The sequence below is a fragment of the Scomber japonicus genome, chromosome 22, assembly GCF_027409825.1.
Source record: "Scomber japonicus isolate fScoJap1 chromosome 22, fScoJap1.pri, whole genome shotgun sequence".
NCBI classification, from domain to species: Eukaryota; Metazoa; Chordata; class Actinopteri; order Scombriformes; family Scombridae; genus Scomber; species Scomber japonicus.
Genome location: NC_070599.1, coordinates 24,551,828 through 24,623,916, shown reverse-complemented (window position 1 = coordinate 24,623,916; position 72,089 = coordinate 24,551,828). Strand labels below are relative to the sequence as shown.

At 37.0% G+C, this 72,089-nt stretch overlaps 4 protein-coding genes across 5 annotated transcripts; 2 read left to right on the top strand and 2 right to left on the bottom strand.

The window, feature by feature from the left end:
- Positions 1–28,281: 28,281 nt before the first annotated feature.
- LOC128384140 (myelin-oligodendrocyte glycoprotein-like) lies at positions 28,282–31,478 on the bottom strand. 2 transcript variants are annotated; one of them, XM_053343730.1, is made up of 6 exons: positions 31,397–31,478; positions 29,900–30,277; positions 29,652–29,744; positions 29,444–29,553; positions 29,118–29,338; positions 28,282–28,816 (listed from the first exon to the last, which is right to left on the bottom strand). In XM_053343730.1, exons 1-5 carry the CDS (start codon positions 31,473–31,475, stop codon positions 29,288–29,290), a joined length of 711 nt encoding a protein of 236 aa, XP_053199705.1. In that variant the 5' UTR covers positions 31,476–31,478; the 3' UTR covers positions 28,282–28,816; positions 29,118–29,287. The 2 variants fall into 2 exon arrangements, with proteins under 2 accessions (XP_053199705.1, XP_053199704.1); XM_053343729.1 differs by lacking the exon at positions 31,397–31,478 and having other exon boundaries at positions 29,900–30,474.
- A 3,470-nt stretch (positions 31,479–34,948) lies between these two features.
- Positions 34,949–42,434, top strand: LOC128384122 (low affinity immunoglobulin gamma Fc region receptor II-like). Its single transcript, XM_053343702.1, has 6 exons — positions 34,949–34,985; positions 36,001–36,264; positions 37,576–37,821; positions 38,516–38,629; positions 40,310–40,372; positions 42,261–42,434. The coding sequence occupies exons 1-6, from the start codon at positions 34,955–34,957 to the stop codon at positions 42,314–42,316; spliced, it is 774 nt and encodes a 257-aa protein (XP_053199677.1). The 5' UTR covers positions 34,949–34,954; the 3' UTR covers positions 42,317–42,434.
- Positions 42,435–53,510: 11,076 nt separating this feature from the next.
- LOC128383594 (low affinity immunoglobulin gamma Fc region receptor II-b-like) lies at positions 53,511–55,227 on the top strand. The gene is made up of 3 exons (XM_053343192.1): positions 53,511–53,568; positions 54,128–54,391; positions 54,923–55,227. The coding sequence occupies exons 1-3, from the start codon at positions 53,538–53,540 to the stop codon at positions 55,225–55,227; spliced, it is 600 nt and encodes a 199-aa protein (XP_053199167.1). The 5' UTR covers positions 53,511–53,537.
- Positions 55,228–67,007: 11,780 nt separating this feature from the next.
- On the bottom strand, positions 67,008–70,943 carry LOC128384144 (Fc receptor-like protein 5). The gene is made up of 5 exons (XM_053343733.1): positions 70,913–70,943; positions 69,563–69,829; positions 68,493–68,753; positions 67,802–67,927; positions 67,008–67,174 (listed from the first exon to the last, which is right to left on the bottom strand). The coding sequence occupies exons 1-5, from the start codon at positions 70,941–70,943 to the stop codon at positions 67,128–67,130; spliced, it is 732 nt and encodes a 243-aa protein (XP_053199708.1). The 3' UTR covers positions 67,008–67,127.
- Positions 70,944–72,089: the final 1,146 nt, after the last annotated feature.

The window sequence follows — 72,089 nt, the reverse complement described above, 5'->3', positions numbered from 1 at the left end:
GAGAAGAGTGTCAGGGTAAGTCTTTGATTTTTCAATTCATGTTGTTGAATTTTCTTTTCCTTGGTTAATTTCTTTTTCATTCATTCAGCTCTGTAACTTTACATGCAAAATATTTTTTAACTGAAACAGTTGTTTTATTTTATCATTTTGTTATAATCTGTGAACTTTGGATTTTACAGATATGGGTCCCAGGTTGGGATCTCCATTTGCCCCCCTATAACCTGACATGGAAGGACTTGAAGCGTTGGGTCAAAGGAGACAAACTCCTCATTGAGCTCATCAACTGTCATGAAGAGATCGTGAAAACCACAGAAGTATAATAATCAGCCCAGCTGCCACACAGTGTTTTAGTTTATCTTACAGTCACTTTTTTGCTCCCTACTTCCCAACTTTTATCATCAAGTGTGAGATGACTGTGAGGAATTTATAACGCTGAAAGACTTGAATCTTCTGGCAGAAACACATTTTGGTGACCAGTGAACAAGATCACACTTTTCTGATCTGGAATGAGAACTATTTAATATAAATCCAAGTTTGTTTGTTTTTTCATGTGGTAACAATTCAAAATACATTTTGTTCAAAATATGTTCAATTGTGCAGTGTGATATTCTGGTTTGCATTTTTTTGAATTAAGTTTCATTTTAACTAATTTACTGTATGTAGATATCTTACTTACCAATGACTCTTCATTGAAGGGTGAATGATAAAATGAAATGAAAATATATTTTAGATGCTGATGTCAGTGTTTTAAAACCTTTGTTGTAACTACATGACAAAAAGTTCAATCACATCTTTCCATCATCTTGGAAAGTTGATGGAATGATGCAAAGAAGCAAACGTGCCACATGGAAAGAAGCAAATGTGCCACATCTAAGTTAACACACCTTAAGAGGAACACGTGTAAACAGTCTCTCTAGTTGACACTCTGTTGTTTGGTTACTGAACATTTATGATGTCAAAACCAAATAAATCACATTTATTCCCCATGCTGTCATTAAAAACAGCGACAGACAGGTCAAAGAGTACACAATGCTAGTGCAAAGTTATTTATTCCTGAATGTGTGTGTGTGTGTGTGTGTGTGTGTGTGTGTGTGTGTGTGTGTGTGATCCTGATCTTTTCCAATAGGTCTGAGGTGCTACCATGAATCTGAGAACAGGTCAGGATTTTAAGGGACAGTCCATCATAATCCATAAGATTTTAGGATAGAACAGTGTTTTGCACATTGTATCGGTAACAGTGAAGATCAACTGTGACCTTCATCAGTCACACTGGAGAGGTCCAACATGAACTCACATCACACACTGTGACAAAGACAGCTTTTGGTAAATAACCTTGTTGAAACAGCTTTTATCGAAATATGACAGAAAACAAGACGACAGCAGTGAGTTTAAATATATTTTGCCTGTTTCATTATGTCTTTCCCTGAATCATTGCATGTAAGAGCAATGCCAAAGTTCCCCAGCAGGTGTCGACATTGACCCTATCAAATACAAGTGGACCATTTTCAACAGCTGCTTCATATGATTCATTACTTCAGAAAGCTTCTTTATCCCATCATTAACACACTGTATTGGAGTATAGTTCTGCCTCCCCATATAAACGGCAGAAGATATTTGGGCACTGGAAACCTGTAAAGGGATGCTGGAGAAAAAAACAGGTCTCAGACTGGAGAAAACATAAGATTTAATAACAAAAATATCAATATCAAGGCAAAAATGAACAGCAAGAAATTAAACAAAAATAACATAAATCACTACTAACAAACAAATAAAATTACTAAGGTAAGTAAATTAGACTTTCAGTACACGAAGAGCACCACACAATTATAAACACTGAATCAATCAATATATTTTTTAACCTCATTTTTTACCCTGGATATATATCTATATTCTCTGTTACATTACTATATTATGTTGCTATAAACATACAATTTAAAACATGACACCTTTGCATTGTACATTATTGTTTTTGCACATGCTGTATTAACCTGTACAGTCAGTATACACCTTTCTTATTATATTTTCATTTTATTGTTGTGTTTAACCGTTATTAAACTCCTTAACCTGTGCTGTTTCAGATACTGTTATTTTAGTTCTCCTTTTTAATATAAACTAAGCATTACAGGCAGACTGCCAAGTAAGAATTTGATTTCATAAACTAATCTGCTACTCTGTGTCAATCTAGTGTGAATTTTGTATATTTAATAATAATAATAATAATAATAATAATAATAATAATAATAATAATAATTAACGATTTATAGAACACCTTACATACAAGGCATGTAGCTTGTGCTTTAAAGAAAAAATACAATATAATGACAGCAAATAAAACAGAATAAAAAATAGAGACAATTTTAATAACATTCAGTAAAAATACATTAAAATGACATTAATTAAAATCCAGATTAAATAAGTGGGTATATGTTTTCAGAGCTCACATCTCTTACAGCTTTTTCTAGACTATTCCATAATTTTGGAGCATAATTAAAGAATGATGTGCTTCCTATTTTCTTTTGGGGGAAGTTTTGTATATTAAAAAACCCAACTGTGGATGATCTAAGATCACGTAAATGATTATCGAACGACAGAGTGTCTGAGATGTAGGCCGGTCCCAAACCATTCAGAGCTTTAAAAAACTGTAAAAGATTGTTAAAATGTTTATTTTCTCCTTGTCTTTGTCAAACAGCACACTAATTAATTTATTATTATTAATTTATGCCCAGTTTATCATCTCACTGTCTTTTACTTTTTACTGTTTTTTATTTGTCTTAGAAACTAAAATTATCACCTGCTTATGCCTCATCAAAAATAAAACGCTCTAGACTGAAGACGCATTTTGAAAAGATGATACGTCTACCTCTGTGGTTTTCAACTTTTGACTTAAACCTCAACAGCCAACATACAAATATACATGCATGAGAAGAAGCACTAACAGCTCATGTTTCGATGTTGCCTGATGAAAGCCACAGTGTTTTTACAGTTCTAAAATAACATGACCATACATGCTTCTAAACTTTCTGGTACTCAAGTTGCCATAATGCAACTGCCTCATCAAAATAGTCAATACCACCAACCGATAAACATAATGAGGAGTATACAAATAAGAAATGTATTTAAAGGGTTAGGGTTTGATGATGGTGGTTCACCAAGAACAGAAGAAACAATGCATGCTAACAGCATTCACGTTAACTCTGGTGGATTAACGTCAAACCCAAATCACTATATCATGTTTTAAATGATAGTGGGTATCTGTTATTTCTATGCAACTTTGAGTTTCCCACAGTGAAGTAGTCCAACAACCAGCAGCAGCAGAGCCATCAGCACAATGGTGAACACAGTCCTTAAGATGAGGTAAATATGACAGGAGTGATGTGAGGTGTCGTCTGAAGAAGAGCTCTGAGTTTCTTTGTAATGTGCTGCAAAAAATATTAGAAAGAAAAGACGAGACGTTATTGATCCCAGTTGTGCTTTTTGTCAAATCTATCATTCCAAATTTTGGTGACTTTGTTAATTAATTTGCTCCTAATGAATTTCCTCATGTGCTGCGTCAATGGTCCAAAGTTATTGTTTTACATAATATAAAAATGTAACTTTTTCAGATGACATTAATGACATGAATAAAATTTTGGGAGGAAAAGAGATCTTTGTTGGTTGTTTCCTACAATAATTTATTCCTGGGATCACCAGAGACCCCAGTTGGTAGTCCTTGAGGGTTGAAAAATTTAACAGGTTTAAACATATCAACAACTGGAAATATGAAGAATTTGCATCAGGAAAGTGGCACCAAAATACCACTTTTATTTACCTATGGCATTTAAGCAAGATGGCTGTTAAACAATTAGAAATAATTTAACCAGCTAATGGGTATCATTTTTACAACATTGATAGAGAGGATCCTTGTCCAAACAAACTTTTTATACAAACAAGCAGACCTCTTATAAACATAATTACCATCAAAAATATCCATATGAATTCTGGTCATATAACCAGCAAAATATGATCTTAATTTTGTCTCACCTCTGACAGCCAACCAGTTCTCTGGTGATGTACCGCCACCAGAGATGCTGCACCTGTAGAGTCCTTCATCAGACTTGGAAACATTGTTAATGGTCATCTCTGCTACAGGACTGCTCTGCATGAAGACTCCATCTTTGTAGAAATCAGCTCGGAGGTTGTTGGGGTTTTCCTTATCTCTGCAGCGTAGAGTCACATCGTCTCCCTCCAGCACAGGATGAACAGGACTCTCCAGGATCACAGAACCAACTGATACAACATATTAAGAAAATGTTACAAATATGTTATATATTCAATGTTGCAGTAACACAGTTCACAATTGGAGAAAAGGGAAATAAATCACAAAAACTAAACTACTTTTTCAAGTAAACTTTGATTCAAGTTTCTACTGAATGTCAAACAACTGCATTTCTCATAAGTAGGGTTACCATCATCATGTATAATATGCATGAATTAGGGCTATACAAGTAGTAAAATATCATCTTTATTATGTTCTGTAACACTCTTATGTCTCACCTCTAACAGCCAACCAGCTCTCCGGTGATGTACCGTGACCAGAGACGCTGCACCTGTAGAGTCCTTCATCAGACATGTTAACACCGTTAATGGTCATCTCTGCTACAGTACTGTTCCGCATGAGGACTCCATCTTTGTAGAAATCAGCTCGGAGGTTGGTGGAGTTTTCTTTGTTTCTGCAGCGTAGAGTCACATTATCTCCCTCCTTCACAGGACGAACAGGACTCTCCAGGATCACAGAACCAGCTGATACAACATATTGAAAAGTTATAAACATGTCACACGTACACTGATGTAATAACACAATAGAAAACAGGGAAAAAATCAGACAAAAGTGGGAGAGAAAAATAATCATTCATATGGCTAAATCCTTTGCTGACTGCAAACTAAAGCTGTTCATTGAATGCAATACATTTCAGATTTAGACAGAACTCAATGTAAATACTGGATAATATTTACACTAAACCTGATCTTTAACATGTTGATCTGAAAACAAACGATTTTATACATTATAGAACGTATTATAGTGTCATGCTGGACATACTGGGTGAGAAACAGTTAATTACAAGTTCAAAATGAATATATAGTGATGATGAACATACTGTACCAGTGACAGTGATGTTGACACTGTTGCTTCTCTCTCCTCCATCAGTCTCACACCAGTATTCTCCATTGTCTTCAGGATAGATACTATCGAGGCTGCAGAAGGACCCTGTTGGCGTCTTCTTAATACCACATTCCAGTTTAAATTCCCCAGTATTCCTGATTGCTCTCAACTGAGTCAAGTGAACAAACCCATCACAGTAAAAAGAAACTGAGTCACGTTCAAAGTGCTGCAGTCTGTTTGGAGTGATACGGAGAAAAACTGCATCTGAAAATGAGAGGTAAATGAAACATCCAGAACTCGATCAAAACAAATGATTGTAGGTGTGTCCACCTTGTGACAGAATCAGTTTAAACTGTGTCTCTTTGCAAGATGCATTCAGATATTCACAACAAAACATTAAAGAGATTTTGTATTTGTTACTTACCACTTTTCTGACTTTGTGTCCCCAGCTGAATTATTTGAAGAATCACTGAATAAACAAAGGAACAGAGTTGTATATCAGACAGAGATACTTTAATGTAGATGATGAAGAGAAGAAACCATAACAAGTGAGTACTCACACAGTCTGAAGCAGAGAGCTGTGACCTCCATGATGTCTTGCTGCGGACTGTCTGAACGTCAGACTGAATGCAGCTTAAATATAAAGTAGTTCAGAACTTCCTCTTCCTGTGGTTTAACAGTCAGTAAGAGTTAAGGACTCTCAGTCAAGAGGCATCAACCATTTCTGACTTTCGGATTGGTTCAAGAATCCCTAAAGTTAGCATAACTTTTACCCTGCGGACAGTAAAGGTGGGTTTTTATTTGCCCTCCTGCCTGAAGAGTCGCTGCACATCATTGCTGAAACAAACCTAAAAAGCAATCTACTCTGTATTCTCCACTATTAAATGATGTGCCTTTGTCTTAGAAACTCAAATGATCACCTGTATCTGCAGCATCTAAAATAACAACACAGATGAAGATTGAAGACGCATTTTGAAAAGATCACACGTCTGTCGCTGTGGTTTTCAACTTTTGACTTTAACCTCAACAGCCAACATATACATATACAAGCATGAGAAACAGCTCTAAGAGCTCATGTTGCTATTTTGTCTGATGGAAGCTGCTACAATGTTTGCAGTTCTAAAAAAATCTTTATCATACGTGCTTGTAAAACTTTCTGGTGCAGAAGCTGCTATATTGCGATGGCCTGATCGAAAATCATTTAATACTACCAACTGATAAACATGACGAAAAGTATACTTATGAGAAATAAAACAAAAAAATACACAAGAGACTTTCATGCTAACAACTTTCTTGTTAACTGCTGGAGGGACGTCAAACTCAAATCACTATATATGTCATTCTTCAACTATGGTCAAATTTGGTCTCGAAAATTTTAGAAAATCAAACACATATTTTGGGTAATTCATACATATAAAACAATGGTATATGTAGTAGAAATAACATTTAATCTCTAAATTAATGTTTGTATGTTCCTCTTGGTGTCAAGTATGTGTGCCAAAACAAAAAAGTTACAAATGCTACCATAGTTGAAGAATGACCCATATCATGTTATCTGCTTCATTATCTTTGTGACCAAACTATCATACAAGGTGAAAATCAATACAGAGTTACCTTTACATATGAGTGGGTATCACTTATTTCTAGGCAACTTTGAGTTTCCCACAGTGAAGTAGTCCCACCAACAGCAGCAGCAGAGCAATCAGCACAATGGTCAACACAGTCCTTAAGACGAGGTAAATATGGCAGGAGTGATGACAATGACGTGCTGAAAGGAATAATAAGAAAAAAGACATTATTGATCCCAAGAGAGGAAATTCACATGTACTCTGACACACAGATCACAGTGGTTTACTTTTTTGTTATATCTCACATAAGCTTTATTCTATCAGTCCAAATTTTATCACTTTGTCAACCAGTTTGTTCCTCATGAATTTTCTCATGTGTCCCATCAATGGGCCAAAGTTTTTGTTTTACACAATGTACAAATGTAATTGCAGCTTTCCTAAAATAATAGTTGTGTTTTTTTCTGATGACATTAATGACATGAATAATATTTTGTGTAGAAATATATAGTTCTTTGTTGGTTGTTTCCTACAGTAGTTTATTCCTGGGACCACCAGAGACCCCAGTTGGTATTTAAACATATAAACAAACTGGAAATATGAAGAACACACAGCAGGAAAGTGGCATTAAAATATCACTTGTATTTACTGATGAGGTCATAATTTAAGCAAGATGGCTGTTAAAAAATTAGAAATAATTTAACCAGCTAATAGTTATACTTTTTACAACATTGATAGGCAGGCTCCTTTTTTCAAATAAACTTTTTATACAAACTTTCTACCAAGTGGCAAACAAGTAGACTTCTCATAAACATAATTACCATCAAAATTATTCATATGAATTCTGGCCATACAAACAGCAAAAAGTTATCTTTATTTTGTTGTATAACACTCTTATGTCTCACCTCCGACAGCCAACCAGCCCTCTGGTGATTTTCCACCACCAGAGATGCTGCACCTGTAGAGTCCTTCATCACACCTGGAAACATTGTTAATGGTCATCTCTGCTACAGGACTGCTCTGCATGAAGACTCCATCTTTGTAGAAATCAGCTTGGAGGTTGTTGGGGTTTTCCGTATCTCTGCAGCGCAATGTCACATTGTTTCCCTCCATCACAGGATGAACAGGACTCTCCAGGACCACAGAACCAGCTGAACAACATATTAAACAAATGTTAGACCTATGTTATATGTACAATGTTGCAGTGACACAATAGAAAATTGGGGCAAATGGTAAAAGTAACAAAAACTAAAATACTTTTTCAAGCAAACTTTTATTCAGGTTTCTACTGAATGTCAAACATCTGCATTTCGCATAAGAAGGTTTACCATCATCATGTATAATCTGCATGTACTCTGGCCACACAAATAGCAAAATGTCATCTTCGTTTTGTCATATATAACACTCTTATGTCTCACCTCTGACAGCCAACCAGCTCTCTGGTGAGGTTCCCACATTAGAGATGCTGCACCTGTAGAGTCCTTCATCAGACATGGAAACACTGTTAATGGTCATCTCTGCTACAGGACTGCTCTGTATGAAGACGCCATCTTTGTAGAAATCAGCTCGTAGGTTGGTGGAATTTTTCTTGTTTTTGCAGCGCAGAGTCAGATTATCTCCCTCTATCACAGGACAAACAGGACTCTCCAGGATCACAGAACCAGCTGATACAACATATAGAGAAAATGTTACAAATATCTTATATGTACAATGTTGCAGTAACACAGTACGAAATTGGGGAAATATCACAAAAATTAAACTACTTTTTCAAGCAAACTTTTTTTGAAGGTTCTACTGTATGTCAAACAACTGCATTTCTCATAAGGAGGTTTACCAACATCATGTATAATCTCCACGAATTCTGGCCACACAACCAGGAAAATGTTATCTTCATTTTGTTTTGTAACACTCTTATGTCTCACCTCTGACAGCCAACCAGCTCTCTGGTGATGTTCCAACATCAGAGATGTTGCACCTGTAGAGTCCTTCATCAGACTTGGAAACACTGTTAATGGTCATCTCTGCTACAGGACTGCTCTGCATGAAGACTCCATCTTTGTAGAAATCAGCTTGGAGGTTGGTGGAGTTTTCCTTGTTCCTGCAGTGCAGAGTCACATCGTCTCCCTCCATCACAGGACGAACAGGGCTCTCCAGGATCACAGAACCAGCTGATACAACATATTGAACAAATGTTAGACCTATGTTATGTGTACAATGTTGCATTGACACAATAGAAAACAAAAATTTAGACGAGTGGAAAAAAATAAAATCCCAAATTGTATTTATATGGCTAAATCCTACTAAAGGACTTCAGTGAATGCAATACATTTCAGATTTAGACAGAACACAATGAATATATGATGCTAAAAATACAATAAATTAGTAAAGTGTATCAGTAGGAAGGATTAGGGTATGCTACATATATGTACCATAGTGCATTTGTGATTTTGTCTTATAATTTAATTAATTATAATATTATAATTATAATAATAAAGTGATTTTAGATTTCACCACAGACTCAGACTTTTAAATTTAGAAAGGTCCAGTTTGACCCTGACCTACTCCCTTAGTAAGAAACATTGGGCACTGGCAGTGGCTCATTGTTCAATGTTTTAATCTTCCCTTAAACATTTTCCACAATTCTGTAAAAGTATACATTTGATAGAATTTACCAAATTTACACTAAACTTGAGACCTCAGACATACTGGGTGAGAAACAGATAATTAGTTCAAAAATGGATATATAGTGGTTTCAGAAACACAATAAGCATACTGTACCAGTGACAGTGATGTTAACACTGTTGCTTCTCTCTCCTCCATCATTCTCACACCAGTATTCTCCACTGTCTTCAGGATAGGCTGGTGCAATGGTGCAGGGAGATCCTCTCAGTGTCTTCTTAATATCACATGATGGTGTTAATTCCTCCGTATTCCTGATCGCTCTCAACTGAGTCGAATCAACAAAGCCAACACATTCAAGAGAAACTGACTTGTATTTAAAGTGTTGCAGTCTGTTTGGAGTGATACGAAGAAAAGCTGCATCTGAAACTGAGAGGATTTTTTTTAAGTGTCCCAAATGAAACATCCAGAACTGCATCTAAACAAATGACTGTAGACGTGTCCACCTTGTGACAGAATCAGTTTAAATTGCGTCTCTTTGCAAGACGCATTCAGATATTCACCAGAAACATGAAGATGTATTAATTAATGATTGAAAATACAAAATTAAACAAAATTGCAGGAACTTAAATTACATCATAGATTCAAAAGGTTCATATCAACCTACTAATTTAGTCTTTATATACAAATAAACAAACAAAACAAAAAAGTATCTCTGGGATTTTGTATTTGTTACTTACCACTTTTCTGAGTTTGTGTCCCCAGCTGAATGATTTGAAGCATCACTGAATAAACAAAGGAACAGAGTTGTACATCAGACAGAGATACTTTGATGTAGATGATTATCTAAAATGTATGAAAAAGAAACCATAACAAGCGAGTACTCACACAGTCTGAAGCAGAGAGCTGTGACCTCCATGATGTCTTGCTGCGGACTGTCTGAACATCAGACTGAATGCAGCTTAAATATAAAGTAGTTCAGAACTTCCTCTTCCTGTGGTTTAACAGTCAGTCACAGTTAAAGACTCTCAGTCAAGAGGCATCGACCATCTTTGACTTTCAGATTGGTTCAAAAATCCCTAAAGTTAGCATAACTTTTACCCTGCGGACAGTAAAGGTGGGGTTTTATTTGCCCTGCTGCCTGAAGAGTCGTTGCACATCATTGCTGAAACAAACCTAAAAAGCAATCTACTCTGTATTCTCCACTGTTCAATTTAAAAACGTAAAAAGTAACAATACCTTGCTGTGAAACTCTGTCACTGTCACTTAAACACTGAGAAGACAGTTCAGGGTCTCTCACTGTTTGTCATGTAATAATGATCTCTCATGTATTACTTTTTCTAAATGTTTAAACACTAACGCAAAGAAGATGAGATTTAGCCTAATTTTTAACTGTTCTTTTTTTCTAATACAAATGTTTTTGTTTTCTTCTACTGCACTTTTGTTGTTTAAAGAGAATATACATCCATACTTATCACGTCAGAATACCTGTGTGTGTGTTTACTACATGTCTGACAAACTGCTGCCCTGCACACAGAAAGGTGTTCTTCATTTATACTGCCAGTGTGTAGTTGGTACTTTGTGTTCTTATTTAAATGATGGTTTATGTAAACTGTATTGTTCATTTTTAAAAGAATTTGAAGAGTTTTGCAAGAGATATAATGTTTTGCTGGTTTGGTGTAAGATTTGGTGGTTAGTGTGTAGAATTTTTAATATTTTTGATTGCTATGTGTCGCCGAGTGGCGTGATTACATAAGCCGGATAAGTGGATTGCTTTGTCCAGGCATCAGGCAAGTCATTCTTGCTGCTATATTGTTGCTGGTGAAGTTGGGTGTTAGTAAGGCCAGAACAACCATCAGGAGCCCTGGGAATTGTCCCGGTGCTCCTGATGTGCAGTCCGCCTGTGGATGTTTCTATGATGAAAAAGCAGAAGTGATGTTTTTGGTGGCCTGTGGTGAGTACCAGCAGATTTTTGTATCTCTGTTGCCCCCAAGTGGCCAACTGAAGGTATAACAGGAAAACATTGAAGTAGAACAATAATACTGTGAATGAATTAAAGGTGCAATAAATGATATTCAGTCTCACTGGATGTCAGTGAACAAATACTTACGACGCAAGGATATAATGGACTAATGGTGACCTGAGCAGTGGATGAAGTCACACTCTATGTGTGTTCTGGACTGAGCTGCTCTGCTCTTAGTTTTGGTTGCTGGTCCAGATACATATTGTAACAGTCAGAGTCTAGTTGTGCTATTACTGCAATACTGAATAGCGCCACAAGGTGGTGGTACCTTCTTTTTGTTTTAGTGTGTATACACAGCAGCCTTGTTGTTCGCCATGTTTTATGCTCTCCGGACATCCCCAAGGGGGGACTCTCACTAAGACTCTCAGTGACAAGTTGGTGGTGGTTGAGCTGTCTACATCTTACTGCTCATGTATGATTAGTGAATGTACCGCCGTGGAGACTTGATGTTGAATAGCCTACTGTAGAATAAATCTACCGTGTGGAAATCCCCACTTCTCTGTCTGTCGACTCTCTGAGCTAACTGCTAACCCTGCTAGTCTCTCCGCCTGCATCATCTCACATTACAATATGTTGCATCTGAGTCCGTTTCTATCCTCCCTTTCTGTTTCCACATTTTAGACAAAAAATAGGCAATGCAGTGAGAGAATCTTGATCCATATTTGATCAGCACTGCCTAGTTTGAAACTTTAATCTGAGTTTTGTGTGCTATTTGCTTTCTTTTTTCCCTGAATTTTATTGAAGAAATTGGAGGCCATTTCTGAAGAGAAATGTATCTGGGTTTCCTTCATTCCTTATAATCAGCGGAAGATGAATGAATGGTTTAATTTCCCTATGGTGCTGCTGTACATTGCTAAAAAGAGGGGGAAAAAAACTTCCACAATCATAATCTATAAATATAATTCATATAGGTATTTAACAGTACATTTTTAGTACATTTGACAGGGACAGTGGTTTAAGAACTGTTCATTTTCTCATCAACGGGAAAGGTGTCCATCATAGAATTGTTAAGGAACTTAATATGCTAATATTAATGTTAAAACTACACAAATTTTGTATGAGATGAAAAAGTTATATGTATAAAACCGTCATATTATTTCATATCTGTGAACAGTCTATTCAACCTCCATGAAAACATCATGGCTTCCATGCTGAAACATGAAGAGAGAAGAGAAGAAGAAAGAGGGATGAACACAGCAGAAGGAAACAGCACATACAAAAATATGAAACAGGGTATTAGACCAGAACAGCCACAAATACTGATTTGGGTCAGTAGTGTTAGTTTTAACCTCTTCTTTCATCTCTGTATATGAGTATGATGGTGGACAGCAGATAAGGAGTCCCAACGACTATAAGGCTTATCAATCTGCAGACAGACATCAGGGGAGAAAATGCTGCGTCTGAAACTGGACAGATATTTTTTAGTTTTATTTTCATTGCATAAGTTTAAATCTATCAAATTACACAGATGCATATATATATGTTTAATGACAATAAAGTATGATCTATTCTATTATATTCTATTCTAACTCATAGAGCCCCAACAACAGCATAAACAGTCCAAATTTAACACGCAATAGAAAGTAGAAATTAAGCTTAAATATATAGATTGCTGTTAACAATACATACATTCCTGCATGATTACTACTACTAACTACGTGGTATTAAAGAAGTTTAGCTGAATATCAACAATCACATGGAAAAATCTTAGCAGCATAGACTATACACCAGATGGTCGTTTGTGGGAATGTGCGAACAGTCTGTTGTTATCATGAGGAGGAAGTAGAGGTAGAAGTAGTAGAAGGTAACTTTACAAACTCAGGCTGCAGTCAAAACTCCACACTAACATGCTATTTAATATGCTAAAATAGTATGCAAGATTTTTTTGTATGTCCGAAACTGTAGTATGAAACCAATAGTACATGAAGTGTGCAATGAAGTATGTTGAACAATAGTATGCTTTTTCAGATGCAGCATAAGCGCCTTCATAACAATATATATTAAACAGAAAATCACAAAAAGTGTAATATGTCCCCTTTAAGTTTTATAGTGCCTGTATTCACCCCCTTGGATGTCTTCCCCTTTATGAATGTGAACTTTGACAAGAATTTACAACAAAACTTTAACATCACAGTGAAAATAGATTTCTATTAAGTAATGTCAATTAATTAAATATTCACCCCCTTTAAAGTGACAGATTCAACAGAGGTCCAGACAATTGGTGCTAGCAGACTCACAATTAATAAAATAGAGATCACCTGAGTGCAGTGAATGTGTCTCAAGCGATTGTAGTATAAAGACACCTGCGTCTGGTTAATCAGTGTTCCTGGCTAAAATTACACTGTGAAGACAAAGGATAACTTCAAGCAACTCTGAGAAAAGGTTATTGAAAAGTATAAATGAGGGGATGGATACAAAAAAAATTCTAAGTCACTGACCATCCCCTGGAGTTCAGTTAAATCATTAAGAAATGAAAGGAATATGGCGCATGTATAAATCTGCCTAGAGCAGGCCGTCCTCACAAATATTGTGTCAACAGCAATGTATGTATGAGTTCTTTAAGATTGGAAATGTTCAGGTGTGTTGACTGTTTCTGCTCAGTCTGACTTGTATATTTAAGTTATATTCACGTGTATGCTGTTTTTTTCCCCCTGCCCTCCGTTTTTCTCCTGTGTTGCCAGCCAGCTCTTCCCTCCACACCTGCCCTGCATCAGCCTCGTTAGACCTGCCCTACTTCCTATGTCTCCCCCCGTTAGTCATCTTCTTTCTTGTTCTCCTATTCAACCTGCTACTTGTCCCTTTGTCAGTTTATCTTAACAGGCAGCAAAACACACTGATAATTTTGCTGTACACTACCTGCCAGCACCAGGTAGTTTTTATTAGAAACAACTTATGAACACAATTCTGACACATCATTAGTTTTTAACTTATTTATTTCCACATCCAGCAGTTATTGATCAACATTATCATTCATTTGGAGTCGTGTTTCTGTCTACCTGCTAAATGTAAGTCCAATATTCACTCAAATATAGATAGTATAATACTACAATACTAGTCTCTAGAGAAGCTGAGAGGAGCTGCTGAGTCACTAATAATTATGAAAAAACACTAAACCACAAAATTTAAGGAACATAATTCTGAGTGAGCTGCAGGATGTTAGGTTTGTTAGAAAACATTTTCTAATTTAATTGGTTTTTCTTCCTTTTCATTTTTAATCTTGGTTGTTGGATGTCACATACTTTAACTAGTTAGTTCCCAGTATGACGGTCGGAAATTCTAATAATAAGAAATAAAAAATCCCCTCTATGGATAAATATAAAAACACACATGCAAACATACTCTGTATCCACTTATGGACAAGAAGCTCAACTAAAGAGGTATGACTCAGTCCAGGAATTACCTATCTGTATCTTTCCTGATCAGAGAGATTCACTTTGGACTATTTCAATGAAACGTCTCTGTGCTTCAGATTGTTGTTGAACACTGAAGTTCTTCATGTGTACAATGGATGATTTTTACTCTCCAGTTCCACTCCACCATGCCTCACATGAACAAATCTGGGGTTCAGGTCAGGTCTCACCCGCTCTACAGTCGAGTCCAAAGCATCCACGGCTGGTTTAAGATGGCATGGTAAAACAATGTCAGTACCAGATTAACACATTACAAGGAGGAAGCATGTTCACTGCTCTTCAATCAGCAAGTCAAGAAACCTGCAAGAGAGCTGCAGTGTGGCCTAAGACCTATTTTAGTTGCTGCTTGATGATGTGAACTCATCATGCTGTTAGTAGACCACAGTGAGTGTATTTAAAAGTTGCGGCAGCAGCTTTGTTCCTGTGAACGTGTTATCAGACGTGGGAACAGACATAACAAGTATACAGTAGTTTAACGGTTCAGCTATAATAAAAATAAACACTGTTGCTGGGATGTAATTTAATCTATAACTGGCTGAACAAATTATCTAACTGAACTTTCAGTATTTGTAAATATTATGCAAAAAAGAGGCAACAAGAATGAATTTACATTAACTTAGCAGTATTTATTTCCTATCTAATATACAGAATGTAAAATTATTTGTTTGTTTTGAACTCAGTTAATTCCTCTTTAGAGTGAATGTGTCTGAGGTCATTTCATTCAGTTTAAGTGCAAATTCATTATTTTGTTACAGAGAAAATACAAAATTCAAATTGTTTGATTATATTGGAGTACATGTTTGTTGTTTTTCATTAGAATTTAACATAAAGTACTAAAGATGAAAATGACTTAAACACTGAACAAATACAAGTTCAACACACTTCCAACAGTCATTATAAACGGTTATTTCTTCTGTTTGAACAGCACGACTTCAGGCGTCTCTGCACTTTATGATCTGTAAGACAAAAAATACAATACCTGTTGTAAAATACTCTAAACTCAAAGTTCACTCGGCTCTTCCCTGAGCTCATGGCCATATGCCAGAGCCTCTTGAGTGAATGGAACATGTTCAGGTTTCATCATGTGACCTTAGTACATAATTTAAGCCGCGTTATGACACCTGAACAAGTCTCATTCGCTAGAGAAGAACATGAAATATACTTTAAAATCTAAGTAAGTCAACCTTGAGTCTTGAATATTTTATGACAGCTTGTGTTTCAGTGGTTAAAAATAAGTCTTCAAGAGATTATGAATATATACAAGTTGCATGTAATTAGTTATTTACTTATTTTATCAAAAATAAATCAAAATTATGAGAAACATTTACAGACACAGCAAAAATTGCTTTGGTAACAAGTGGAATTTGTGTTTCATTCAGATTTGGAAAACAACATTTTGAGACACAATCCAATAGACAAATTGAAATAAACATATTTGTTTTTCTATTTCTTTGTACTCTCCAGCACTTTCATGATATTAGATGTATTTAAACTTTGAAGCCTCTTGGGGATTTGTCATCTCTTCTGTCAATCTTTTCTAAGTTCGATGAAGAGCAAATGTCATGTCAGCATCTGTTCCATTGTACCAAATAGTATTTTGGATTTTGTCATGGTACAATTTGTTTTTCTCTTTTATCTTGGTTTCACTATATAAATTTACAACATGCAATCTGAGATAATTTATTCTCTTAACATGTCAAATGTCATATGAAGCTTCACACTTGTGATCATGTGCATGTGAGAAGAACACCGATCCCCAGTCAGCATCATGTCACTCATCCAGATTAACGTATTGTTAAGTGTGATTTGTTTTGTGCTGTGAAACAGTGAAACTACAGTTGCTTAGACCCCATGAAGACTGATGTAACATGACAAAAACCTGTTATTATGGAAATATGGAATATAGCTGTATGTTGCAAATCAGCACTTCACTTTGTTGGGGTCTAATAAACCTACAACCTTTTAGTGTCTGCAGGTTTCTTCTGCGGTTTGTGTCTAGGCTCAAATTCTCAGCAGCAGCGTCTGCAGTGTCTAAAATTAAAAACTAATACGTGACACACTGAGGTGTTGCAAAACTAATTTGATGCAGCACGTCTCAGTCTTTACTGGTAACATCACCTCAACTGCCACTTTCAACATGAAGAAAAGTGAAACCATAAACCTTCTCACATTATTTGAATTCTCTTGTTTTACTCTTTTTAAGATGCTAAAAGTAAAACTTGTCTCTGAAAATGAAATATGTGTATTTAAAATTATCCAATATAAAGACACATTAATTTAAAGTAAGATATAAATAAATATATATATTATTCACCTGGTCTCTTTTTTGTGTCCACGACTGTATACCATACAGTGCTTGTATAATCTGCAGTGTCATCTCCACAGACTGAAACATAAAAGAAAAAGTTTGTGAAAGAAAAGACAAGAACAATGTAAACTAAATTTAAATTATTATACACTGGAGTATACTGTTTACTTTAAAACATGAATACACCAAAATGGCATTGTATTCATATAAATGCAGAATCTGGAGTATAGTAATAGTAATAATTACCATCTTCACCTGTATGATTGTCCTCATCAGAGCCTGCTGATGTATTTGAGGAAGAGCAAAGCACTGATGGAGGACAGAAAAAGAACAAAAATTAGGGGGAAAAAAAATCTGAAAATTGACGTTTGTTATTTCCACAAACCCAAAGAATTCTGTGTAGCCTAATACAACTGTATTACCTGTAGAAATTTTACTATAATAGATATTTGAATTTCCCAAAACACAGTAAAATAGTAAAAAAGAAGAAGAAGGAAATATTAGGTGTTTTTTTTCTTTTTCTTTTATTTAACAATCAGATGGCTTTTGGCTCTTCAGAGGAAAATTTCTTTGGTACCCAAAATTAAGCCTTTTACACTTTTTTTAGCCACCATGACGGATCAGACATTACAACACAATGTTAAAAAATAGAGAGGACGAAGGATTAATGTGAGAGGCCAAAAATAAAAGAAACACCAATGCAAAAAACTTTGATGCTCCTTGATATTAAATTACTGAATAAAAATGAAAAGTAAAGTTTGTTGGGACGCTTCTCATCAAGTGTTTCCTTTACTTTGGTAGTTAATGACACACAGTATATTTTGTAAAGTACTTAACTGTACCTCTGTGTCTCCAGATACTAAGGAATCCCACCACCAGCAGCACAAGGGACACAGTTAAGATAACCGCAATCCACAGAAGATCAGGATGGTTCCCTTCATGAGGTGGCAGAAACATTGTTTGCTGTAATACATATATGATATAATAATACATATAACACTGTAACACTCTACATGAATTCTAACAGTCTTATGTCTCACCTCTGACACCCAACCAGCTCTCTGGCGATGTTCCACCACCAGAGATGTTGCACCTGTAGAGTCCTTCATCAGACTTGGAAACACTGTTAATGGTCATCTCTGCTACAGGACTGCTCTGCATGAGGACTCCATCTTTGTAGAAATCAGCTCGGAGGTTGGTGGAGTTTTCCTTATTTCTGCAGCGTAGAGTCACATTGTCTCCCTCCATCACAGGATGAACAGGACTCTCCAGGATCACAGAACCAGCTGATACAACATATTAAATAAATGTCAGAAAGTGGCAGAGTTGCAATGAAACAATAAAAACAAACCACAAAAAACTCTGTATACATCTACAATTAACAATATTTACCTAATTTACAGTAAACCTGATATGTTGATCTAAGAACAAACTATTTTACACATTATAGAGTGTATTATAGTGTCATGCTGGACATAGTGAAGAAACAGATGATTAGTTCAAAATGGATTTATAGTGGTTTTAGAAACACAATAAACATACTGTACCAGTCACAGTGATGCTGACACTGTTGCTTCTCTCTCCTCCATCAGTCTCACACCAGTATTCTCCACTGTCTCCAGTGTAGGCTGGTGCAATGGTGCAGAGGGACCCTGTTGGTGTCCTCTTAATACCACATGCTGGTGTAGATTCCTCCATATTTTTGATCACTCTAAACTTACTTGAGTTATTAAAGTCATCACATTCAAGAGAAACTGAGTCGTATTGAAAGTGCTGCAGTTTGTTTGGAGCGATACGAAGAAAAGCTGCATCTGAAAGAGAAAATTATTTTTCAAAGAGTACCAAATGAAAAATCCAGAACTGCGACCACCTTGTGACAGCAACAGTTTAAAATGTGTGTCTTTGTAAGATGAAGAAGATGTAAGATCAGGTATTCATCAGCAATATTATGTAATTAATTAATGATTAAACCCTTCACAAAATTAAAAATGAAACAAATGAAACCTAGATTACATCATATATTCAAAAGGTCAACCTTGAGTCTTTAGATGAATGAATGATGCAAATAAAATTATACCTCGGATTTTGTATTTGTTACTTACCACTTTTCTGGCTTTGTGTCCCCAGCCGAATGATTTCAAAAATCACTGGATAAATAAAGGAGCAGAGTGATACATCAGACAGAGATGCTTTGATGTACAGGACTATGCAAAATGTACAAAGAGAAAAGAAACCATAACAAGCGAGTACTCACACAGTCTGAAGCAGAGAGCTGTGACCTCCATGCTGTCTTGCTGCTGACTGAACATCAGACTGACTGCAGCTTAAATATGATGTAGTTCAGAACTTCCTCTTCCTGTGGTTTGACAGTCTGTGAGTTATAGACTCTCAGCCAAGAGGGGTCGACCATCCCTGACTTTCTGATGGGTTCAAGAATCCCCAAAGTTAGCGTAACTTTTTTATCAAGTAGATATCTTTCAATTTTACAGTCTTTTTTAGTGCCAAAGTCCCTGCTAGACTGTAAATGTGTCAGATATCCACTTGATATGACTAACTTAGATTGCTGAAGCCTCATATAAGCTTCACATCTACTTTTAAATGACTGTGTTGACACACACTGTGTATTTTGCCCTCCGTCACTTTACACAAACACATTTGAAGGTTTTAATAGTCAGTGTGAACAGAATGAATGATTACAGCGAGAAAAACCTCCTTCATTGTTCATATGGACACCTGACCAGTGGCACTGTCAGATTTTGGGCCCCTATGAAAAGATATCACATTGGGCGCCACCACCACACATGCTGTAACCACACTTCTACCTGCGAAGATTTGCAACTCTCTTATAGTCCAATACTAACAACTGCAATATTTACTGACATAAAGCTGTGAAAATAAGAGATAGGACTCAACCATTTTATGTAAATGACGAGTAATCACGAATTACATTAAATATTTATTTAAACAATATTTACATATGTAACCAAGTTGGAAATATGAAGCAGCAAAGTGGCACTAAAATCTAAATTTGTAATTCAAATAAGATGGACCAGAAAAATCATTTATTTTGTTTTGTAACACTCCAACCAGCTCTCTGGTGATGTTCCCACATCAGAGATGTTGCACTTGTAGAGTCCTTCATCAGACCTGGAAACACTGTTAATGGTCATCTCTGCTACAGAACTGCTCTGCATGAAGACTCCATCTTTGTAGAAATCAGCTCGGAGGTTGGTGGAGTTTCCCTTATTTCTGCAGCGTAGAGTCACATCGTCTCCCTCCATCACAGGATGAACAGGACTCTCCAGGATCACAGAACCAGCTGATACAACATATAGAGAAAATGTTACAAATATGTTATATGTACAATGTTGCAGTGACACAATAGAAAACTAAAATTTAGACAGGAGTGGAAAAAAATAAAATCCCAAATTGTATTCATATGGCTAAATCCTTTGCTGACTGCAAACTAAAGCACTTCAGTGAATGCAATACATTTCAGATTTAGACAGAACACAATGAAAATAAAAAACAGACATTAAACATAGAAAGGTTCCAGTTAACCCTGACCTTATCAAATCGCTTTAAAATGCTAACTGATTAAGTTGAGTGGTATAGTCATTTAATAAGACGTATATTGACAACATCAGGCACTGACAATGGCTCATTGTTCAATGTTTCAATCTTCCTTTAAATATTTTCCACTATTCTGTAAAAATATACATTTAATAGAATCTACCAAATTTACAGTTAACCTGATCATCTTTAACAAGGTGATCTGAGAACAAGCAATATTATACATTATATAATTAATTACAGTGTCATGTCAGACATACTGGGTGAGAAACAGATAATTAGTTCAAAATGGATATATAGTGGTTTTAGAAACACAATAAACATACTGTACCAGTGACAGTGATGCTAACACTGTTGCTTCTCTCTCCTCCATCATTCTCACACCAGTATTCTCCACTGTCTTCAGGATAGGCTGGTGCAATGGTGCAGGGAGACCCTGTTGGCGTCTTCTTAATATCACATGATGGTGTTAATTCCTCCGTATTCCTGATCGCTCTCAACTGAGTTGAATCAACAAAGCCAACACATTCAAGAGAAACTGAGTTGAATTTAAAGTGCTGCAGTCTGTTTGGAGTGATACGAAGAAAAGCTGTGTCTGAAACTGAGAGGATTTTTTTTAAGTGTCCCAAATGAAACATCCAGAACTGCATCTAAACAAATGACTGACCTTGTGACAGAATCAGTTTAAATTGTGTTTCTTTGCAAGACGCATTCAGATATTCACCAGAAACATGAAGATGTATTAATTAATGATTGAAAATACAAAATTAAACAAAATTGCAGGAACTTAATTTGCATCATAGATTCAAAATGTTCATGTCAACCTACTAGTTTAGTCTTCAGATGAAAGATTGATACAAAAATAAACGAGTATCTCTGGGATACTGTATTTGTTACTTACGACTTTTCTGACTTTGTGTCCCCAGCTGAATGATTTGAAGCATCACTGAATAAACAAAGGAACAGAGTTGTACATCAGACAGAGATACTTTGATGTCGATGATGAAGAGAAGAAACCATAACAAGCTAGTACTCACACAGTCTGAAGCAGAGAGCTGTGACCTCCATGCTTATGGAGTTTATTCCCTATCTTAATTCAAGAGCATATTAAATAGATTTGAGAGCAGTATTTATTGATTTCATGTTCAGATTTTGTGATATTTTCTCTCAAAACTCTGCTCTCGCACTCAAATTTGCTCTGCGCATGCTCACAGTGTATCCTCGCACTCAGTTACAACGCTGCTCGCACAGATTTCCTGCGCTCGCACTCGAGTTCTTCCTCTCGCGCTCAAGTAGCTTGTGCTCACGGATCTCTGCTCTGCTCTCGGATTTTTTGTGGATCAAAGCTGTCAACCAATAGAAGGCCGGCTAGTATTGACCAATCAGACTGTCCCTGTTTGTTTACAGGTGCATTCGCTGCTCTTGGACCCTTCTAACCCCGCTCAAACCATAGACTGTATATAAGTTCAAACACAAAACAATCATCTGTGTCATATAAAACACTTGTTTATTTTCACATCAGCAGTAAATGATCAACATTATCATTCATTTGGAGTCATGACACCGGTGACTGTACAATATTCACTATATATATTATACTATACTATACTATAATATTCACTCTTTTCTCTTTGTTTTTGCTCTCTAACAACTCCTGAGGGAAATATTCAGCTCTTTAGCTGCTAAACATCACAGCTCAATATTTGGGGGTTTTGTAGAGTGGATTTTTAGAGCTTTCTCTCTTAAAACAGCTGAGCACTGACAGTGAACCAAAACCATAAACCAAAACACTGACCAATTTATTACAGCACCGGAGGTCAGGAGTGGATAAACCCGGTTGAAAGAGTGCCCGCCCGTATGCAACGCATACATGCTGTCTTGCTGTGGACTGTCTGAACATCAGACTGAATGCAGCTTAAATATAAAGTAGTTCAGAACTTCCTCTTCCTGTGGTTTAACAGTCAGTCAGAGTTAAAGGGTCTCAGTCAAGAGGCAACGACCATCTCTGACTTTCGGATTGGTTCAAGAATTCAAGAACTTTTACCCTGCAGACAGTAAAGGTGCTCTTTTTAACTTGAAAGTCTCTGTACATCACTGCTGAAAGAAACCGAGAAAGCAATCTACTCAGTATCTCCACTGTTAAATGTAAAAACGTAAAAATACCTTACTATTTTTTGATTGTGAGAGGTACGCTTGGTTTGGCTGAATTCTTCCTGTTCGCAGGTTTGCTGTCTGCTGTCAAAGATACAGTGATTGCATTTTAATCCCTTCAATAGTTTTTTATTCCCCTTTTCATTGCAATTGTAGATATTAAAACTACTGTATTTTGCATTCTGTAAATGTTTGCTGTAGTTGATTACTTTTCTATCGTGTTAGAAGGATGTCTGGTCAACTCAAGAGAGAATATTTAGGGGAGTTTTCAGTTTAGATTATTTAAAAAAAGTTTACCCACATACATTATGAGGGTTATTTTACCTTACTGTATATGCTGTTCATTTTCTTATAGTATCATCTCATAATTAGCCTCTATAACAAACTTTTAAAGCACAAATCTATTTTGCATTCATTAATACTCCATCAGGAATCAAAAAGGGTGAAACAGAGTTCTTTTTTAGGTTTAACATTTGTTTATGAAGACAAACATCTCAATACTCAAACATAGAACATAAGAGCCATTGTGAACATTTTTGAATGGTGATTTTGACTTCAACTGATCAAATTTAAGGTTGAATGTTTACTGCTTTCAGATGTACAAATGGGTGAAATTTGATGTTAAAGAATGTTTTTCTTAATTTGGCAAAAGCACAAGAAATCTTTGATATAATTGTGTTGTGATTGTTTAAACTCTGCAACTGCCTTACCTGCAATTAAAACAACTACTTTAGCATGTAGCTTGATGTTAAATGCCTACTTGGTCATATGCTGTTTCCAGGTGTGACTGGCTTACTTAGCTCATTGGAACCAGTAGTGGGATCGGTTGATGATATCCTGCCCTGTAGCATGCAACCTGCAGAGTGTGTTGCAGAGAAGACAGTGGACAAGATCTGACCTTGATCTCAGATTTATTCATACTTTCTGTGATGGGAGTTGTATGACCAACAAAACCCAAACTTCCAACAAAGGACAACTCGGTTTCTGAATGAATTGAAGAATTGCAACATGTCATTGAAACTGAGCCACCTAAAACTTTCTGACAAAGGGAACTACAAAGTCGTAGGTGAAATATCCACTGCATACTCTGGAGGCACTACAATAAAGCTTAAGTGTGAAGCTAAGAAATGGTATCCAAAGCCTGAGATAGAGTGGAGGTTCGGGGCCAAACATGTCCCCTCTGATAACTCTTATAGTACAGAGCATGATGGTTACTACTTTCCTCAGCAGAATCACAGTGGAGATGATGGTTAATAGTATCTACACCTGTACAGTTTGATAGAACATCCACCAATCCAGGGATACAAATTATACTGTTATCAGCAAGTCTTCACCTAGCTTAACACTAAATTCCTTCAGTTTATGCTAATGACCAATGCTAACAGCTCCCTAATTTGCAACAGTATCATCAGTGTAGAAATAAATGTTATAATGTGAAACATGAAAATCACATCATAACATTAAACGTTTCCCTTTATAACATGATACTGATTCTTTTTTATTGTTCAGGTGTGGTAGCAAGATGCACCTGCAGACATGCGATTAAAATTGCTCTAAACATTTATTTATTTTCCTGGCATTGTAATGGAGACCAGGGGTTCCATTACTTAAATGATTGATTGAATGGTGCATTTGTGTTGATGCAAACAGTTCATTGGAATAAGAGACACACACATGTTAGTGATAAGGTTTATTTAAGTAACAAACACTTGAATCTTTTGTCCTTGCCATGTGGAGTGCCAGAGGGGAGGGCCTGGGAAACACAGGAGGACTGGCCATCCTGCCTGTGTGGAAATGAAAACCCTGGTGGCACTCCAGTGGTAGTCACTGTGCAAGACAGGATAGTTTGTTTAAAATATTGAGTTGTTCATCTGTGTGTATCAATTGCAGAAATAATGTTGTACTCACCTCTCTCTTGGTTGTCTCTGCAGCAGGCAAAAGGGTGAATTGGTTCAAGGAGGCTCCTTAAAAGCTCTAGGAGCAAACCATTGCTCCTAGATTGGGGAGGGGGGGCAATGTTCATGTAGATGGTTATGCATGTGGATGTGATTGAGTCAGGATAGGAGTTTGTATATATGTAAATATGTATTCTATTATGCTATTGAGGATGGTGTTGGTTTTATGTAAATATTTAGTAGATGATATAATTGTGGTCTCACCTACTGTACACTCGGTGGGGGGGCGGGGGGGGTTAATGTAAGTTCAGATCTCAGAACAATGGTACAGGAACACGCTGGGAGTAGGTGTTGGAAATTGATGTTAGTTTATTAGAGTGAGTGGTTTGTTTTTTTTGTTGTTGTTTTTGTTTGTTAAATGTATTATTTATTTTTTATTTTTCTTGTAGTATTTATTTAGTTATTTTGTGAGGGTGTTATGGCCATTTTGATCCACACTCCATACCAGTAGGTGGCGGTAATGCACCAATTTGTTGTTTGCCAACTGCCATTAAACAACAGAAGAAGAATGTAAGTTCAGTTCAGTTAAGGGTTGGTGTCATGTAGCATGTTGGGTGAACAATTAATACCACCTTGGTGGCAATTTTACTTCCATCTCATGCCTCCTTCTTAAAAACTTAAAATCACCGCCGGTCAACATTACAGGCATCTACGAGGAAAGAGAAAAATTGAAAAGTCTTTACTCACAGGACTTTGTTGTATTTGGAATGATTATTGTTGCACTGGTTCTTTGGATTTTCATGTACACATGTGGTAAGTGATTTAGTTCCTCTATATGACAAATATTATAACATATACAATATTTTAAGCAATGTGGTTTATGCATAGATTCATACTACAATTTACGGTTGAAACTGTACATCTTTTTCCCTCCCTCTAAAACACAAGAACAGAGATTCCAGTGTGTGACTTTCTGAAAGGGTAATGCAGTTTCACAACATGGATGTTTTCTCCACTAGAGGGAGCAACACACCAAGATTTAATGTGTGCCAGTGAACATTTTAAAGTGAGAAGCTGAAAAACTTGATGACTTAAACTGAACCAGCATCTAATCTTTCAAGTCATGCTGGTTTAAGGGTGACAGAGTAATTCAAGAATCCTTGCTGCTGCAGCTCGTTTAGTGAATCCCAGATTTTATATCCAAATCCTGTGATTCTCTGAATGTCTTGATTTTGTATGATTTTTTTTTTTTTATGAAAATGTGTTATTTTATTTATATGGTTGCAGGATTATGACAGAAAACTGTATTCTGTATCTAGTTTGAGGAAAACTTGACTGTTGTCCTTCCTTTCCTTCCTCCCTTCCTTCTTTCCTTTCCTTCCTTCTTCCTCCCTTCCTTTTCTTCCTCTCTCCCTCCCTCCCTTCCTTCCTTCCTTCCGTCCTTCCTTCCTTTTCTTCCGTCCTTCCTCCCTTCCTTTTCTTCCTCTCTCCCTCCCTCCCTCCCTTCCTTCCTTCCTTCCTTCCGTCCTTCCTTCTTTTCTTCCTTCCTTCCCTCCTTGACTCGAGGACAACAGGAGTACGAGCTTAATCTCTGTTTAGGTAAAGGAAGTGACCCCTCACTTTTTAGTCTGGTCAAAGACAGGAAGTGCTGGTCAGAAATCCCTCAGGTGGTGCAGCTGCAGCGTAGAGTATCACAACCCCTCACACCGTCATTACAGATTCAGGTTAACCCTCCTGTTGTCCTCAGGTCAAGGAAGAACTTAAGGAGGAAAAGAGGAAGGAAGTAAGGAGAGAAGGAAGGGAGGGAGGGAGGGAGGGAGGAAGGAAGGAAAGGAGTAAGGATGAAAAGAGGAAGGAAGGAAGGAAAGGAGTAAGGATGAAAAGAGGAAGGAATTTAGGAGAGAAGGAAGGGAGGAAGTAAAGGAGGATGGAAGGCAGGAAAGGAGTAAGGAGGGAAGGAAGAAAGATGGAAGGAGGAGGGAGCAAAGAAAGAGGGTAGGAGGGGAAGAAAGAAGGAAGGAAAGGAGTAAGGATGAAAAGAGGAAGGAAGGAAGGAAGGAAAGGAGTAAGGAGGGAAGGAAGAAGGATGGAAGGAGGAGGGAGCAAAGAAAGAGGGGAGGAGGGGAAGAAGGAAGAAAAGGAGGGAGGAAGGAAGGAAAGGAGAAAGGATGAAAAGAGGAAGGAAGTAAGGAGAGAAGGAAGGAAGGAAGGAAGGAAGGAAACGAGTAAGGATGAAAAGAGGAAGGAATTTAGGAGAGGAGGGAGGAAGTAAAGGAGGATGGAAGGAAGGAAGGAAAGGAGTAAGGAGGGAGGGAAGGAAGAAGGATGGAAGGAGGAGGGAGCAAAGAAAGAGGGGAGGAGGGGAAGAAGGAAGGAAAGAAGGAACAATCAAAAGAGAGATGGGGTCAATTTGACCCGGTAGGACGACAGGAGGGTTAAATTAACATGTCTGTCTTTATTTTTCATCCTTTTAGGAACATTTTAGAGCTGTAATCACAATACCGCCATACCGTGAAACCGTGATATTTCTTCTTATGGTTATCATACCGCTAGAATCTCATACCGGCCCATGCCTAGCCACAACAATCTATTTAACCTACCGCAGAGTTTAACTGCAGCAGCAAAACATGAATACGGTGGTTTGAACTTTTACATTTATGACTCAGCAGTTAAAATCTGATCAGATGTTCAGATTATCATCAAACAGCAGACAGAGATAATGGGCAGAATAAAGTCACAGCACAGAAGTCATTTATAAATATAATTTATTTGGCTATTTGTACCAAGTTCATAGTGTTTTTTTAATGAAACATTGAATATCGTAACATTTGGCAAATGTCTTTATTATAAAGTTCACAATAATATCCCTAAAACAGAATGAATGAAATGTGGAAAAATTTAAATATACTTCCACTTAAAGCTGCTTTTTGAGATTTTTTATTCAGTGTCACAACATGAAAAGAGTTAACACTGATTTAAAGTGCCAGAAGGAGTTTAATACTCAATAATATGCCAAGATACACCAGGCAGAAGCTTATACCGTAGAAATAATCATTTAAATAACAACTAATACAGTAAGTGCAATGGGATACTATTGGTGACCTGCTCAAAGGCACTTTGACAGTCGATGTTTAAAGGAGCAGAGAGCGCTTTGACTTAAAATAATCTACTGAAGGAAAAGTCAGCTCTGAATCACACCTGCCAGAAATCTGCAGCTGAAACTCAAATTCTGGATTTTACATGTTTCACTACTGTAGTTAAATGAGTTTCAGTCACTATGAGTGACCTCAAGTTAATGATCAATAACAATAACCTAACATAACCTAAATTCTTCACTCCATCATTATCAAACAGTTTTAACACTGACAAAAGTGATCATTAGAAATGTGGGAATTTAACTTCTTAGTTGTGATGTTTGGGATCACTGAACATAATACATTTTTTTAAAAATCATCTTTATACTACATGTCTCAGTACCATGTTGATATTTCTTGGAACTTTCGGTCATTTCTCAGTTCAAAAAATGTTTCAGTGGAAAAAAAATCAATTCAAGTCACTTGTTATTGACTGTGATGGAGATCCTTCTCGATTGATTTTTTTTGTTGCTTTACAGCAGTAAAGTGCGAGTCTCTCCCGGGGAACAAAGTCCCAGGAAATTTAAACTTACAAACAAAACAAAAAAAAAGTCTATCCAAGACTCTTCAACATACAAATATAAATAATGATCCTCTTCCAGAGAAGGACAGTAAGAATCCAACAGATAAAGAGCGTTTTTGGTGCATTGAAATCTTTCTCTTCTTTTTCGTTGGTTGTTTTGAGGTCACGTCTGGTTGTTTGCTGAAAGCTCGTCAACCAACACGGTTAAAGTTGGAAGTAACTGATGAGGTTTTAAATTTTTTAGAGTCTTTTGCTCCACGGGCTGGTGCAAAGCGGTCCTGCCGCTGGTCTTGATCAAGATATTTGGCACAGTTCCTCTTATTTCTCCAGGCAGTCATTTCTGGATCTAAATCAAATGTGTTCAGATATAAATCCATCAGTTTTAATTCAGGTGACGCTTTTAAAGTCACTTTTTTTCCCCTTTTTGCGGATCAGCATTCTTCTAGTCAGGCTCCATCTATGACTTTCAGGTGTTCTGTGGATAAAGAAAACAAAGTATTAATTATGCTGCATATACATTTTAGCAAAACTTTTAGAAAAACAAGGCACATTTCAGATCAAACAGCGCCGATGCAAAGTGGTGTGGATATCAAAAGGGAAGCCACATCAGATCTAAATTCAAACTAGGTAGGACATATTTGAATTTTTCAGATGACTCATTCTCATCTCAAGAGGAAATTATCCACACAGACAAAAGAAAAGCTGAATATTTGTTCAAACCATGAATTACTTCACATTTAAACCCTTCAGATCATCACGTTATTATTAAAACTTACAAGAACACGTTGGTCTGCAGGACTTTGGGACTGGAGCCTGCATCCATTGTAGAAACAACCTCCTGCTGATCCAGCGAGTCCATCTGTGGCCGGTTTAAAGAAAGATCCAGGTGAGGTTAACGCTCTCTTCTCCTTTTATATCAGCCGCAATGTGCATTTGAGCCTTTGGGTCAAGCTGGAAGTGGTTTGCTTGAAGCATGAACTTCGTCATACTTCACATGCTGGAAGGATAATTGGCATAATTGTTAGTTGACTGTTAACTAAAGGAGTTTGTATTGATTTAAACTGCAAGAAGCAAAAATATGTTTTGTGTATTACTGACTTACTTTTGGGTTTTGACGCCTTTGTCTAAATAAATATGCACAGACTATAGCGATTAATACGATGCAGCAAATCACCACACTCAATATCACAGCAATCCGATTGGCACGAACACCTGATGGGAAAAAATAAAAGTTACAGTTAGTGGAGAAAATGGCAAAATTAGATCTACAGCATCTACATCTACATATGGAGGTTGTGGCGTTTTAATACCTTTTACGTCCGTCTCATCCATGGGATCAGGAGTTTGGAGATTTCTGGGATTTAGTGGCATCTCTGTTGTTGAGGTTTTATCAGAGTTTGGTTCTGGAAAAAAACCCAAATACAACAAGATTCTTATTAGCTACAGCACAATACTCAAAAGAAACATATGTTCAGCGGTAGAAGTTACTGACAAAGTGACAAAGTCAAAACTTGAAAAGGTATAAAATTTAAATATTTGGGTTTAAACAGCTACTCACCAACAACTAGTTGAACAATTGCAAATTTCACTCTGCTCTTCAGCTTGGGGATCAAACATCTGAATCTCCCTTCATCTGCAAGAGTCACGTTCATGATTTTCAGTGATATATTTCCGTGTTCCAGTTGGTCCACGAACAGCTCCGTCCTGCTGATGTAAACCGGGTTCTTCATGTCGGGGACTTCACGTCCGCCCCGGTAAAGGTGGACATAGGCGACTCGGCTCAGGCGATCAGAGGGGTCAGGCTTCAGATCAGGTTTTGACCACTCCACCGTCAGCTCCTGTACATCAAACTCCGGGCTCAGGTGACATGGCAGGATGACATCATCACCTGGAGATGCGATGATTGGCTGAGTTGAACCAATCACTGTTAACTGACCTGGAAAAACAGAGGAAAAATTTAAATCAAAGGCTGTAATTTGGTTTGTTGTATCAACTAATCGTCTCATCGTTGAAGTTCTCATTGAGTTTCTTGTCACATAAGACAAAGAAAAGCAACAAATTCTCACAAACCAGAAGCTGGAACTAGGATCTGTTTTGTATTCAGACCTGAAAATAAATTTACTGTTGATCTACGAATCAATTCATCAGTTAATTGCTCCAGCTCTTTCTGGAAGCACAAATGGGGATTTTTTTTATAAGATCATGACAAGAAACCCTCTAACCACCCAAACCTTATGACAAGACAGCAACAACAACAACCTGAAGAAGGAAGAATGGGTCATGGGGACATTTTGATAATGAGTCATGGGCTCTGAGAACTTGGGATGGACATGAACCAAACAAATAACAATATAAAAGTAAATAATGAATGGTTTCTGCCGTATTTTGCAGACAAATCAAACCGTCATCAGCTTATCAGCACGTGGAACATTTGATAAATGCGCTTCAAGTAAGCCACACCTTCAAAAACTATGTGACCAGCAGACAGGTAGATGATAGGCTGATTCTGACGCAGAGATTTGAACAGACTGGTTATCTGATCAAAAGTTGTCACGCTCTTTTTTGGCATTTTCTTTTTTTAAAAATCTCTGATTCACTCTGAACAACTTTACTCAAGCATTGAATCACAGTCATCACTGGTCACTGCTGAACCATGTCAGCTGTGAGTTCTACAATAAAATCACAATGGGTATAATTCTAAAATAGAAAAACTGTTATATATTTTATTTAACTTATTAAACAGACTATAGGTTCAACATTTAGACAACAGCTGTCTTACCTTAGTTACTTAGGTTTTGTTTTCGTTAGTGACGGTTCCATTTCAGTTAAATTACATTACGTTATATCATCATTAAAACATAATAGCTACAGCGATTATACATTAGATATAACGACTAGTTTAAGATTACATTAACGTTGTTTGTGGTCACAGAAAACGAACCGTAAAACATGTTATCACATGTTCTCTGACTCATTCATTCATTCATTCATTCATTCTAGTGTCGTTCAGGCTAAACAGTAAATTAACAAGCTGATAGTAGCGAAACATGTTTACCTTCAACAGGAGTCCAGCTGATGAAAGCCAGACAGAGAGAAAATGTCCAAAATGTCACAAACATGTCACTAAAGTCCATAAAGTCCAGTTGAAACACGTCCTAGAGAGACAGTGTGTGCGCTGCTGTCAGTTGTTACTGAATGACTTACTCTGTTACTACTCTGCCTTTAAAGCGTGCGTATCTGCCGATGACGTTTCTTGTCACACACCCACATACGTAGATTTCCACATGATGTCATTACGTAACAAAACAAAAACAAAAATCTTCTAGAAGTTTCCCGTATTTCCTGTATGGGGGGGGATCAGAGGTATATTCCAGAAAACAGGTTTGAACAGATTCTGAGTCCAACACCAAACTCTAAGTTTATTAACCTGATGGGAAACTCTTGAATTTTCAGTTTTAGAACAGCTGATCACAGCCAGATCGATCTCTAGGCGTGATGAGTGGAGAAACAAACAGCCATCGTCAATGGAGCTCCGAAACAAAGATTCACCATGGCAACAGGTAAATAAATGGCAGCCTGCATTTTCAATGAGTGTACTCAAAGCATCGATGTATTATAAGCGTTTCAAATAAGCGTTTATAATACATCCATGCGACAGAGATATTAATGCATGTGTAGCGCGGGGTGCACATTTATCTTTAAAATAAGAGCCTGAGTCAGAGCGGGAAAGTTTCATTAAGTTAACACGATTTGTTTTATTCAGCGTTGTTCTTTACTTCATTATTTACAACTTTAGATGTTTCCTTAATGATGATGAAGTTGAATCTGACTGTGTATCAGGCTGCAGCTACTTCATATATGTGAGGTAGCTGCAGTCATATTTTCAAAAAGTAAAGACATACATTACCTCGATCCTGCTCACTCAGATATTTCCAGTTTGATGATCCATCAGATGATCAACCACAGACTGATTTTTCACTGACGTGTTTAAAAGCTTTGTACCGTTTCCTTAAATGTAGTTGAGAGTCACAGTGTTATAACTGAACTGAACTGAGGCTGAATTTGCGGTGTGTAATATTTAAATGTGAAAGAAAAATAATGAAATGAAATGAAATAGAAGCAGTAATTATAGTAAAGATACTGCTTGAGAAACAAATTAATATTGAACCAGAGTCTGAGACAGTAAAACCTTCACTAGTGAACCAGTTTCAGTAAGCGCTCCATACAGACTGAATGAATGAGGAAATGAAACTGATGAGACTGAAATATTAATGATGAATAGAACTAGAATAAAAGTTAGTTCTCTGTCTGAACAGAAACCCCCAGTGTTTCACTCATCACAGTATAGTCCGGTTCAGACTTTACAGTAAAGTACAGTCAGTAAAGTTTTCTGGGAAACACTGCAAAGAAACGCTGTTTTATTTATTTATTTATTTATTTTTGGTCTTTCCTGACCAAACAAAACAACTACAAGTTACTTTATATTTGACAAAGCTTTACACGTGTTTATTTAATCATTTATTTATTATCATTATCATCATTATTATTATTATTATTATTACTGCCATCATTATTATCATCATCATTGTTCTCTCTCTGACACATGACATGGACCGTCACACACCGGTCACACACACTCGCGCTTCCTCTCGTGCGCGTGTTACATGCGTGAGGCGAGAGCCACTATGCGGGAGACACCGGAAGAGTTGATGTGTTGTTTACACTATGGTCCATTGCTCTTTATATCTTACATTTTACATCATTATAGTCACGAGTTACTTTGTGGGATAACCAACATGACTCACCATCACATGTTTTATGACTCATCAACATTCACTGAATAGATCTCATTTCATTAAAAATATATTTAGAGTCTAAATATGAAACGTAGCATTATCACAGGTAGAGATTATGTGGAAACCCCCGGTGAACCCCATCAGTTGATTTACTGGAGTGGAGAAGCCCCTGAGTTTCTAGTAAAACTGTTGTGTTGTCACTGATAACTGGTGTTGGTGTGACGACTGTCACTCTTTTTTTTTTGATGAATCCAATAACTTATTACTTTATAAAATGTCAAAGTACTGAAGAATGTTCATCACAATATCCCAGAGCCTGAGGTTACGTCCTTCATTTGCTTATTTATATGATAAATCATCTAAAAGCCAAATAAATTTAATGAACAAAGATGTAAAATTAACAAAAGCAGCGAATCTTCAAATGTCAGGAATCTGAGAACAGCTGATTTAATCAATTAAAAATATAATAATAACTGATTTATAATCAATCACAGTATGTAGACTAAGCAGTGAATGTGAGTAGTTAAATATTAATATCTGATGTAATATTGTGTTTGTTTGGTGTAATTTTGTGTTCATACATGTATCTGACTAATTTCAGAAAAAATACTAAATAATAATGATAATCAAATCAAAATAAAGATTGTTGTAATATTATTTTACTGTTAATTGATTATTTAATTTATCAAGCACATTCAGCTCTAAAAACGTTTTTTATTACCCCAACAAATGCTGTAATATAATTCTGTACATGTCATATACGGATGATGACGACAATAAAGGTGACCTATGACAAAACTGCCATAAATGAAAAAACACAGACATGTCTCTACATGTCTCTACATGTCGATCTCCAACCAGCACCTCCAACCTCCAAATGGGTCAAAAGGCACTGATAAATCTAAATTGCCACGATTCAGCAGTGATGGGTGTGACTCATCATTGTGTCTGACTACATAGATGTGCAATACTTCATTCCTGTACAAAGATACATAAGATACATATAAGACATATGTAATAAGATTAAAGGACATGTTCACAGTTTATCAGGTGCTGATATTAACATTGACTGTCACCTGTCAGTCAACTTCCATATGGCAGACATCAAAGTTACTATAAGTCTTCAAATGTTACTAACGGAGTAAAAAGTTCCTAAATGACCACCAGCAAACTGATAAGAGGGCTTCAAATCATGATAGTTGCTGCTTGGCCTTGATGGACTGTTTCCTGTTTGGCTATAGTAGAGAGATCGTAACAAAATGAAGAAATGTAGCACTAAAAAGACTTGACTAAATTAGATAGCTGAAGTCGTTGATGTTAGCTTCACATGAACTTTTAAATACACAGATTCTGTCTCCCATCGCTTACATTGAAAGTGCACCATGAAGAGTTCTCTGGATGGTCATCTTACAGGAGAAATAATTAAAGCCAAAAAATGTATCAATGTTCATTCAGGCTCCTGAATATTGTTTAAGGACAGACTTATAAAATGCTGAACCTGTAACAGGCAGGATAAGTGGACGATCGTCTGCTTGTATTCAGGTTTAAAACACCTACATGAAAATAAACTTCAGACAACAGAAAGTAAAAGGAGGCCACAATCACAAACCTTTGACATTTGAGGTGTAAAAAAAAAAGCTGAGACATCCTGCACAAACAAAGTGTTTGCACGTTTGGACCTGGAGACGATCAGTACAGCAGGAAGCTGTGGCCTCTGTGACATTCAGTTAGATTGTAGGTGAGAACCCCCCCCCCCCACCCAAAGCCCCATAGGCTCACAGTCAGTCAGTCAGTCAGTCTATCTGCAACCAAGCAGCATGGAGATCACAATACTGTGTACGGTCATTGGTGAGTGTTTTTCATTTCAAAATTAACTCAGATTTACAAGATGGAATCGTATCGATGGAATCGTATCGATGTAATCGACAATAAGATTTGTTTTCCATCATTTCAGACAAGAGCATTATTTTAGATTAGAGTAGACAATTACATACTAAAATTATGTAGTTTTGGGTGTTCTATTGATTATATTTGTTAATTGTTATACATAACATCATCCTGCCTGGGGACTTAAACTGAAATTTAGAAATGTTTGGCTAAATCTGACATTTATTGCAACAAAATCGCATACATATAAGTCATACAACAAAAACTTGGCGGGACATCACAAAAATCATCAATTCTCTCTCATTGTCATTCAAAAGGAACAAGAGTCCATCATTGAGTGTGGGAGATAGAAGTTGATCTTATTTTTAGAAATGTCCAGCAGCTACTGTACATGTTGCTTTTCTCTTTGATTGTGGGCAATATGGGAACGTTTGCTTACATTTACTGTATGTACGCCATCTCGCTATTGACTTGGCTTCTTTGGTTGGGTCTTCAAAGCTTTGCGTTCATTCAAGTTTTTTCTGATTGTTCAGGCGCCATCTCTGAGACTATAATCTATTTTTTTGCAAATTTCTTTACACTAACAACAAAACCTTACACCAAACCAGCAGAACATTAACGCTCCTTTACATACAAGCCATCATGTGAATAAGCACATGCTCATTTATACTGATAATATAAATGAAACACTATTATTTGCTGTATTATTGATTTCTTTCTCTGACCAATATCGGCTTTCATTGTTGTCCAAACAAAGTGATTTATAAGTGAACTCATGATCTAAAAGTGTCAGTGTGGAAAGACTTTGTTTGTTTTTAAAAATTAACATCCTTGAAACGCATCCGTGAAACAAGGAAGCAAACGACTCGAAACCTGCCGGGTGTCTAAACAGGAGCAAAGCTGTCGTGGTTGTTCACTTCTATAAGACTTCAGTTGTTTGAGATATTTTTTGTGATATTTTCTCTCATTCTTGCAGCCTCCATCAGAGTCCTTCCCAACAGATCCCAGTTATTTCTCTACGAGTCGCTCTCTCTGAGCTGTGGGGAGCCAGGAAAGTCTTCTCAGTGGAGAGTTATAAGGAACACATCTACACTCTCAAATGAAGAGTGTCCCATACCCAGGAATAAAATAAATGAATCTAACTGCTTCATTGATGATGTTTACCCACTAGACACTGGAGTGTACTGGTGTGAGTCTGAAGGAGGAAGGTGCAGCAACGCTATCAACATCACTGTGACTGGTGAGCTTAAACAAACTACACTCAAGGTACCTTCGTCAAAGACTTTAGGGAAGAAGATACTACTAATACTAGTATGATTATATTATTTTGCATCTAGTTCTGTCCTCAACAGAAAATTAACAGCATTTGTTGTTTATTTAAATGCCTCCAACAACCTTTTTTTATGTTCTCCTGACAAGCGACTGTTTGTGGTAAAAGCCTACCTTTGCTCTCTAAATATCAAATGTAGATGTAGCAACATTTAAGATCCAAAGCAACATCTTGGCCTGTTGAAGTACACACAACTATACTTTGACCACAGTACTTGTGTTTGTATGGCATGTCTAGCTTCTGTTCCACAAACATCTGTAGCTCAATGTATTCTCTCATTCAGCCTTTCTTTCACTGGTTGTCCTGAAAAAATGAAGCATGTTCTTGGAGTAAAATTCGCCCTATAACGAACCTACAACAATAGACCAGAGACATTATAATAAGAGGAGACATATCACTCCCATTGAAATGCATAGGGAAACTACGTAACGCCAAGATGGCCGGTGTTTGCACATGTCCCGCCTCTTCTGGTGCCGTTGCTCCAATCATTTTGCTGGTCCTACGCGGTCACGTTTTTGCGACACTTGGAAGTCATTTTCAACAGCGACATTTTAAAACACATGATCAGCAGTTTATACTACTTTGTGTACATATATTTTGTAATACTTTATCCAAAATTGTGGCATGATCTGGGAAAGTTGACTGTGAGCAAACTCCTGTCTCTGCTGTGAGCGTAAGATGACGTCTTGCTGTCAGTGCCTGCCGTAAATGAAGACTGTCGTGAAGTATTGCGCATGCGCAGTCCAAGATGCCTGTAAGGAAAAAGGCTTTTAAAACGTTAATTTGATACCAAACCATCAAACCCTTTCAGCGATTATAGTTTGATTTTCATCGTGATTTCAAAACATATGTTTTTTATGTCCCTTAGACCTCGGAAAATGGAGATACAGCTCTCTCCCTATTCATTTAGATAGCCGGTTGGTCTTCCTATGGCCAAATAGCTGCCCGGAGGCGTGGCCAATTTTGCCGCCGAGTGAGATGACTTGCCTTAGAAGGACTTTGAATAGACGAACAGAAAAAACTTGGTTTCGTCTATACCCACATACTATGGTTATATTTAAAGGCGGTAGTTTTAGTAAACATAGGGCTTTTTTACCTCTTGGGCAGAAACCGTAAGTTTCCAAAGTGATGCCACCAGTATGTGTTTGACCTTATCAGCAGAGTACCTAAAGCAACATGATCCCTAAATTGTTGTTTAGTCTTTCTGCCTTATCCATTCAGACGGTCCTGTGATCCTGGAGAGTCCTGCCCTTCCTGTGATGGAGGGAGACGACGTGACTCTGAACTGCACAGATGCAAATTCCTCTTCCAACCTCACTGCTGATTTCTACAAAGATGGCTTCCTCGTGGCGACCAGCTCTACAGGAAACATGACCATCCACAGTGTTTCTGAATCTGATGAAGGATTCTACAGCTGTAACATCTCTGGAGTCGGACAATCACTAGACAGCTGGCTGGCTGTTAGAGGTGAGGTCTTGCTTCTTGATGATGACTCAAAAGGCTTGATGGGGAACTATTGTTGTTGACCAACTGACAGTCAGTAAATTTGTTAGCGTGGCTGCTAATGGGATAATAAGTTAACAAAGCTTATTCAGAAGTTGTATTTGTGCCATGGACTGTACAAAGTGTCGGGTGTTGCCTTCACATTCTTGAAACACACCCCGCTACCTTGGACCCACGCTAATGCTAGCTTACCAAGAACACACGAGCACTGCACACTTGGGCTGCTTTAGCTAAATTGTGCTAACAAGGCAGGTAGCATAATAAAGTAATGTTAAACTGAGTGAAATATTGTGACAATCAACAACCACACAGTAGACATAAAATATAAAGTAGCTGATGTTGTGGTGAACCCTTCCCATTTTAAACTGACTTGGCCTTTAGCCATGTTTTTTTATTCTTTAAAATTAGGATTTTAATTAACAAGGTCAACAATTCAAGGCATGGCAAGACTTCCTGAATTTGGCTCCACAATTATAGATAAAATAACATGCCTTACTTTAAAGTAATATTCCCATGTTCAGTGTTCTGATCTGTATAAGGGGATTGGTATGAATTTATCATTGGCATGTTTAACCTAGTTTAACCAAAAGTCATGTGGTCACAGCTCTTTGTTTTCTTTGCATTGAGGCCAGCTTGTGGTATTGTTGTTTTGAAACAGGGCGTCCTGAGCCGCCTGAGCCGCCTGAGTCCCTCCTCGCATGCATTCTACTTCCTGTGGTGGGCTTCTGCGTCTTGCTAGTCTCGCTGACGCTGCTCTGGAGGAGACACAAAGGTCAGTCGCTTTTTATGTAAATTAAATGACATTTTTGTTTTTTGTATTTTAGTGTTTCATTTTGCTTTTTGTATTTTGTTGGTGACATTTTTAAAAAATTGGCACTAAAATTTGTAACACATCTGATATTTTTTACAGGCATTAAATGAGTATCAGGTTATTGTTTCATAATGTTTGTTGCATTACTGTATATTTATTTTATCTAAAGCAGCCTGGACAGGATGGAGATATATTAAATAGATTCTTAGGGCTACAACGACGCCTTGAAACGTCTTATTTTGTCCACAACAGTCTGCAGCCCAAAGATATTCACTTTACTGTCATAGAAGACTAAAGAAATGACAAGATATTACAATTTGAGAAGCTGGGATCAGAGAATTTGGATTTTTTTCTTCTTAAAAATAGGTTAAAACAATGAATCACTTATCAAAATAGTTATTGATTTGTTAAACAGTTTGCAGCTAATCCATTAATCACCTAAACATTGCAGCTATAATTCATACAGCATCTTTCATGGCCTCACTGAAATTTTAATGACGCAAAGGAAATCGTTTTAAAGGAATTGTTCCTAAAAATAATCTTTGTTAAAACTGGAAGTGCTGCCACCTACATAAAAATAGTTGTGATGCATTCATATGAAACAGAGCAAGCCCAGTCTTTGTGTTATGATGCCATCAATGGGTGGCATAACATTTTGTCTCTGTTCTCAAGCTGAAAAGAACACGGTAGCTATTTGTCCATACTCACAATAAAAAGGACACTGATGTCTGATACTGATACCGACTCTATATAACCCTTCCTGTCTATGTCTGTAGTACTGCCCAACAAGAATACACCAAACAAATATCTAGGGAAAGAAATGGAGTCTCACTAAAGTACTGTATGTAGAATAAATTGAGCAGTCAAAACAAATAATCACTCCTAATCAATCTTCCAGACACCCTTACAGTTTCTGTAAGTTTGTCCCCATATTGTTTGACTATTCCACTGAGTATGTAAACACGGATATAAACAATGCAGGATTTAAAATACTGTAAAAATGTGTTTTGGTGATGTAAACATAACTCCACTCAAGTTCCATTAGCTTCTTTAAGTGTTATAGCTACATACCAAATCGAATTGTTTTTATGCATTGGCTATTGTTAAGTTAAACTGTATTTGATCAATTTCTAGTGCTGTAACTGATAATCATAGATAGGAACAAGCTTTCTTAAAATGATCTATACTAAAGCCATTATTGTCCAAAAGTATTCTTACACTCCAGCTCATAGGGGAAAGAGAAGAAAGATAAAAATATACACAAACACAAGAGGCAAACTACCAATGACATCAAGAACCAAATATAACCAAAAAAGGATCCATAAAACTGGAGCTAAAACTAACTGACACACTTCCTAGACTTTCCTCACTGATTAGATCGTTGAGATTGGAGTTCTCAACCAATCAGGATGAGGAATTTAGGAGGAGCCTTGGGAACCAGAGATTGCCAAATATGGAAAAAAAACAAAAAGACTAAAGAAAGTGACTACACCCAGACAACAAGGGAGCTGTAACAAGCATCAAACCACAAGTGATGCAAAAAAACTTTTTCAAGTTGTTGTTTGGGTTTTTTTTTTGTAATCCACATCAAACATCTGGATTTAAAGCTGATGTTTAACACAGAGACGTTTTGTGTTGCAGACAATGATGTTTCGTACAGTAACGTCATCATCAACCAGGGAATGCAACCAAAAAGGACCACAGGTAATAAATCATCTGTTCATTGTTTTATTGATTCATTCTGAAGCATAAATTCTAAATATTTACTGGTTGAAGCATTTTAAATGTGAAGTTTTATACTTTTTATATAATATTAAATTGATTATCTGAGTTTTTTGATTAATAAGGAAAATAATTGGCAGATTAATCAATAATGAAAATAATTGTTAATATATAATATGGTGTTATAGACATGTTCTCCAAATGATAACCAACAGTTGGTATAAAATATATTTAAAAAGGATCAAAAAATGTAAAATATTCAGATGAGATGAATTAAAAACGAAGTCAAAACTTACCAAATGTACAAATCCACATCAGAATTCATATCTACTGATCGTATCATAACTACCATCGCAACGCAAAAACACAAACACACACACACACACACACACACACACACACACACACACACACATACATACACACATTTCTTCCATTAAGTAATTAAACAATAGTGTAACTCCCTTCTGGCCACGTGTGTTTGTTATTGTCTTGCTTGGAAACGGAAGTGCCGCCCTCTTGCACTATTTTTAAACTTTTTATTTGGCCCTCAGAGACATAAAACAAACGTCACCAAGGTTATAGTAACTAAAACAGTTCTTATCTTCTCTGCCTTAAAGTATTAACCCTTAACCCTTACTACTATGAGTCACTGAGTTTCTATTATTAATTGATATGACGGCATGGATACAAATATGATTGTGTTTTTATAATACAGAGCATTAAACAACCATAGATACAGATTGAATGTCTGTTAGATGGAAGAATAAAAAAAAGCCCATGAGTCAAACTGAAACAGGCTGCAGCTGTTTCCTGCTTTACTGTCTTTTGGCTCCTGATCTGTTTTTTTATTTTATTACTTTATTCTGGAAAAAGGAAAGTGCACAAAAAGTGAATTTATTGGCTTACAACTGACAGAATTTGCTAGTGAAGTCATTACAGTACAGTTTTAATGTACTTTTTACAAACACTTTATACATGCACAGTGGTGACACGTAAAAAAGTACCGTTTGAGGAACTTGTTAGATCAATATTTTACATGTAAAACAGCTGAAGAAAAGGCTTGGAGTAAAAAAGAGCAATCATCTTCACAAACTCAGCCAGGATATCATGCAGGATAACTTGATAAGAGTTTGGCGGTAGGTTGTTGATCCAGTCATCCTTCCTACAAACCATCACATCACACATCTGTTTTCACTTTCAGGGTGATTTCTGGTGATTTTCCTCCATAAATATTCACATTTTTTTGGTTCAAAGTTTAATACTTTTTTACAGGCATTGTATCTGTATATGTTTACAGTATGGCAAGTATACCACATAGATAGCTAGATAGCTAGATAGATAGATAGATAGATAGATAGATAGATAGATAGATAGATAGATAGATAGATAGATGGTAGAGAGATAGATAGAGATAGATGGTAGATAGATAGATAGATAGATAGATAGATAGATAGATAGATAGATAGAGTCATATGTAACATCACAGAAACCCATCTCTACAGACAATCTTTCATTTTCTCTTTATAAAACAAACCCCTAGCTGTTCTCCAGAACACTTATTATTATTCATCATACAGTAAACCCAGAAATCCCCGATTCACACAAGGAAGGTAGTTTTTAGTACATGGGGGAGAAAATGTCTCTTCTAGGTATTGCAAGGGGGAAAACTCATGAGACCACTCATTTGTTAAATTATTCAGTTCAGGTTCGGCCAGAAAAAAACAACAAAGTTCATTTGGATTTGAGGGAATTTTAAGGTTAAAGACAAACCATGTGTCTGGACAGTGAAATGACAGTGTTCCTATTATTTTGTCCACCGCCTGATGTTAGTATTTGCATGCTGAAAGTGTTTGTACTTCTTCTACAGACGCTCCAAAGGACGCTTCAATCTTCTACTCAACACTCAATCTAACAACCACCTGACAGGAAGCAACAGATGCAGTAATTCAATGTGTTTTTCTATAAATTGTGTGTTTGATGAAATGTTTTGAATGTAAACAGAAGTGATTACAGTATATTTTCCACATCGCTGCGGCTGGAAATACTTCCTATTGTTGGACAAACACGCTTAACTCTCAGTCTAAATATGACTCATGAAACAGAGAGTTCAATGTCCAGTTTCACATGAAACACACCTGGCCTGAACCCACAGCTTGTAAAAGCTTGAAACCTGAACAGACAACAGAAGAGTCACTAATTAAGTTCATCATTAAAACTACATAAACCACAATAGTTTATTTTTAAATCAGCAAAAAAAAAAGGATAAAAGAGACATTTGACAAAAATAGATTTCAAGAAATATTAGCCAACAAGCTAATTGCTAAATCGTTGACTTTAAAGTTAATTTCCAGTTAATGTTTATAAAATACTTATAAATGTTGTGTCTCAAATCACACACTTCTGTGTAGTGCACTATGTACTAACTGAGTGTTGTTTCAAATCAAACACGGCCATCGAGCACCTTCCGGAGAAATGATGATTAGTTAGTTAGCAAGCTAGTGGTAGGTAGCTAGCCTTAGCATTCATGTTACCGTTTGCTGTATCAAATCATTACGGACTGCTGATGGCTTATATGGGACAACAGTATAGTTGAGCTTAGTGTAAAAAACATGTATAAATTACACTTGTATAATGTGTCAATGGTCACCGTAGTGACAACGTCCTTAGCCGCCATTTCCTGTTTAAACAGTGGTCCTCTCCCCTTCTGCTATGTAGCCAAGATGACGACCGTTGAGGATGAGAAGTGTTCATAGTTCCACACTCAACTTTTTTTTCTTCCTTACATCGGCGGAAATGCATTTATACACTCAAGATATTAAGTGTAAGAACAGAATTAAGACAACATTCAACTGAAGGAACAAGAAGGAAACCAGATTTTTGAGTGGAGGGAGACTTTAATGACCAAAACTCTGTCAGATACACAGTATTATGGTCATCGTGTACCACAGCAGCACAAGCTAAAAAATGTTGAATGTTTAACTATCTTGAATTTTGAGGAATAAATGTTGCTCTTCTTCTAAAATGTTTGTTTTATTTATGCTTTATTTCTAGAGAAAAATTAGGTAAATAATAAAATGTTGTGATTATGTATACACTCTGAATAATAAAATGCACTTTATATAAACTGTAACTCAACAGGTGAGATTATCTACTGCATAAAAAATAATACTGTTTATATATCAGAGTTTCTAATAGCTGACATAACCCAGACTGTGAAACTAAAAAAAAAATCCCCACAGCTTTTAGTAAATATTTAGAAAATATTTAAATTTGTGTGTGTTTTCTTTTATGAAAATTAGTGGTATTATAGCAAAAACTGATATTTAAAGAGTTAAAATACTGAAAATGAATGAATATGTGGTAGTTATGATCAGGACTGAGGTTGGTCTTCTGTTACTAAGCTAAATATCTTCATAATTAGCTGCTATGAGCTCCACTTTCATCACAAGCTAGCTGATAATGTGTTATCTGTGAGCTGCTTGAAAACCACAAAGAACCAAAATAGAACCTGCAGCTGAGTAGAAACCAGAGTCAGGTGCTGATCATTAGTCATGCAGCACGAAACGCTTCACATGAGATGTGGTCATTTGATCAACAGCTTATATACAAATATTGACTGCGGTTTTAGCTTGTTTAACCTTTAAACATAGTTACACCACAAACAATCCAGGTTTCTGTCAGCTCACATGATCTTGAATGATGAGTCATGCAAAGATATTCCAGTAGAGCCTCAGAACACAAACACACACATCCCCTGTAAGTAAATGTTTAATATTCTTGTGTTTGTCATCAGAAATGTTTTTGACTTCTAGCTTTAGCCACGTTAGCATCATGGCTTACCTAACTGTAATATTGGCCTATTTGATATTTCAGTCGTCCAGATTGAAATATCTAAGAAAAACTAGCAGATGGATTGTCTTTAGCTATAGTGTTAGATATATGTTTGCTTCTAGATGAATTATAAAAACGTTGGTGATGTCCTGACTCATCCTGTAACATCATGTCAAACTTATTCTTTACCACCATAACACCACCACTCTCATGTCTGGATTAGTCATTTGACCTACTGCTCTGTGTACTATTAATAGCTGGTTAAACAGGTCTTTCCTCTTTCTTCTTTATGAAGGTTTTACTACCTGTTGAACGTCAGAGGGAATTCCTTCCTATCGTTTATCTTTCCATAGTAGAGGGCACACCTTTCACTGAGTAAACGCACAGCTAGCAATAAACTAGCAGCCACTACTGGCTACTAGTGGCTTTACCATAATTGTTTAGATGTGTACTCAGAATGTACCCGCTAGTGAAAGGAACAATACATTTACCCAAATCAAATACATTAAAACAGACGTCTAAAAATGTATATCAAGTCCAGCCTGTTTTGTCTAGAAGTCTTTTGAACCACACATCATCAAATCCAATCAAAGTGCCATTGTGATTTTACAGAAATGGGACTTCTCTCTTTATTGAACTGATAAGGACCTGAAAATCGACCCATGTGCCTTTTTGTCTCATGAACTAAAGCATGAAACAGAAGATAAAAGGTGGGGAAATTAACAGTAAATAATCAAGCTGTGTTTCTGTTATTAGTGTCTTCTAATGTCATATCATTACTTCCTGGAAGAAAACCTCTTTGGAAAGTCATGGTCTTTTCCTTGTATTTCAATGGAAGAAAAAATTCCCTCAGAAAAACAGTTTTCGTTGTCATACAGTAGTTGGTTGATATGTTGACAAGGAAGGACGGGTCAGATTTGACTCTGGGACTGTCCTCAATAGATCACCATGTATTTTTAGAAACACTAAACATTAAAACAGATGCCTCAGGGGGTTTCGTGGAGAGTCAGGGTGTTTCCTCCGACAGTCATAAGAGTCACGATAGTAGAAAATGATTTACGCAAGTCGGTGCTGATTTCATCAAAATGACTTATTTTGTCCAACAATTTATTTTTCAAATTTCAGTTTGAAGACAAAAAAGACGAGACAAGAAAGAAAAACAGCAAATCCTCACAATTTAAGAACTAGACTTAAATAATGTTTGGCTTGTTTTTTTATGCCAATCCATTTATCAACTAAATGTTTCAGCTCCAAGTTATTTATTAGCAATTTAAGTTGTGGTAACTTGAAGAAGCACACAATTCAATATTTCAGACCAATTTTAATTGAAGTAACAAAAGCTTTAAACCAAACTGAACTTGGGGCTCTTCTACAAGATGGAGCCTCAACATCAGGAAATAAAGCAGGCGTTGTCTTAAAGCCGTTATTATTTCAGTTTATAATGTCCTGTTGTATGTGTCCACTGTTAAAACTAAACTAAACTAAATACACACAAAAACAGATTGAATGACAAATGACCATGTGGTTAACCTGGAGTCTTTGAAATGAAATTGGAAACATGTACTATAATATGAATTTCATCAGATATGATTATAAAGCATCTGAAACTGTCACAACAGTGACACCTACTGGTTGAGTACTGGTATTGTTTTTGTATGTAAGCAGTTGATTCAAGATATACACTCACTGAGCACTTTATTACAAACAGCAGTGTTATCTAATGCAATCAACAGGTCTGCATTAAATTCTACTTTTTGGACAGAATATTAAGAATATATTAAGAAACACTTTTCAATATGAATGTGTAGTCTATTTTAAATCTGCAGCTCATGCATCAGTAGAGAATGTGTGCAGGAGTCCAAGATGCTTTATGTTGAAAAGGTTAATTGAGACTTGATCAAGGAGAATGAAAGAATAATCAGTATGTGCTCTGCCCTGATGCTCCCTGATCTGATCTGATCCGATCTCTGACTACAGTTACCTCGACTCCGTTCAGTGAGAGACAGGCAAACACATGTCTGGCCTTGGCTGCTATAGCAACACTATCAAGGTGCCTCATGTGTTTCCCCAAAAAGGAGCAGACCTACTGTATACTACTGTCTCAAAGGGAGACAATGTCCCACAGTCAAGATTTGGTGACTTACAATGACCTCAAGGCCTAGTTTGACCCAATGTATGACGTAAATTATAGAAACTCCCCAACATACACCACTACCCAATATGATCTTCTCAATAATAAACAGAGCAGAATTATCAACTTTCTGACATTGTCAACAAACTGAAAATGTATAAACCTCTAAAAGTAGAATGTATAGCAGAACTGTTGTATTGGATTAGATTAGACAGATGTTCCTAATAAAGTGAGTGGTAGCAAAAAACTGAGGATATAATCCTTAGGATTTGAGGCTTTGTTCAATAAATGTTCTGATGCTTGTTTGAGGATAAATAATAACACAATAAGCAAAAGAACAAAGTAAAAAATCAGAGAAGAAATCAAGAGGAACACAAATATTTCCAATTCAATGGTTTTGAATTGCTTTATTATAGAGTTTTTCACATTCTTAAGTGCTTCATGGAGTCAAAATTCATTTAAATCCACACACAGACCAAAGTTATAAAATATTATGTGAAAAGAAAGAAAAACTTAACTTACAAACTTTGCCTGAACAACTGTGCCAAAAGTTGGAAAGCTGGTACAGGAATCATGAAGAAAGTTGTAGTGGTGCTAACTGTGACCTCTGATTCAAGTTCCCTGAAGTCTTTCAATGGTTACCAGCTCAAAGGCGCCCTCTCTCGGTAGATAAATGTAACTTGAAGCTGGAGGACTTCACAAGTCAATGACTGCTTAAAACAGTGAAATCACACATCTCAGTAAATGTATGTAACCAGTATGTAAAATAAAAATAGACTATTATATACTTTACTTTGGCTTACCTTCATAGGTTAGTTATGGTTAAAAGGCATTCGCTCACATCATGACAAAAAAAAATCATAATGCAACTCTACAGTGATTCCACGTTACAGTACAGAAAACAAACCGTAGAACATGTTTTTGCATGTTCTCAAATTCATTGATTCAAGTGTCTCTCAGGTCAAACAGTATCAGGTTTTCCTTTAGACAACCTCTGCTCCGTGTCTGCTGTCAAGATGAACTCCATGATACTTATCCCTCAACTATGTCATCTCCTTTCCAAAATTTGAAATGCTGTTTATCCTCGTCTTGGTCCACAAACATTTCGGCGGTCTTGGCCACATTCAGGAGCTGGAGTGTAGAGTGTAGAGTTCTCTTCTCCTTTAACATTAAATAACAAAGTGCCCTTGAGAGATCGGCACCTAGGCTGGGTTGCTTTGGGCGATGTCATACATCTGGAGACAGAACGACAACAAAATCATTATTAAGTGTCTCCTAGAACAGTCTGGTATGATTTACACTGCAAGAAGCAACAATATGTTTTGTTTATTTCTGACTTACATTTGAATTTTGAGACCTTTGTTTAAATAAATATGCACAGACTATAGCGATGAATACGATGCAGAAAACCACCACACTCGATATCAAAGCAAACCGATTGGCACGAACATCTGATGGGAAAAGAACAGAGAAATTAAACAGATATAAGCCATTGTAACTGGAACACTGACATTAAAATATGCTGATCTTAAAAAGGGGATTTTATGCTTTCTGCTATTTTCAAACATGTATGTGTGATGATGAGTTACGTTGTTGAATGAACACAGTAAAAATTGTGGAACAACAACAAACACCTGGAGAACCAGAGATTTTGCTCCCACACGAAGCTGAACTACAGTTTACTGCATGTCACACTGCAGAGATGCCTTTCATAAAATCTTGCTGACGACATGAGGCGTGTCTGATTAAGTGTTGAACGTGTGGTGAATCATAGTGTTAAAATGGAAATGGAAAAAAAGGAAATGAAAGCAGACACTTCAACCAAACTTGTTTTTGGGGGTTTGTTTGGCATGAACCTATTAAAGGAGAACAAGTGGGTTATCTCCCAGAAACAGCACTTACAAAATATTTGTTCAGCCAGTGTATTCAGCATCATGTCATGTTGTATTGTGATTGGTTGGCGTGAAGATGTGGGTTGTATCAGCAGTCACATTGTGAGAATTTGGACAGAGATTTCTTAGTCAGGCTGTCAAATTTTGTCTCAGGTTGTCTGGGTCACCAAAGCTCCAAATCTTTCCTGTAAACATCTGTGAACTTATGAAAACACTGTACTTTTAAGTAAAAAGGAAATTAATTGTGTAAAAAAAATGTACAAAGATAATTGTATGACACAGGTCTGTTAAGATGTAGTCTGAGTAAACCAATGTACTAGATCAAAAACAAAACAAAACGTGTCTTAAAACAACAGTCATTTAAACAAGTTTTTCTTGCTGTTATCATTCCTCACCGTATGTCTTACCAGGTGGACCAGGTGTTTGGAGAACTGGGGCAAGCTGTGGTTTTTCTGTCCTGGCTTGGTGAAAGAAATAAAGAAGATTTGTAATGATTTACAACACATAAAAAAAAGAAAGGATCAGTGGCAATCTGGACCATTTAAACAAGTTTACTCACCAGGGGCGGAGCTAGGGGGGTTTCTCAAAGGCCCCGAATCTACACACACAAAATGTGGTTAAAGTCACTTTTTATTAACAGTCACTTCGAACAGTTGCTGACGGAATCTGAGTAAGTTCATAACAATTGTGCGTTTAATGTTTTAAATCTATAATTCCTTTTTTTATTTATATGTGCATTGTTTTTGGAAAGTTGTTAATAATACCAAAAAACAAAAACAGACCTTCTACAACTACTGTTTGCAGTATGTTTACAGTCATACAATGCTTTAAAATTTAAAATTGTCCCTGGCTCCGGGCTTATCCCCAGATCTTATCAACTCCTAAGTCCGCCCGTTACTCACCAACAACAAGTTGAACAATTGCAGACTGCACTCTGCTGTTCAACTTGGGAAGAAAACATCTGTATCTCCCTTCATCTGCGAGCGTCACATTCATGATTTTCAGTGATATGTTTCCGTGTTCCAGTTGGTCCACAAACAGCTGCGTCCTGCCGTTGTACGCCGGGTTCTTCATGTTGGAGTCCTCACGTCTGTGCCGGTAGACATGGACGTAGACATGGGTGTCAAGCTTCAGATTGAGCTTCGACCACTCCACCGTCAGCCCCTGCACATCTAACTCAGGGTTCAGGTGACATGGTAGGATGACATCATCACCTGGAGAAGCGATGATTGGTTGAGATGAACCAATCACTTCAGACTGACCTGGAAAACAGAGGAAAAATGTGTATTTCCTGCAAAGGGAATAAAGTCTGTAAACTGGTTTACTGCACATTGTGGTTATGTAGCAATTAGTGAAAGTGATTTGAAGAATGGTCAGGCAGGCTCACAGGGACACATGAATAGAAATGGTTCAGGAAGACGTTCAGGTAGACGCAACTATTATAACCTTTTCTTACCTTAACTTCTATCGCACGACTCAATAATCAACTCAACCTTCACAGTCGTAATGCTGTTATAAGAAACAGGGACCGGCTGGTCAAGACATTTCAAGATTTAACTTATTTTCTCACAATGTAAATTATGTTTTACTTCTTTTATTATGGGTTATGTGCAGTATCATCCCTTCTTTTAGTTAGGTTTATTTAACTTGGTATCTGAGTGCACCACTGCAGTGTTGGTTGGTCTGTTTGGTATTTGCTTATTGTTTGATTGTACAAATGCACCTAAGCATTGTTTTTGATGTCTATGGACTGCCATGTATTTTGTGTTTGCTGCACTTTTTGCATTAGTGCACCACTATCACTATGTTGTTGTCTTGTGAATTGTGTATTATTTCCACCATGTTTAGCTGGTGGAAATAATACCTACTTTTTTAGGATGGCTTTTAACACCCAGTAGTATGACACTTTTATCTTATTTTATCTTATTTTGTCTTAATTTATCTTATTCGATTTTGTTTTATTTATTGCTTTCACTGTTATTTTATTATTTTAATTGTTTTTACTTATTCCTCTCTTTATTTATTACCTGCTGTAAAGCACTTTGGTACACCTAAAGGGCTGTATAAATAAAGTACATTACATGTTTATATTGTATTTCATTATACTGTCTTTAACACAGCTCTGTGAAACACTTTACACTGAACGGTTAAATCACACATATCTATCAGAAAATATGACTAGAATAAAATAGAATATAAAAACAAACGTGTTTATATTTTACTTGACTCATCTGTTAGTTTTGAGTAATAGACAACACTGTAGATTACTTTATCTATGTTTATAGCTCTGTTACGTTAATGGCACTACGCAGTTAAACTATGACGACTAGCTTTCTTTCACCTGAGAAATGTTGCCAAAGTTTGGCCATGCTGCAAAATTAACACATGCTTTTATTACTAGCAGATTAAATTGTACTATTTTTTACAGGCCTCTCCAACTCATACAGAACTTTGCAGCAATACCAACCTGCACTGGCTTCCTGATTCCTGAAGAATTGACTTTAAGGCCTTTCTAATTACCGACAAAGCTTTAAATGGTATAGCACCTTTTAAGTAAAGGAATCTTGAATCTTGTAACCTTCATATATTGCTGAATTTGTAATGATCTACAAGTTTTATTTCATTGTGTCTAAAGCTCCACAAAGCTGCCCTCATGATTTATGCACCAAAACTATGGAGCACGTTACTCATATCAAACCTCTGTGGACATTTTAAAAAAGAACTTCAAACACACCTTTGCTGCAAAGCTTCTAGATAATATTGTGTTTTAGAGTTGATTTTATTTAGTTTCATTTTTAAAATCTATTCAACTTTTATCTCATATCTTATTTGTATTAATGTTTGTTTTTTAACCTACTCTGTTTATACATGCTGTGCTTTTTTTTGCTTCCAATCCACTTTAAACTGCATTTTATACTGGATAAAGTTCACATTTTCTTTAGTTTGTGGTCACAGGAAACAAACCTTAAAACATCACATCATGTTCTCGGACTCATTCATTCATTCATTCTAGTGTCGCTCAGGAAGGTGTTTACCTTCAACAGCAGTCCAAACGGTGGAAACCAGACAGAGAAAAAATGTCACAAACATGTCACTAAAGTCCATAAAGTCCAGTTAAAACACGTCCTAGAGAAACAGCGTGTGCGCTGCTGTCAGTTGTTACTGAATGACTCACTCTGTTACTACTCTGCCTTTAAAACCTGCGGGCGATGACGTTTCTTGGCACACACCCACACACGTACGTTTCCTCATGATGTCATTACGTAACAAACCAAAACAAAAATCTTCTAGAAGTTTCCCGTATTTCCTGTATGGGGGGGGATCAGAGGTCTATTCCAGAAAACAGGTTTGAACAGATTCTGAGTCCAACACCAAACTCTAAGTTTATTAACCTGATGGGAAACTCTGAGTTTTCAGTTTTAGAACAGCTGATCACAGCCAGATCGATCTCTAGGCGTGATGAGTGGAGAAACAAACAGCCATCGTCTATGGAGCTCCGAAACAAAGATTCACCATGGCAACAGGTAAATAAAAGGCAGTATAGGAGTCTTTGTAGGAGCCATATATTTGATTTCACTGAGTGGTAATGCTCCTCCCAAGCGCTAGGGGGAGCACGGTAAAAGGCCCGCTGGGCACAGATAAAAAGGTCTAATCAAGCCAGGTGTGTGTGCTGATAGTGAGAGAAAGTGTTTGACTATGCTCAGGAGCAAAGGGCTGTTTTCTGTTTGTTTATTGTAAATGTATGTAAAGGTAATAAAATTGAAACCTGCGTACACGTTAGACGAATCCGATCCATTAGCCTCCAGTAGTGCTAAAAGTACAGGGCATAGTCACCACAGAAATATTAATGCATGTGTATGCGCAGGGTGCACATTTATCTTTAAAAAAAAAAAGAGTCAGAGCTAGGAAAAATGTCAGTTTTATTCAGCGTTGTTCTTTACTTCATTAGATGTTTCCTTAATGATGATGAAGTTGAATCTGACTGTGTGTCAGGCTGCAGCTACTTCATATGTTAAATATATTTGTTCATCTTTAATCTGACGGGGGACAAAACACAGGAAGTGAAGGGGTGAAATATGTAGTTAAATATTTTTCAAAAGTAAAGACATAAATTACCGTATACTCTCAGTTTGAATCAGTAATAATGTGTTTGGTGATTTGCTTAATATAATAATACTTAATATATATCAAGGTTCAAATCTATCTAGACTCATAATAATGCTGCTCGATCCTGCTCACTCAGATATTTCCAGTTTGATGATCCATCAGATGATCAACCACAGACTGATTTTTCACTGACGTGTTTAAAAGCTTTGTAGCCTACCGTTTCCTTAAATGTAGTTGAGAGTCAGTGTTATAACAGAACTGAACTGAGGCTGAATTTGCGGTGTGTAATATTTAAATGTGAAAGAAAAATAATGAAATGAAATGAAATAGAATCAGTAATTATAGTAAAGATACTGCTTGAGAAACAAATTAATATTGAACCAGAGTCTGAGACAGTAAAACCTTCACTAGTGAACCAGTTTCAATAAGCGCTCCATACAGACTGAATGAATGAGGAAATGAAACTGAGGAGACTGAGATAATGATGAGTAGAACTAGAATAAAAGTTAGTTCTCTCTCTGAACAGGAACCCCCAGTGTTTCACTCATCACAGTATAATCCGGTTCAGACTTTACAGTAAAGTACAGTCAGTAAAGTTTTCTGGGAAACACTGCAAAGAAACGCTGTTTAATTAATTTATTTATTTATTTTTGTTTTTTCCCGACCAAACAAAACAACTACAAGTTACTTTATATTTGAACTAAGCTTTACACGTGTTTATTTAATCATTTATTTATGTATTATTATTTTTATTTTTTATCATCATCATCATTGTTCTCTCTCTGTCACATGGCATGGACGGTCGCACACACTGGCGCTTCCTCTCGTGCGTGTGTTACATGCGTGAGGCGAAAGCCACTATCAATATGCGGAAGAGTTGAGGGGTCTGTTTACACTATGGCTCATTGCTCTTTATATCTTACATTTCTAATCATTATAGTCACAGTAAAAGGAGTCACAGTCACAAACCTTTGACATTTGAGTACAATAATTTGTGTAAAAAAAAGCTGAGACATCTTGCACAAACAAAGTGTTTGCACATTTGGACCTGGAGACGATCAGTAGCTACAGCAGGAAGCTGTGGCCTCTGTGACATTCAGTTAGATTGTAGTTGAGAGACCCCCACCCCCCTCCCAAAGCCCCACAGGCTCACAGTCAGTCAGTCTATCTGCAACCAAGCAGCATGGAGATCACAACACTGTGTACAGTCATTGGTGAGTGTTTTTCAATTCAAAATTTACAAGATGAAATCGTATCGACGTAATCGACGATACGATTTGTTTTCCATCATTTCAGACAACAAGAGCATTATTTTAGATTAGACTAGACAATTACACACTAAAATGATGTAGTTTTGGGTGTTCTATTGATTATATTTGTTAATTGTTATTGATAACATCATCCTGTCTGGGGACTGAAAATTAGAAATGTTTGGCTAAATCTGACATTTACTGCAACAAAATCGCATAAATATAAGTCATACAACAAAAACTTGGCAGGATATCACAAAAATCATCAATTCTCTCTCATTGTCATTCAAAAGGAACAAGAGTCCATCATCGTCTCAGCAGAGAGAGTGTGGGAGACACAAGTTGAACTTATTTTTTGAAATGTCCAACAGCTACATGTTGCTTGTTTTTAAAAACATAACATCTGTGAAACAAGGAAGCAAACAACTCGAAACCTGCCAGCAAAGCTGTCATAGTTGTTCACTCCTATAAGACTTCAGTTGTTTGAGATCTTAATTTGTGATATTTTCTCTCACTCTCGCAGCCTCCATCAGAGTCCTTCCCAACAGATCCCAGTTATTTCACTACGAGTCGCTCTCTCTGAGCTGTGGGGAGCCAGGAAAGTCTTCTCAGTGGAGAGTTATAAGGAACACATCTACACTCTCAAATGTAGAGTGTCCCATACCCAGGAATAAAATAAATGAATCTAACTGCTTCATTGATGATGTTTACCCACTAGACACTGGAGTGTACTGGTGTGAGTCTGGAGCAGGAAGGTGCAGCGATGCCATCAACATCACTGTGACTGGTGAGCTTAAACAAACTACACTCAAGGTACCTTCGTCAAAGGCTTTTAGGGAACTTCTAATATTAGTATTATAATTATTATAATTATTATAATTATTTCGCATCTAGTTCTGACAGAAGCAGAGCTAGACAGAAAATTAGAATTTGTTGTTTATTTAATTCCCTTCAACAACCTCATTTTATGTTCTCTTTTGTGGTAAAAGCCTACCTTTGCTCTCTAAATATCAAATGTAGATGTAGCAACATTTAAGGTCCAAAGCAACATCTTGGCCTGTTTGTTGAAGTACACACAACTATACCTTGACCACAGTACTTCTTGTGTTTGTACGGCATGTCTAGCTTCTGTTCCACATACTATGGTTATATTTAAAGGCTGGAGTTTTAGTAAATATAAACATAGAGGTTTTTTTACCTCTTAGGCAGAAACCGTAAGTTTCCAAAGTGATGCCACCAGTATGTGTTTGACTTTATCAGCAGAGTACCTAAAGCAACATGATCCCTGAATTGTTGTCTTTCTGTCTTATCCATTCAGACGGTCCTGTGGTCCTGGAGAGTCCTGCCCTTCCTGTGATGGATGGAGACGACGTGACTCTGAACTGCACAGATATGAATTCCTCTTCCAACCTCATTGCTGATTTCTACAAAGATGGCCTCCTCGTGGCGACCAGCTCTACAGGAAACATGACCATCCACAGTGTTTCTGAATCTGATGAAGGATTCTACAGCTGTAACATCTCTGGAGTCGGACAATCACTAGACAGCTGGCTGGCTGTTAAAGGTGAGGTCTTGCTTCTTGATGATGACTCAAAAGGCTTGATGGGGAACTATTGTCAGTAAATTTGTTAGCATGGCTGCTAATGGGATAATAACTTCACAACGCTTATTCAGAAGTTGTATTTGTGCCATGGACTGTACAAAGTGTCGGGTGTTGCCTTCACATTCTTGAAACACACACACCCGCTACCTTGGACCCATGCTAATACTAGCTTACCAAGAACACAAGGGCATTGCACACTTGGGCTGCTTTAGCTAAATTGTGCTAACAAGGCAGGTAGCATAATAAAATAATGTTAAACTGAGTGAAATATTGTGACAATCAACATCCACACAGTAGACAAAAAAGATATTATAAGTAGCTGATTTTGTGGTGAAACCTTCCTGTTTTAAATGCTGTGACTTGGCCTTTAGCCATGTTTTTCTATTCTTTAAAATGTAAATACCCCCTGTTTTTGATTTCATCAGAGTTGTTTTCTTTTTAAGGTGAATACATATTTTCAAAATGCAAAAAAAAGGTGGACAAATTAATACGGTCAACAGTCCCAGGCAGATTTCCAAAATAGACATTTGGAGACTCCAGAATTTGATTGAATGTTTGATTAAAAAATCAAAACTAGCATGTTTAACCTAGCTTAACCTAAAGTCATGTCGTCACAGCTCTTTGTTGTCTTTGCATTGAGGCCAGTTTGTGGTATTGTTGTTTTGAAACAGGGCGCCCTGAGCCGCCTGAGCCGCCTGAGTCCCTCCTCGCATGCATTCTACTTCCTGTGGTGGGCTTCTGCGTCTTGCTACTCTCGCTGATGCTGCTCTGGAGAGACAGAAAGGTCAGCCGGTTTTCATGAAATGAAATTGGAACTAAAATTTGTAACATAAGATCTGATATTTTTTACAGGCATTTAATGAGTATCAGGTTATTGTTTCAAAATGTTTGTTGCATTACTATATATTTATTTTATCTACAGCAGCCTGGACAGGATGGAGATATAATAAGTAGATTCTTAGGGCTGCAACTAACAATTAGACTCATCTGTTGATGATTTTCTCAATTACTGATTAGTTGTTTGATCTAAGATGAAGCCTTGAAATGTCTTATTTTGTCCACAACAGTCTGCAGCCCAAAGACATTCAGTTTACTGTCATAGAGGACTAAAGAAATGACAAGATATTACAATTAGGACTGAATCACTTATCAAATATGTTACTGATTCTGACAGTTTGCAACTGATCCATTAATCGACTAAACATTGCAGCTGTAATTCATACAGCATCTTTCATGGCATCACTGAGATTTTAATGATGCAAAAGAAATCCTTTCAAAGGAATTGTTCCTAAAAATAATGTTTGTTAAAACTGGGAGTGCTGCCACCTACATAGAAATAGTTGTGACGCATTCATATGAAACAGAGCAAGTCCATTCCTTGTGTTATGATGACATCAATGGGTGGTATAACATTTTGTCTCTGTTCTTGAGCTGAAAAATCACAATAAAAAGGACACTGATGTCTGATACCGACTCTATAAAACCCTTCCTGTCTATATCTGTAGATATAGACAGCTATATCTACAGATACTATATCTGTAGATATAGACAGCCCAACAAAAATACACCAAACAAATATCTAGGGAAAGACATGGAGTCTCACTACAGTATGTAGAATAAATCAAGCAGTCAAAATAAATAATCATTCCTAATCAATCTTCACAGACACACTTAGAGTTTTTGTAAGTTTGTCCCATATTGTTTGACTATTCCACTGATGAACAGGTGACTACAATACACCAATAAATGCAGCAATATACCAACAAAGGCAAAGAAGGAGAAACATGGATATAAACAATGCAGGATTTAAAATACTGTAAACACATTTTCATGGCTAGTAATTTGCAAAAAACGGAAATGCATTTTACACTTTTGTTTGACCTCAAGGATACACACAATGTGTTTTTGTGATGTAAACATAACAAAAAAGTTCCACTGCCTTCCTGATCAGTTTGTTCAGTTTGTGACATTGTTTTCACACCTACCTGTTTGCTTTGGTCCAAATCAGAGGAGGAGTTCCTAAACCTGTGTTTTCCCCTTTGTTCAGTTTCTCCCTGTCTGCACAGATGTTAACGGTTCCTGACACGTGCCACAGCAGAAGATCTCCAGTATCACACTGCACAAATTAAGGACCCAGGTTTCCTCAAGATATACAAGAAGTACAAGTACTGCTGCTTTGTCCCATACTGTAAACATACTCAAGCTCTGTGTTTGTTGAGGTGAACTCCATATTCATATCCCTCCACTACCTGACCTCCTCTCCACGAATCAAATTGGTGTTTATCCAATTCTTTGTCCTCCACAAACATCCACAACCATTTTGGTGGTATTTACCACATTCAGGAGCTGGTAAGAGTGTAAAGTTCTCTTCTCCTTTCACATCAAAAAGCAAAGTACCCTTGAGAGCATGGCACCTAGGCTGGTTTCCTTCAGACTTCAGACAATGTCGAACTACAGAGTCTGGAACAACAACAGAACAATAGAATCATTATTAAATGTCTCCTAGAACAGTCTGGTATGATTTACACTGCAAGAAGCAACAATATGCTTTGTTTATTACTGACTTACATTTGTATTTTGACGGCTTTCTTTAAATAAATATGCACAGACTGCAGCAAATGTTAGCAAGATGGAGCCAACCACTACACCCGAGATCACAGTACTCCGACTGGGATATCCACCTAATAGGAGAAAAAAAAACAATCAAAGAGATTTCTTTCATAAAATCTTGCAATGTCAGACTGTATGATGTCAATATGAGGCATGTCCGATTAATTCCTGCATAGTGTTAAAATGTAGAAAATGTAGGAAATGAAAGTAGACACATTAATGAACTTCTTTTTGGGTTTGTTTGCTGTGAACTTATTAAGGGAGAAAAATTGTGTTGCCTCCCAAAACTTTATTTAAAAAGCTGAACTTACAAAATGTTTTTTGGCCAGTGTCAGCATCATGTATTGTGATTGGTTGGCATGAAGATGTGGGTTGTAGCTGCAGTCACATTGTGAGAATTTGGACAGAGATTTCTGACTATTTTTCTTAGTCAGGCTGTCAAATTTTGTCTCAGGTTGTCTGGGTCACCAAAGCTCCAAATCTTTCCTGTAAACATCTGTGAACTTATGAAAACACTGCGCTGTTACCTTACAGAAATTTCACTTAAGTAAAAGGGAAATTAAGTGTGTAAAAATGGGCTCAGATAATTGTATAAAGCAGGTCTGTTAAAGTCTTAATAAACCAATGTGCAACATTAAAAAAAATGAAACAGTCAGGAGCCCAAATGGACATTTAAACATGTTTTTTCTTGCTGTAATCATTCCTCCTGTTCATACTGAAGATCTCTTACTGTCTGTCACATCCTCTGGATCACGAGTTTGGAGAGTTGTGGCAGGCCGTGGTTTTTCTGTTGTCCTGGCTTGGTTAAATAAATACAGAAGATTTGTAATGATTTACAACACATGAAAAGAAAAAATCATCAGCAATCTGCAATCTGGACTATTTTAACAAGTTTACTCACCAGGGGCAGAGCTAGGAGGTGTTTTTTGGTACTGCAGCTCTGGATGTTTTCTTGAAGACACAGAATCTATAGAAAAAAAAAGATTTTAATTCAAGGACCAAAAAAAAAAAACTAATACCATTGCTTGCAGTAGTCATACAATGCAATAACATTAAATTCAGTGAATGTGAAAATTGTCCCTGGCTTTGGGCTTATCCCTGGTTCTGATCAACTCCTAAGTCTGCCCGTTACTCACCAACAACAAGTTGAACAACTGCAGACTTCACTCTGCTGTTTAACTTGGGGACAAAACATCTGTATCTCCCTTCATCTGCGAGCGTCACATTCATGATTTTCAGTGATATGTTTCCGTGTTCCAGTTGGTCCACGAACAGCTGTGTCCTCACGTCTGTGCCGGTAGACATGGACATAGGTGACTCGGCTCAGTCGATCAGAGGGGTCAGGCTTCAGATCGGGCCTCGACCACTCCACCGTCAGCTCCTGCACGTCGAACTCTGGGCTCAGGTGGCATGGCAGGATGACATCATCACCTGGAGAAGCGATGATTGGCTGAGATGAACTAATCACCTCAGACTGACCTGGAAAATGAAAGAACATTTTGAATATCCTGCAAAGCTAGAAAAGTATGGGTGTGGTTTTCTGCATGTTGTGGCTATATCAGAACTAGTGATGCACTGATACTGATATCAGTCTGATACCAACTAAATATATTACAAAACTGGATCAGGTATCCATGACAAGGGGTCGATCTAGTATTAAACACCATTATTTAATAAGTAACTATTTTTTTTATGTCCACAGGAGTTATCAACAAATCAAGACAATAATCATCATATTAATCAATAATGAAAATTATCTTTAGTTGCAGCACTAGTAACATAGCACCTGGCAGATAATCATGTCAGTAGAACTGTTTAGATCAGTCAAAGGATAGAAAATTAATCCTCAATAATTTTGATCATTTAATAATCGGTTTAAGGTATTTTTGATTCACAATATTCACCAGCTCCAGCTTCCCAAATAATTATATTTTGTAGTTTTCTGGTATTATAATACTTTTGGTTTGGGACTATAGTCAGACAAAAAAAGACATTTTGATAATTAATCATGGGCTCTGAGAACTTAGGGTGGGCATGAAGCACACAAATATCTGATAAATACAGAGAGGAATGATAACTGGTTTAACTGTCACCACGTCGTCAGCAGGTGGAGACATTTCAACATTTGATGAATGGGCTTCAGTTAAGCTACACCTTCAAAAACTATGAGACCAGCAGACAGTTTTTTATAGACAGGTTATCTGATCAACTAGGACATGAAAACATTGAGGGGCTTTTTCCTCAGCCTTAATTTGAGCATCTTCTTTATAACTTGGACCTTGATAAGGCAACTTATACAATATTTGATGACACAATATAATAATGTAATATTTATTAATTATTTATTATGTTAAGGTCTGGTGTGACAGCCACCAACTGATAAAACTAAAGAAATGGTTTTCAACTTAATGAAAGTGAGAGCCCATGACGCTGTGATTGTTGGTGACAGGGAAATTGAGCAAGTATGTACTTGTAAGTATTTGGGCATACTTATGGACAATAATTATCTATGTGCTAGGCTGGCTCAGAGACTTCACTTTCTCTTCCAACAATTATCAGATATGGCATGGAAACATGGTACAGCTCTCATACTGCTAATATGGTGTAAACTGTCACAGTGTTGATAGGGAAGAGAGACTGATTTGGTGAATGGTGGTCAGGCAGGCTCACAGGATTCTGAAGGATCCATCACACATGTTATTCCATAAATACAAATAAGTGCCTTCAGGTAGACACTGTAGAGCTAGCAGATGTAGAGGTGTTATAAAGATCTGCTGGACCTGCTGGACTTTAGTCTAGATATTATGTTTTCAGTTTTTGTTTAAGATTTTATCCATTTCCTCACAATGCAAATTATGTTTTACTTCTTTTATCATGGGTTATGTGCAATATCATCCCTTCTTCTGGTTAGATGTATTGAACTTGTCATGTATTTTGTGTTTGCAGGCACTTGTGCTGCACTTTTTGCATTTCGTGAACCATGTCAGCTTTGAATTAGACAGTAACATCACACATATTAGAAGAAAAAATGTAAGTAACAACATATGTAAAATAAAAACAAACTAGTTTATATTTCACTTGACTTATCTGTTAATTTTAAGTAACAGACTAAAGGTTAATCTGTCTACATTTAGACCAGGGGTGTCAAACTCATTTTAGTTCAGGGGTCACATACAGCCCAATTTGATCTTGAGTGCCAGACCAGGAAAACCATTGCATTTGCATTATAATATATAATATAACATATACATAAACCATCTATGGGTTCGCTGATAAGAGATACTAATCAAATGTGTCCAAATCTGATTCATGTTGTAAGTCAACTATCAAGGCCAGAGGCGGATTTACCATTAGGCAAACACAAGCAATTGCCTCGGGCACCAAAAACGTCTCATAAAAACTGATTAATAAAGGTTTCTTCGATTTAAAGCTATTATTATTGTTTTAGTCTTAATTCGCGCGCTTAAAAATACATAGAAATGCTATCTATCATGATCATTTTGACTGCTCCCCTCTCCCTTCTCATGTAATGGACTATTACATGTTATTGCGCATGTGCAGTCTTGATTCAGGAAGACGGTACCAAAACAAACTTGTTGGCGCGGTTTTGAGAAGTTTTGAGTTGAGAAAAATGAAGCGGAGTAATTCCTGTGGAGCAGAGAAGAGGAGAAGGCGAGAGGAAGGTAAACAGTTTTTATCAAAACTACATAAGGTGTCGACCTTTTTCACAGTGACGCCGCATCTAGGTAACGGCGTTACGTATATAAAATACAAAATAAAGTAATGAAATGAACCCGGCAACTATTAACCTCTTAAGCCCTAGAGCCCCCGTCGGCAGGGACAACAACGCCCCCCATTCCGTGACTTGCGGAATAAACCGTAAAAGAATAATCCAAACAAACTTCCCATTGTCAATGTACAACTACAAATTATGTCTTACCTTTGCTTTTTTATGTTTAAAAGTTGTGTCTGGTCGCATAATATTCCTAGTAACAGCTACTCCAATGTCTCTTGATCATTTTGAGTCAATTCAAGCCCGTTTCCATTTATTTACATGACATGGGGATGAATTGCAGGTAGTGTCGTCGTCCTCAATACAAACACACGGTTTCTGTCTCCATCTAGTGGTTGAACTGTGCTATTGTGACAGATTTAGCCAACTGCACTACTTTCTGGAGGGCTTGAGCTTTCTGCTGGAGCCCATTTTTTTTTCTTCATTCATCAATATTTAAGAATTTGAATTTCCCTCATTTCTGAGCTGTGGAAATTAATAAAGGTAAAATAAATTGAAGCATGTTGACTCTTGGATGACATTTTTCTTTAAATAGTATCAGTTGCAGGACAAAATGTACCACATTTGTGTTTTGTGTATTTGCATAACTTTTTCTCTAAGGACAGGAATAAGCTCTAAAGTAAGTGTGAACTAAAATCAGTGTCCCACATAAACACGTTCAACTAGTCGATTTTGAAGTAAGCTAAAAGTAATACAAAAATATTTAGAATGCATTACTTTACTTGAGTAATCCAAGGGAATACATTACAGATTACATTTTAGGACATGTAATCAGTAATCTGTAGGGGAATACATTTTAAAAGAAACCCTCCCAACACTGGACAAGCTAGACGCTCTTTCCAGTAGCAGCATTGCTGTCAGTGTCAGCCGAGGATGAGATGAAGTAGAGAGTGACAGAAGTGGCCCTTTTCATCACGAAGATGGAAGTATAAAAGCGGTCAGCTATATAAAATTCTGATTAATGTTCTTATTAATTACAGTAAAAGCGTTGAGATGATTCACTTGTTAGATAATAATCCTCAAGAAAGATTTTATCTAGCTCAGGAAATAGGAGAATTTTCTCAAATTCACATCTTTTAGTTGATTCAAAATCTTTGTTTGGTGATCAATATTATTCACTGGACAAATTTAAGTCTGTCATGTACAGACATGCCCGGAAAAACAAACAAACACAAAAAACAAAAAACAAATATGACCTGATGGTACAAGAGGAGAGGAAAGAAAAAGTGGAAGAACACAAAGGAGAAAAAAATAGAAAAGGGACAGGAAGACAGAGAAAGGGAGATGAAGAAAGCATCACAAGGAAAAAAGGGAGAGAAAGAAAAAGAGAAAAGGGAGAAGGAAAGAAAGACAAAAGGTAAATTTGATAAAATGATACTGTTAAAATGTTTGTTCTCATAATTAACTTTGTTATCTTTTGTGGTGTCTTCTTTTTTTTAGTAACACAAGATACAACAATATCCAGGCTGAACCTACTTGCTGCTGCCCACATTGAAGACCTTGTGTTCAGGTGAGAGTAAAACTTTTGTCAGTTCAGTACGAGAATGAGGAGGGCCCCACTGACTGGGTTTGCCTTGGGCCCCCAAATGACTAAACACGCCTTGACTATGAATGGCAAGTGAAAATACTTTTTTTTTTTTTTTTTTTTGTTTGTAGCAGAGCAAGAAAAACGTCAGAAAGTGGCATCCTAATAAAAAAAATACCTGCAGTGTGTGTAGATTTTTATTGCTTTTAAGTGAAAAAGAGAGAACAGTTGTGTTTTTTACTGGAAAAACTGGAATCACTTTTCTGTAATTTTCACTTCAAGTCATATCAACATTAAAACCCTAATGCAGATATACAGTGATTCTACATTAGATGTGACGACTACTTTAAGTTCACGTTACAATTCGTAAAACGTATACTAAAACACAACTAGTAGTAGCGAAATGTAGTTTTTTTTTTTTTAAGTATATTTTTTCGGGCTTTTTTGCCTTTAATGTACAGGAAGATAGACAGGAAACAGGCAGAGAGAGGGGGAATGACACACAGGATAAGACCGCTCGACTCGGGATTCGAACCGGGGTCACCTGCAACGAGGACTATAGCCTCAACATATGGGGCGGGTGCGCTACCCACTGAGCTATGCTCAACCCACGAAATGTAGTTTACCCTCAACAGGAGTCCAGGCGGTGAAAGCCAGACAGAGAGTAAAAGTCCACAAATCCAGTTTAAACATGTCTGCGACAGAGATAGAGAGGCAGAGGTTTTGTGTCTTAACTCTTGCTGAATAATGACTCAGTCCAATTTCATTCTGTGTTTTTAAACGGGCAGAAAAAAACACTTCTGGACGTTTCCTGTCTGTTACTGTTCGTAGGGAACACACACACACACACACACACACACACACACACACACACACATTCTCATTAGTCTGTGTGTGTGTGTGTGTAACGTCCTTCCACGTGGATTTGTCTGCTTGGAAGCAGAAGAACCATGCTCAGGCCTTTACGCTCTGTCACGCTTCCTCAGTGACATCAAGCAGACATCACCAAGGTTACAGAAACTAAATAAACAAACACACGGTTGTATCTCCGCCCCTTCATATTCCAGACAGTTGAGTCACTGAGTGTCTATCAAGAAGAACAAAAGAGGTCATGACACAAACTGAAACCGAAAGAGAGCAACACTGCAGCTGTTTCCTGCTTCATTGTCTTTTAGCTCCTGATCTGTTTTTTATTTTATTGCTTTTTCCTGGACCTCTGGAGAGTGAAAGTGAACAAAAGTGAATGTTTTAATTTACAACTGACAGAATTGCTTGACAGTGGTGAAGAGTAAGTCATTACAGTACTATGTTTTTCTAGTTTTATTGCACTGCATCTGTGTTTGTTATTACACTACTGAACAGTGATGGAGTGCAACAAAGTACTTTTACTGCACTTCAGTACAAGATTGGAGTACTAAAGGGCAATATTAAAAATATGCATCACACTAACAGCACAGGGCTTACACATTAAAATCACAGCAAAGTACAAAAGTAAAAAAGAAAAGTGAAGCCACAGTTCAGACAGGTCAGCCAAAACAGAAATGGATCATGGCTACTATAGTGGAGCCGACTGAGATTTAAAAAAAACAAGGATGAGGGAGGAATGTCAAGGGGGCCATATGACGGTTTCAGAGATGAGTCCAAGGCGTGTTTAACCTGGCTGACCCACCTCGTGTTTCCTCACAAACATTCCTACTTCCTGTGATGGGCTTCCTGCATCTTACTCGTCTTGCTGACGCTGCTCTGTTGAAGCCACGAAGGTCAGCCAGTTTTTATGTAAATGAAATGACATTTTATGCTTTTTGTATAATAATTATTTATGTATGACAATGAATATCATAATGTTGCATTATGCATTATATGCATTATATATTTGTTTTACTCACAGCAGCATGGACGGACATTGAGACGTGGAGCTGCAACTACGGCAACCAAACAATGAATGACTAAAAAATAAGTACTTATTGATTTAATAGTTGGCGCTTAATCCATTCGTCTAAGTAGGTATTTACATTTAGACCTTACAGTGTGACACAGACAAGCTTAAGGGTCAAATTAGCAGAGGGTAGGAAGGGACCCCCAGACTTAATTAATTAGGGGATAAGGGTATTGTAAGGTTATTTCAGAGGGGAGGCCCACAGTCTCAAACTCAAAAAAGCCCTGACTTAGATACTCCAGTGCTTGACTCTATGACTATTATGATAACATTAGCCTGTTTGATATTTCAGTCGTCCAGTTTGAAATATATAACAAAAACTAGCAGATGGATTGTCTTTAAATATGGTTCAGACATTCACGTTTTCTTCTTAATTATAGAAACTGTCCTGACTCATCCTGTAACACCATGTCAAACAATTTCTTTGTCTTACATAACACCATCAAATCTCATGTCTGGATTAGTCATTTAATCTACTACGCTGTTTACTATTCATGGCTGGTTAAACAGGTCTTTCCTCATTATTCTTTAATAACTTTTACTACCTGTTGAACGTCACAGGAAAATTCCTTCCTATCGTTTATCTTTCCACACTGAGGTCACACCGTCAACTGTGTAAAAGCTCAGTCAGCACTAATACTTTAGATTTACTGATTAAAAACACATACACATCTAAAAAATGGAGCTATTTTTAGACATCCAAGTTACATATAAACATTATTTTATCTTATATTCTCTTTTCTTGTCTGCCTTTTTATTGTATTTCATTATTTTCATATATAGATTTATAAACATTGTATGAGTGCCATACTATGAATGCTTTATGTAAACAAATGTAAATCTATATAAAATGCACTTTTGCGACAAACATGGGTAAAAAAAATAATATTGATGATTTCAGCTTGAATTTAGGACTGGCTTCACATGAAACATAATCATTTAAATTATTCTTTTTAAACTGTTGTATGTAAATCATCTGCTGATCGAATCTCTTAAAGTAGGCCTGTTCCAAAATGTATGGTATTTGAACCACGCAAAAGCTTTTTTTTTATCTTTCTAATTTTCCTTGACATAGTGGTTGAAAACATTTTTATTTTCGAAACTGGTGTAGCCTGAATAGAAATGCAAGGGACTTTTTGAACAAATACTTAAAAAGAGGGTGAGGTGCAGGCAGATGATGATGTTAAGAGAGCCAACTGTCAATCAACATCCACAACGTCAAAGCTACTATAAGTCTTCAAATCTTATTAACTGAGTAATAATTTCCAAAATGACCACCGGTACACTTATAAGAGGGCCTGAATTTAGAGATGGAGACCAGAATGACTCATTAAGGAAAATGATTAACTTCGTATTTCTAGAGAAAAGGTGAAGCCTCTTGAATGGGAGTCAGATGAGGGATCCAGTTGCCGCCAGTGACACTTTAACGTACTTCAGCCTCAAGTGGTGGTTGTTACCATTTGGTTTATGAACAAATACCAGCCAAACTAATGGCATTGCTGTCATCACCTGTTCTTTGTGTGTGTTCCTAATTAGCAAATATTAGCATGCTAAATAATAATAATAATATAATAATCTTTATTTATATAGTACTTTCCAAAGCAAATGCTACAAAGTGCTTTCAAGGTAATAAAACAGAAGAGATTACAAAAGAGAGACAGAAAGAGTAACTTCTAAAAATAGAACAGCGTGAAGATAGCTCAACAACAGCTTAAAATAAAAGAATATTACAGAGATTAAATGAGTTAAAATAAAACCAATTAAAAACAATACTGTAAAATCCTTTAAAACCTGATAAAAGGAAAACACTGATAACTGATAAAAACAAATGTGTGCACAACCTCTGCATTAATATATTACAAGAATGCCATCCTAAAAAAGTAGGTTTTTAACTGTTTTTTAAATGTTGACCCTGACGTAGACAGGAACAATTAGGAGGACTTGATTGGAAGATTTAAGATCAAGTACAGGCTCATTGAATTTTGAAAGGTCTGTTTTATATTCTGGGGACAGTCCAAGTTGGGTTTTAGAAGAAAACAGCAAAGCAGTAAAGAAGTCATTGCTGCAGATGATGAGAAGCTCTCTTCTTTGCTTTGGCTCGACCTGCAAAAGAACCAGAAGTGAGAAAGTCTTTCTTTAGTGGAATCAATTCAATTACATTTTTAAAAACTAGAGTTTATTTCCACAGAAACAGCTTTTGAATCATTCGGTCAAAGCTTTACTACACCTGTCATCATTTTGACGAGCTGTCACTGACCCTGAGGTTCAGGTAGGGGGCATCAGTGCACAATGAACGCTTAGCTTTGCTCTTTGTTCTTTCATTTCCTGATTTATACCAATGTTGCTATGACAACCGGCTCTGCTAACCTCACACTTTCAACCACAGTCATAGCCTTTGCTTCCACACAAAGTGGGTCAACAGATTCTCAATGTCACGATTACCAACCTATGTTGCTCTGGAGCATGTTAACTTCAAAAAATAAGACCATAGTCTGTTAGCAGTCGGACAACTTCACTACAAAGCTTTTAATATTAAGTTATATCATTACTGAAGGGATTCCTGACAGTGTCACTGCTTGTACGCTTCAATCATTTTCAATACTCCTAGTCCTCTGGAGGGTGGGGGGGGGGGGGGGGTCATTGGGCAAGAGGGTACACCCTAGACAGGTCGCCAGTCAATCACAGCTAATATAGAGCCAACTTAGAGTAGACATTTTCAGGCGTTCTTACCTCGAGCCCACTTCCGGTAAATGATTATAGACATAATAAGGATGGCATTGTAGAGGACGATCAGCAGGATGGTGCACACCAGCCTGGGCATAGTCATGACATGAGTACGAGGAGTAGGAGGGATGTCTGTGAGGACGAAAATAAATATCTCAGTTCAAAGATTGCAAGTCCATTGCATGTCACAGTGAATGAAATCCGATCAAATCTTTACAATCTGTGTTGGACTTTGAGATGTGTCAAACCAGGGAAAACCTAAAACTGTGATCTTTCATCAGACTATAATTATAACACTGAAATCTCAAACAGCATTTCTATGTCAGATTAATAACTAGAAAGACAAACTAGACAAAAAAATGATGACAGAGAAATAGTTCTGGGGCTTTTGTCTTGGGAAACTCTGCAATGTGAGGGTCGAGAGCTCAATAAGAATACCAGAGGTGTTAGCTTTGCAAGCAGGTCCTAGTCAGAAGTTACATAAGTGCATAACCTGAAAAATGTGTAAAACAGTACAACAAGGCAAATACAAGGTAAAAGTTGTTCATCAATCTGCTTAACCTATTTTTGGGCACAAAAATGTGGTGTCTGATAAGAGGCTTATCAAATGCAGCTTTCCACAGACAAATGTTTATCATACTAAACAATGGAGCTGACATCCTGTCACACACTCGCTGTATTTAGGTAACATCATCACCTCTCACAGCCAGCAAACTCTGTGGAGACTGTCCTTCTGTGGGATGTTCACACTTGTAAAGGCCTTCATCAGACTTGGACACCGATTCAAGGGTCATCTGTCCTATTGTTTGAGTCCCGATGAAATTACCATCTTTGTAGAACTTTGCAGAGAAGTTTGAAGATGAGCTCTTTGCATATTTTTCCCTGTAGGAACAGCGGAGGGTCACTTTATCTCCTTTTGTTACAGGAAGTGCAGGACTCTCCAGGATCACAACACCAACTGAAATACAAAAGATACAGACCATAGCACCACTGGTCATACAGTTGCGTTTTTTAATCTTGACATTTATAGCTCTGAGTCTGTGCAGCTGCAGATATTAAAGTGTTTTCTGTAAGTGCTAATACCAAAATGACATACATAGTGTAAAGATAGAGTAAACATGTTGGGGGGGGGGGGGGGGGTTTATTTTAGTGGCATTCTGCCACTTACTGTAGATCATGAACACAATGGCTCCAGACATAATTAAAGATCCCCTCAAATCCCCCTTGTGTATGTTGATGTCAGAAACCAGTTGTGATGTCTCAAATCCTCCTTGCTCCAGATTCTATGTGAGCTCAGAGAAATCATTCCATTTATCCATCAGCAAATTAATGCTGACCTTGGCTGGGAAAAGTAGAATGAATGTAGTTTTTAGTGTGTGCAGGCTTTAAATGTAGGAACCCATTTTGTGGCCGACACTCTAATCCAGACAATTCAGGAAACATTGATCCTGATCATTTTTGTTCCCATCTCTTTCCTCTTTCAGCAAAACATCTGACCTTACCACAACTACCTTACTGCTACAGTTCCCCTCCTGCAGTAGACTGTTGGAATGAGAATTTGGATGTTTGAACTTTGGTGAGCAGGATGTATGTGTTTTGGCTTTGTAGGGCAGAGATGACAGTGTAGCTTATGTTGCATGCAGAGTTTATGTCAGATTCTTAAAAGTTTTAACTTCAGCCTTCATAGGGTGTAATTCTGTGCAGAGAGAAATCAACTACAGCTAAAACACACAGATGCTCTAAGACAGTTTGGCATTGCAAGCTTACTGTTCACTGTGACGTCGATAACGTTGCTGCACTCCCTTTGTGGAGACTCACACCAGTACTGTCCACTGTCTTCTGTGTAGGCACGCCTAATGGTGCAGACGGACCCATTTTGGCGACCGAAGTCAACGCCACATTGAACAGACAACTCAGAGGAAGTGTTTCTCTTCACTGTCCAGCTGTCAGAGTTCCCCGGCATTGTACAGTTCAGAGAGATGTACTCATATCGAAAGAACTGAGCTCTGTCAGGATGGATGCTCAATGCGGCTGCTGTGGGTTGAAACAGGAAGTGTTGTTATTTTAATACCAGGTTACACTGTTGGTGTGATTGTCTATAAACAGCAAACCTCATTTTCTCAGAAAATGCTATGGTGTGGTCAGACCTGTGCCTGGAACTGTCATTACATTGTCAAACCACCATCTATTTGCAGGCATTAGAGATGAAACTTGCATGACAGTGATGTGGCTCATTCAATTCCATTGTATTGGCCTGGAGGCAGAATTCTTAAAGACAGATCACTCAAAACCTGGAGAAATAAAGCTAAAAATAGTATGCAAACCTACTAGAGAATACTACTGAATGTAAATGTAAATGAGGTGCCCAGCCCTTTAATTAGCTTCATAAGGACACATAATTTATCTGGTCAAATGTTCTGAAATGTTAGCTGTCTGTTGTGTGTGCCATAAGCTGGTCACAAAAAGACAGTTGTAATAGCAACCCTGTGACATAATATAAACATTTAATTGGTCAATGAATTTTGATTTCAGATTGCTCAAAGTATTTTTAAACTTTTACTAAGTTACACATGACCACCAAAACAGTGCAATATCTAAATCACCAGATAGAATATTGATTGTAGACAATTCTGCAATATAATATATTTTTAAAATTCTTTCTCTTTACAATATCCAACCATGGAAAATACAGTTGGGGCATATAAACTGTGGTTAAGGTTAAGAAAAAGCTATGAAAAGTGAATTCATGAAACTGGCATGAATGTACTTAATAATAATAACAAGCGAGCGAGAGAAAGAGCACTAACCAGAGCACATTTTTTCTTCCCTTTTAACAGTTATAACAAATTGCATAGTTTCAGCTTGCAATTGGTTTCAAATCAAGAAACATTCACCTTAAAGTCTACACATTTTCAAACAAACAATGAGTTGTAGAATCATTTTAGCTGAAGATCAGTCTTTCCAGGTAGGGAAGACATTTGACAGATAGGCAGGCACACTTTCTCCCTATGCAAATTGCAACTTCACTAGAAGGGTGTTACTTTAGAAACAAGAACTACTACCAGTGGACAAAAAAGAGCTGTAGATTAATTATTTGAAGAACAAAAAAATTCTCACAGATTAGTAGGCAGAGTGATGAAATCTCCATGCTGTCTCGATGCTGTATGTGTTTCTTTCAATCACTTTCTGACAGCTGTCTACGCACTTCCTGAGTTCACACCGGATATATATGCCTGCAAGCAGAAAAAAAGCATGCACAGATGGTAGTTACGCAAGGAGTACATTGAAATGTGTCACCTGTCGAAGCATGAATGTATAGACAGGTGACAAATTAAAAGTAAAGGTGTGTGCTTGACCACTACAGTGGGGGGGTCTGGTGGCTCTGATATGCTTTGGGGGCCTTATAGCCTATAGTTTATGCTGCTATAGGCTTAGACTGCCGAGGGACTCCCATGATGCACTGAGCTCCTCTCTCCTTCTCCCTCTCTCTCTCTATCCATCCATCTATAACCATTAACATTCATGTACTATTAATGCATTCAATAACCTGAACTTCTTCCCCGGAGTTGTCTGTGCTTTCTAGTCTCACAGGTAATCTGGGCCTGGAGACGTCCGGATGACAGATTCCAGTCCTGGACCTTCATTGTGCTTCTCTCCTCTATCCTTCCTTTCTCTCCTCTCAACCCCAACCGGTCGAGGCAGATGTTCTCCCACTCTGAGTCTGGTTCTGAGGGTTCTTCCTGTTAAAAGGGAGTTTTTTCTTGCCACTGTTGCTCATGTGGGAATGTTGGGTCTCTTTAAAGTTAAAACCTGAAGAACCTGTTCTATGTGTGAAGAGCCTTGAGATAACTTTGTTGTGATTTGGCGCTATACAAATAAAGATTGTTTGATTGATTGATTGACTGATGAAGCTTCTATGTTTCAGCATTTCAGTGTTTTTAGTACCAAAGTCTTTTTGTTACTATACTTCCACCACAACTCAACAGGAAACACTAAGAGGGAATCTGATGCTAAAAAGACTGTAAATGTGTCAGATATCACTTGATATGACTAACTCACACTGCTGAAGCTCAATAGAAGCTGATCATCTACTTTTGAATGACTGTGTGGACACAGTGGAAAATTACTGGTTACTGACCTAATTTTTCTTTTCTTTTTTTTAAGTCTTGGTGAGGAACGCCATCTGCTGTTATGTTGGAGAAACCACAACCAGCAGTACACAGCTAGTCTACAGCACAGCAGTAGTTTATATGTATGTATTATAACATGTTTAAAGTGAAATAATGATTCAGTC

What these genes read in the sequence shown, in the direction of transcription:
- LOC128384140 (XM_053343729.1), bottom strand. Translation starts at nt 30,362, where the DNA reads ATGAGAACTTCAACGATGAGACGATTAGTTGATACAACAAACCAAATT. An exon ending in AATTGTTCAACTAGTTGTTG is followed by an intron (nt 29,745 to 29,899) that starts GTGAGTAGCTGT and finishes GTTTTTTTCCAG; the next exon opens with AACCAAACTCTGATAAAACC. An exon ending in GGATGAGACGGACGTAAAAG is followed by an intron (nt 29,554 to 29,651) that starts GTATTAAAACGC and finishes TTTTCCCATCAG; the next exon opens with GTGTTCGTGCCAATCGGATT.
- LOC128384122 (XM_053343702.1), top strand. Translation starts at nt 34,955, where the DNA reads ATGGAGATCACAATACTGTGTACGGTCATTG. An exon ending in AATACTGTGTACGGTCATTG is followed by an intron (nt 34,986 to 36,000) that starts GTGAGTGTTTTT and finishes TCATTCTTGCAG; the next exon opens with CCTCCATCAGAGTCCTTCCC. An exon ending in TATCAACATCACTGTGACTG is followed by an intron (nt 36,265 to 37,575) that starts GTGAGCTTAAAC and finishes TTATCCATTCAG; the next exon opens with ACGGTCCTGTGATCCTGGAG.
- LOC128383594 (XM_053343192.1), top strand. Translation starts at nt 53,538, where the DNA reads ATGGAGATCACAACACTGTGTACAGTCATTG. An exon ending in AACACTGTGTACAGTCATTG is followed by an intron (nt 53,569 to 54,127) that starts GTGAGTGTTTTT and finishes TCACTCTCGCAG; the next exon opens with CCTCCATCAGAGTCCTTCCC. An exon ending in CATCAACATCACTGTGACTG is followed by an intron (nt 54,392 to 54,922) that starts GTGAGCTTAAAC and finishes TTATCCATTCAG; the next exon opens with ACGGTCCTGTGGTCCTGGAG.
- LOC128384144 (XM_053343733.1), bottom strand. Translation starts at nt 70,943, where the DNA reads ATGGAGATTTCATCACTCTGCCTACTAATCT. An exon ending in TATCGACGTCACAGTGAACA is followed by an intron (nt 68,754 to 69,562) that starts GTAAGCTTGCAA and finishes TTTGTATTTCAG; the next exon opens with TTGGTGTTGTGATCCTGGAG. An exon ending in TTACCGGAAGTGGGCTCGAG is followed by an intron (nt 67,175 to 67,801) that starts GTAAGAACGCCT and finishes GTTCTTTTGCAG; the next exon opens with GTCGAGCCAAAGCAAAGAAG.